This window comes from Medicago sativa, chromosome 5 (assembly GCF_051527215.1).
Source record: "Medicago sativa cultivar Bolivia chromosome 5, Bolivia_mono, whole genome shotgun sequence".
Classification (NCBI taxonomy): Eukaryota; Viridiplantae; Streptophyta; class Magnoliopsida; order Fabales; family Fabaceae; genus Medicago; species Medicago sativa.
In genome coordinates, this window is record NC_140753.1 from 79,569,433 (window position 1) to 79,641,521 (window position 72,089).

The 72,089-nt window shown below is 34.0% G+C and overlaps 1 protein-coding gene, 3 long non-coding RNA genes and 3 pseudogenes across 5 annotated transcripts; 3 read left to right on the forward strand and 4 right to left on the reverse strand.

Annotated features, from left to right (window-relative positions):
• Nucleotides 1-2,384: 2,384 nt before the first annotated feature.
• On the reverse strand, nucleotides 2,385-6,451 carry LOC146925485 (uncharacterized). The gene is made up of 2 exons (XR_015010528.1): nucleotides 6,091-6,451; nucleotides 2,385-5,479 (listed from the first exon to the last, which is right to left on the reverse strand). It is a non-coding gene; the product is annotated as an uncharacterized LOC146925485 (long non-coding RNA).
• A 2,205-nt stretch (nucleotides 6,452-8,656) lies between these two features.
• On the forward strand, nucleotides 8,657-17,050 carry LOC146925486 (uncharacterized). The gene is made up of 5 exons (XR_015010527.1): nucleotides 8,657-8,813; nucleotides 9,375-9,922; nucleotides 10,379-16,419; nucleotides 16,544-16,617; nucleotides 16,754-17,050. It is a non-coding gene; the product is annotated as an uncharacterized LOC146925486 (long non-coding RNA).
• A 3,693-nt stretch (nucleotides 17,051-20,743) lies between these two features.
• LOC146925487 (chaperone protein ClpB1-like) lies at nucleotides 20,744-22,905 on the reverse strand (annotated as a pseudogene). Its single transcript, XR_015010520.1, has 2 exons — nucleotides 22,688-22,905; nucleotides 20,744-22,611 (listed from the first exon to the last, which is right to left on the reverse strand). The product of XR_015010520.1 is annotated as a chaperone protein ClpB1-like (transcript).
• Nucleotides 22,906-25,350: 2,445 nt separating this feature from the next.
• LOC146925488 (uncharacterized) lies at nucleotides 25,351-27,236 on the forward strand. Its single transcript, XR_015011050.1, has 2 exons — nucleotides 25,351-26,203; nucleotides 27,096-27,236. It is a non-coding gene; the product is annotated as an uncharacterized LOC146925488 (long non-coding RNA).
• Nucleotides 27,237-32,428: 5,192 nt separating this feature from the next.
• Nucleotides 32,429-34,476, reverse strand: LOC146925489 (fasciclin-like arabinogalactan protein 2). The gene has a single exon (XM_085710413.1). The coding sequence runs from the start codon at nucleotides 34,082-34,084 to the stop codon at nucleotides 32,822-32,824; it is 1,263 nt and encodes a 420-aa protein (XP_085566539.1). The 5' UTR covers nucleotides 34,085-34,476; the 3' UTR covers nucleotides 32,429-32,821.
• A 6,683-nt stretch (nucleotides 34,477-41,159) lies between these two features.
• LOC146925490 (uncharacterized) lies at nucleotides 41,160-41,797 on the forward strand (annotated as a pseudogene).
• Nucleotides 41,798-63,256: 21,459 nt separating this feature from the next.
• On the reverse strand, nucleotides 63,257-63,337 carry LOC146925491 (small nucleolar RNA Z221/R21b; annotated as a pseudogene).
• Nucleotides 63,338-72,089: the final 8,752 nt, after the last annotated feature.

The window sequence follows — 72,089 nt, forward strand, 5'->3', positions numbered from 1 at the left end:
CCATGAACATTTTTTACTAAGAAAGCACATGATCTTTTTAGTTGATCTTTGGTGTGTGAATCATGATGTCTTTTAAGTACAAATTCACAAAAACCCATTTTCCTCAATTTCTCCCCTAACATAATGCATTTTACTCATTGATTGTGACTGACTTCTAAAAGCACATAAAAATATTTAACTCTCATTCCTTTATTAATATTTTTCTTAGGAATCTCATTCCTTTATGACTGGCTAATGAAACAGTCATTGAGCAATACTCGTGTACAAAAATGAACGTAACATATTTATTAAAAAAAAAATTGAACGTAACAAAAAGACTTTGTCAAAAAATGTTTGTGTTCTCCATTTCTATATCTTCACATTATTTCCGGGTTAGACAAAATCTTTTTCAAAAAAGAATGACAAAAAAACAACTGTAAAAAAAAAATCACGTAATAAGAAAAAACTCAAAAACTGGGTTATGGGAAACAATATGTATCCATTAAAGATCTAATGCCAACTTTTTATGAAAGTGGTGTCCTGCAAACAATCTAACGATCAAGTAACTAAGAACCGTTGGTGAAAAAAAATTTAGGGTTTAAAATGATATAACTGGACTTGAGCCATAATTTAGTTTTTATAGAAGAAAGATTAGAGTTTCTAGGATCCCAAATTCTAATTGTTAGGCGTGTCTCTAGAGGGCGTCCATAATATGGTACTCTCTCTGGTCGTTACTATAAACAAAAAATTAACGTTTTAGATTTATTGAGTAATTCATGCATTTGATCTATATTATAGACCATATATTTAAGTTTTTCAAAGAATTTAAAAATCAATTTTTTTATTATAATAGTGATTTAAGGGAATAGACTCTAAAACACTGACTTTGGAGTGACTAGCTCCATTGTTGTATTGAACTTATCCCACGTTTAAAAATGGGAGAATAGAAATTAGCATGAAATTTCATATTTAAAATAGAATACTAAAATTATGTGAATGGAATGGAATAGACTAGCATCTTTGAAAATTTATGTGAAGAAGTGGACTAAGCCTAACGAACACCTAACAGCTTCCATTTTGGTTTGGGTTTATCTTTCATGGAAAATAAAATCTTACGAATAAATCTAAGCAGAGCCATTAGTTATCCAAGTACTACTTAATCAGTTTAGATCACTCTAATAAAAAAAAAGTGGATATGTCGTCTGATCCAAATAACCAATCCTAAGTTACTCATTTATAAGAAAGTCAAATCTTGTAGGAATATTTTTCAAGTTAGGACCCTAGCTCTATTGAATTCCATCAGCAGTCAAAACATGTGGTTCTAATTAGGGGTGGGAAAAAAACTAAAAAATCAAACAGAACTGCTGAACCGAACTGAACCAAACAAAAAAATTGAACCATTACTAACAATTTTGGAAATGAACTGAAATAGTTCGGTTCGGTTTAAAACAGTTCAGTTCGGAACTGTTCGGTTTGGTTTTAAAAATTTCTAAAATTTGATTTTGTTAGGTCTTTTATATTTTTTTTCCAACGGTACCAATAATAACAATACAGTTCGGTTTGGTTAAGTTCAGTTTTCATCGTTATTTTAAATCTAGCAAACAATTCGGTTGAGTTAAGTTCAGTTTTCATCCCGATCATACAATTTGACGAACAAAATACTTGTTTTGTGCAAAACTTCATTATATTTGGAAGACAATCTCTCATTATTCTTCAAATAAAAATTTAACCACCTACGGGGATTCCAAATTCCACTCTAAAGACCAATCACCATGTGCATGTAAGGGAGAGCTATCAATTAATTTAGCTCTTGCATCATGCCACCAAATATAAACTTGATCAAAAAGACTTTTAAGTTAATCTATCTATTATATATTACAACTAGCTTATTTTGATGTTACCGACTTACCGTAACAGTTTGGGGCAATTTGGATTGTTATGGAATCCGATAACAAACCGAAATGAACCAACACAGTAAAGAGATAATAATCATTAATAAAGATAAACAAGACAAGAATATTTTGTGATAATGATGTTATACTGTTCAAGACTACAATGACTGTACAATGGTAGAATATTCGAGCACAGAAATATAAATAGAACAATTGTTGTTTCTAGTAGAAATTCCAATTTTGTTAAACAAAAGATAAGTTACTGAAATTAGAAAGTAAGGGTAATTCAAACAAGTGGAATGAATGAAAATGCTCTACCTAATGTGTACACTCACATGTGAATGCTGTCACACTCACTGTTACCAATTATAGCATTTAACTTGTCACACTCACTACAAGGGAAGAAAAAAGAAAGAACAAAATGAAGAAATATTGCATAATGATAGCAAACGGTCCAAAAATAAGGAACCAAAAATTGTTGAACCAGAAAGTTGAATCCTATTAAATAAATAAGAGGAATGATATTTTGACATCCAATTTTCAACAACTTTTTAGGGACAACCTTTTTCCTCCATTCTTATTGGACAATAACAATAGAGAGAGAAAAAGGAAGAGAGAGAATAAAGGTATAATGAGAGTATGAAAGAGAGTTGTCACAAAAGTTGTTGAAAATTGGTTGTCAAAATATCATTCTTCAATAAATAATTGCCAATTGTTAGCGTAGGTAAATTTTTACTGGAAACGAAAAAATAGGTTTCAATTTTTTATCTAAATAGTGTAATGGATATTAGAAGTAGCTAGGAACAATCTTGAGGGACCACTACATTCTACATATGAATCAAATATCAACTAATATACAGTTTTTGATTCAAGATAACAAACAAATAAAATACATCATAATAATGCATTTTCAAGTGAAGAAAATTCGTAAGATCATTCCGTCTTGCATTGGTAGCCCTTAATTCATGTAAATCATGGAAGATATCATCATAAAACCTAATGTAATTGAAAAATTAAATGCTGGAAAGTTAAATTGCATGTGTAAAGGGAAGGAACAACATCAGTTTTCCAAGTGAAACTAGAATTCTTCAAGTTAGAAGTCCAAGTGAAACATCATCAAGAGGTATACAAGCATCCTCAAGATCTTGCTATTATTGATGGTGGGACACATTAATATTTGTTAGTATTACTATATATAGGTAACAAACAATTTTCTACTATAAAACAACATTAACAAGAGCTGAGAAATAACAAAAAAACAAAAAAGTGGGATTTCCACCAGACTTTAAGGTTTACCTTATGTTATTCCTACTTATCAAAGAAATGTGGAAGGTCAATATACTGTTTTCATAGTTCCAACAAAAAAAAAAAAAACACCTTTGTCTTTAAAAATCTAGTCAAAGAAAAAGTATGTTAAACTATCCTTATATTTCTCTCTTCTTCAACGCCTTTGTGCAAATGTCTTCTGTGACGTTTGGCCAGATTGAGATTTACATATTATGTGATATGTTTTTTTATCTTTAATTTTCAATTATCTGGTCAAGTTGGTACGTTTACGTCGAGAAAGATTTAGTCACAATACAAATGAGGCACTTGCTGGTGCTAATGAACTAGCAACAACTTAAGGACATGCTCAGCTAACTCCCTTACACCTTGCATCACCTTGCATCCATTCTAATTTCTGACCGCAATGGTATATTGTCCCGGTCAAATTCCAACTCAATCACCTCCACCAGATTATGCAACTAGAAGCACTTCTCTTGTCAATGTCATCCGAAGAGCACAGGCTACACAGAAGTTGCGTGGTGACACACATTTAGCCGGATGATCAATTAGTTTTGGGAATTCTCGATGCCTCTCAAATTGGTGATTTGTTTAAACAAGCTGGTGTGCTTGCTTCATGGGTTGAATCAGAAGCTGACAAGCTTCATTGTAAAGAAAAAGTTGAAAGTGCTTCTTGGTCCTCCAGTTCGACCAAAATCAAGAACAATAAATTTCGTCAATGAAAAGAATAATTTTTTCTTCAGCTTTTTCCACTTCTTTCTAAATTTTCTTCAATCTCTCTTCAAATTCTCCACGCACCAGCAACTAACGCATCCATATCCAAATCAACTACCCTAACATCAGCAAGATTGATAGGAACATCACCTCTAACTATCCTTTGCACCAACCCTTCAACAACAACACTTTTTCCAACACATGGTTCTCCAATAAGAACGTGATTGTTCTTAATCCTTCTTGACAAATCTTCAAGGACCAAGAACAATCTTATTCTTGTAGGAGAACCAGGTGTTAGGAAAAGTGTTGATGTTGAAGGGTTATCTTAAAGGATAGTTAGAGGCAATGTTCCTAGCAATCTTGCTGTTGATTTGGATATGGGTGCAGTAGTTGCCGGTGCTAAGTATGGAGGAGAATATGAAGAGAGATTGAAGGAAATTTTGAAAGAAGTGGAAAAAGCTGAAGGAAAGGTTATTCTTTTCAATGACGAAATTGGAGGATCAATGGATGCTGCTAATCTTTTCAAACCAATGCTTGCTCGTGGACAGCTTAGATGCATTGGTGCAGCAACACTTGAGGAATATAGGAAGTATGTTGAAAAGGATGCATCATTTGAGAGGAGGTTTCAACCGGTTTATGTGTCCGAACCTATTGTTTCTGATACCATAAGTATCCTTCGTGGACTAAAAGAGAGCTGTGAGGGTGATCGTGGTGTTAGAATTCAAAGATTGGGCTATTGTTGTTGCAACTCAGTTGTCTAGTCGGTGCATAACTGGTATCCTCTTTGCTAGGCATGGCAACAAAACTCATACCCGTGGTTACCCACCCCGAACTCATACCCAAACCCGTCCCGAATGCATAAAATTACTTTATGTTGATATGCCATGTTATTTTGTTTGATGATTGTCGTGATATAAAAACTATCATTGATATTGTCCTCATGAGCTTAGCTCATTTGGTAAGGGATAATGCACAATATGTGTAGGGGCCGGGGTTCGAACCTCGGACACCCCACTTATTCATCTTTGATGGTGAATTTATCTAGCCACTAGACTACTTGACCAAAAAAAAAACTATCATTGATATTTAAAGGAGCAACTAAATCAATCAGTCTAACAAATGCTAAAGTGAGCATATTGCTGGATAATGCATTAGAACATTTCTCTAGGGTTGCAAAAAAACTTCTAATTTTTATTTAGAAAAATTATTCAACGCGGGGACGGGGATGGCCGGGGATACCCGAACCCATCGGGGACGGGGTTCAATTTCTCATCCCCGTTGGGTATGGGTAGGGTAACGGGTAAGTATATGAGAATTGGGTATGGGGACAGTGAATGTAATACCCGTCCCCACCCCGCCCCATTGCCATGCCTACTCTTTGCAGCTCACAAATTGACCTTTAAAAGGAAGTCAAGGACCAGAAACTTTACTTAGAGTATCAGGGAAAAAATCAATAAAATAAAAAAAAGGTGAATGAATAGTAAAAAACCTTGGAAATCATCATCAATTGTCCGCACATTTGAGCATTCTGCTTCTTCAATTTTTCCTGTAAAACATGCCCTACTCCATGACTTGCATTGATGATGGAGTTAACTTAAATGATCTTCAACCTGGGAAAGTAAAACTATATAAGAGGGCAAGGCAAAAATATTGGCATATTCCACACATCAACTATTATATCAAATTGCATAATCAGTGGGGAATAATAGACCTACATATCCAACTTTAGTATAAAAGATAGAAATCACAAACAGAAATATGTTCAAATATGTTGTACAAATTAAAAATTATTAAATTGTTTAAAACAGAACAATTTGAAAGTGATTAAAAATCTATAACCGAACTTGTTGCCTTTTTTAATTTAAGTTACTAAAGTTTATAAACTTCTGCAAAAATCTAGATTGTAATTTACTTAAATTTATTTAACCTTTTAGATATAAGCATACATAGAATACAACAACAAAGCATGCATCACACACATAAGCTTACAAGTTTATGATTCTATTTCTACATTATTTATACGCATGCATTTATTTAATTTAAACATAAACAAAACCATACCATGCTATTAACCACTCAACCATAACAAAAACATACACTTGCATAAACCGACTAGCTCAATCTGAACAGAAGCATATACACTCAGAATCATACATCCAGTGTGGTAATTGACAAAATTATCTCAAGATAACAGTAACATATAAATATGAACAACAATTACCTAAACTTATAATTAGGTCACCGAAAAAATCTTTAACAACATCTTTGACAACTCAAATCAAACCTGCTACTAAACCAACAATTAAGATCTGCAAAACGAACAAAAGGTAAACTAGTCTGAGATGTTCTTAAGGATTTAACCAACCCTTCTCTAAGATCGAGGAAATAGAACTGGCAAGGGAAAATATTTCAAGGAAGACGTGGCCTATAAAATAATTGGAAGTGAGGGACATGTCACAGGTTTGTGTTTGTACACAAGTGTTAGCTTTTTTCTGATGAGAAATTTTTTTTTTTGAGGGATTCTGATGAGAAAAATATAGACTTAATCTTTAAAAAAGAAAATATAGACTTGGTCTAAGTAAACAACAACGTGCAGTTAAAGGGTGTGTTTGGTAAAATTAAGCTATAAGCTAGCTGATAGCTGATAAGCTAGCTGATAGCTGAAAAGTTAGCTTTTAGCTGATGACTGATAGCTGATAGCTTATAGCTGAAAAGTTAGCTTATTAAAATTAAAAGTGTTTGGTAAAATTAGTTGTTGAAGTGACTGATAACTATAAAATGACATAAAAGGACATGCTTGTTGAATTTTTTTAATATCATGTATATAATTTTTATTACTTAATGCATTTATTTTTAAATATATTTTAAATTATTTTCATCTCCAAAATTATAAATGTATTTATGAATTGAAGCGTCTTTTTTTTATTTTACAATTTTTATTTTATTTTTATGAATTTAATTTAACTAAACTTGCTTCACAATTTATTTATTGTAAATTTTATATAAAATTATATATTTTATAAATTATTAGCAATTGTACATTTTTTTTAGTAACGAGCAATTGTACATTGACAAACCTATATAATCAGTAATATTTTCTTTCAAAAAAAATAGCAATCTGATAGAAGTCTGGTATGTTACTATGTTATTACAAAGAAATAGGGATAAATCCTAATTACTAAGTATAGAACAGCGCAAAAAGTGAACAAGAAAATTTAAAAAGCCAACATGGTAAATCATGGTTAGTTTAATAAGATCGTGGGTAGTTTTTTTATTATAATAAAATAAAATAAAATTAAGAAAAGGTTAAAATTGGAAGAAAGTATAAAAAGCTATAAGCTATAAGCTAAAAAGCTACTTGGATTAGCTTCTTAAAAAACGCTATAAGCTAGTGAAAAAAGCTTTTTACCAAACACATCTCATTCTATCAAAACAAGCTTATAAGCTAGTCCAACAAGCTATAAGCTAGCTTATTTGTGTTACCAAACAAAGCCAAAGCCTCTTTGAGGTTAGTTATCTTTTGGAGAGAAAAAAGGGCTAGTGATAAGTGACACATAAACCAATCATGACCAAGTAAAACAAGAACACGTGGTCAAAGAGAACACATAAGTAGGAAGTGCAGTTGCACCAGGCAAAATAACCATTTCGGTATCCTACATGTGTTCAAAAGCATAATTATTTATGAGTTTGAATGTGGTGTGGTTGTATATTTGGAAGATGATGGAATTTTTTGGATTTAAATAGCCCCATAAAGGAAAGAGGATAAAGAGGAAAAAGATGATTAATATGAAATTATTTGTTTTTTTTTTTTTTTTGTGCTTTCATGTTATTTAATTTTTTATATCAAAAATTAATTTTTTTGGTAGTGGCCGGGGTTTGAACCCGAACCTTGCATATTTTATGCATTGTCCCAACCAACTGAGCTAATCTCACGAGGACATATAAAAAATTAATTAAAATAATGGCTCAGCTTTCATGTTAGCGTTTTTTGGACAAAAAAATATAAATAGGGAGAACCTTGTGTACTTTCTATACAATAAAGGACCTAAATGGAAAAGAAAAAAAAGATAAAGGATCTAAGTGTTACAAATAAATGAAGATAAAGACCCCTAGAATAATTTCGCCAATATTTTTCTATATAATAAATAATTAATATTATTGTGAAATAATCACGTTAAAAAAATTATTACGAAATAAAATAATAGTTTTGTTTTTTTTACACAAAAATTATATTATTGTTTTTTTTTTAGGGATCATTGTTATCATTAATTACTTGATTTGATGCATGTGTTTGTGGTTTTGTTGCCTGGTCAAAATCTCAGTTAATAATTTTTTTTCTATTTACTTGGAGTTACCAGTCCTAATCACTTGTGTTGCAGTTATGCTTATATCAAAAGTGGCCACGTTTTAATTCAGTGCCTCTGTATATGAGTTTATAAGGAGAAAGACTTGTGTGGACCAGGACCACACAATTGGGTTTGGTCACACACACAAACATATAGTTTTTTCTTTCTTTTTTTACTTTTTCCATTTTCTCTCTCTTCTCTCTTCTCTCTCTTCTCTCCCATTTCTTTGGTTGTGACCAAGAAATTGGGTTTGGTCCTGGTCCACAAAGTATTTTCCGTTTATAAGAGTGGGGCTGTAGTGACAGTATAACTTCAAGAAGTAGTCTACTTTTTCAAAGAAACTATATAATAATATTTTTTTTTTGAAGGAAAAGAAACTATATAATAATGTAATTAAGTTCCCTTCATCATTTTTTTGGAGGAATAGTTCCCTTTATCTTTAAAAAACAAGTTTCCTCTTGAGTATCAATAAATTGTTTGTGAGACCTTGTCATTAACAAGATTTGATTGTTTTATCTGGCGATATTTGTTAATTAACAATAAATTGTTTCTTCATGTGTGATGGTGAAATACCCCAATGCTTTTGTAGTCAAGATTGGTAAGGTTACTTGTTCTCTATTCTATTGTATTTCTTGTTGTTTATTACTTCGATAAAAATTCTATGTTTAATTTTTTCAACAATATTAAGTGTATTTTTCTTTTCAATGTCATGGAATTATCATAGTTTCCTTTGCATCGCACATGTGGAATTGGTCTCATTCGCATAAAAATAGTTGCGACTAATAAATAAGTGAAATATCTTAGTTCATAACGAAGTGGAATTAGATTTCGAATACTATCTTGATGAAATCCTTTACATTACATGGTTTTTCTTTTCTTCACGAGATCTTAGTGGATCTAGGTGGATTTAGCAAATTTATTTTTACCTATCCTGTTTATACGAACGTGATGGTATTTGGAGCTTGTATGTGGTTTATATTTCATGTTTTCGTTTATTTTGACGATGAGGATGAGCTTTACATGTGACTAAGTGTGGAAGGAATAATATATTTTGGTCGATATAAATTGCTAACAGTTTTTGTGCTTTATTATATCTTTACAGTTTACAGTGTGGTAAACATTTTATTGCGTTTGATTTGTCACTATCTGAATTGTGCAGTAATTGCTGTATTTAAGGGATGAAGTCTGACTCCAACTAATTTGTATGAGCATTTGGAGTGTTTGAGGGATGGAGCGATATCAAATAAATTGAAGACAGGGTAATTGTTGATTTGAGATATAGCATACCGCGATTTGGGTCATTTGGTGAGAACGGAACAGGCAAATTTTTGATGATAAGGCGAATGATATCGATGATGTGTTGCAAGAAATTGGCATTACTCGTTCAGTAGAGTGAAGATAAAGTCATGTCTTTTGTACTAGTGGAGTTGGAATCTAAAAGAGTGCCTAATCAGATAGTTACGTTTTCGGTCATTATTTTTCAAGTTTTCTGCTTCCTTTGTTGTACTGGTCCCGCTTTCCCATTTCGCACTTCTTGTCCTTGGTATTGTTTCAATATATTATATTGATTACAAAAAGTGATGAATTCATTTTTGTGGTCATGGAAGAATGGACAATGTTGGAATTTGGAAGCTGAGTTTTTCCTATTCATGATAGGACACGTTTCAACGGTTTACTCTACAAGAGCATGGTGTGATCGACTTTGTTGTAAGTTTTTCCTATTCTTGAATTTTGTGCTAAATTTGTCTAAATATATTTTCTAGTTGTGCATATTTTTTAGGTGTTAAGTTAATGTGTTTTAAGAATTACTTTTTTTTCTTACTAACCGTATAAAACCAAAAAAAAAAAAAAAAAGACATGATTTGAGATAGAGGGAATACCGTACATATTTAACTTACACATGTAATCAAATGGATGTTATTAATATATAGCCAAATTAAGTTGTAGTTTAGTCTGTTAAATACTTACCTTTGTCTTAATGTTTTCCTTAAGCATGTGAGTTGTGATGAATTGTACTTCACTTATTTTTACCAATTTTCAACCGATGACAATAAAGAAAAGAAGTCTTTTGAAAATTTACATAGTTAGTGACTAGAGAGTAGTAAAATTCAATTCAATATTCTTAAGGATTGAGACTAATTTGAATAATATTCATATGAAAAGGGACGAATTTGAAAGTGCTATATGTGTCAATATTGCAAATGAAATCTACACCTCAATGATGCGACATCAAATTGCAACAATATTAACGACAGATAAGTTTTCATGATCTCTTTCTCTTTTGCTAATGAGTGTTATTATTTTGAGATCATTTCATGCCTAATTTATGCTTAATTTATTCGACATTCCTAAGGATTGAGACTAATTTGAAAAATATTCATATGAAAGAGGACGAATTTGAAAATAGTATATGTATCCAACAAAGCAAATGAAATCTTCACATCCATGAGACAGGTTATTTTGGTTTTAGTTAAAGTTGTTACAGTTTTTTAGCGCTTTGTTGTTTTTTAGCGCTTTGTTGTTGTTACTGTGTTATATATTGCTTGTGATTCTCTTGCATTCAGGTATAAATTAACCTCACTTGCAACCGGCTAAAATTACAAACAAAAAAATACACTGAGCTAAGAAGCAGCAAACATAAACAAAACGTATTTGAATGACATTAAATAAAAACTCATTTTTACATTCATACACAAATTTCAGAAGCAGCAAACATAAACAAAACGTATTTGAATGACATTAAATAAAAACTCATTTTTACATTCATACACAAATTTCACACTGCCTACTTAGGACACTAGTATGATCTGATTTATCAAAACTTCTACATCTACACAATAGGATGATCATGGTCATATATCAGAGTTAATACCAAATTCCAGAAGAAAAAAAACACAATCAATATAAGCTTGCATAACCATTGTTAAAGGCTTTGGATTGTTGTTGTCAGCAGGGTGACTAAAGTTGCAAGATGTTGAGAAAAGAATATGAAAAAACATGTCTTCGTGTCATTTTTTATGCATTTACATTTTTTATTTTTATTTTGGTCAAGAACCTAAGGCTTAATTTAGTTCATGAGTCTTTGGTTTTGTAACCAAAAAATAATTTTTAGTTCGTGAAAAAATAAAATCTAATTTTCGTCTACAAATATAATGTATAAATATAAAAATATTCAATAGTTATAAAACTATATAATATGTGATTAATATTTTTTTTAATGGAATATGTGATTAATATTTATTTTAATTTATTTTTTATTTAATAACATACGTTTTTTACAATTTTTTTCTCATATAATATGTCAATACATGCAAATGTTTCTAAGTTTTCTTATAATTTTGGTCTCTCTATTTTTTTCCCATTCAAAAAATTTGTCTACGTTTATAAAAGCATCCAGGTACTATCATCCTTCCACAAGATTTTTATACTTCATGAGTATTGATCTGATATCATTAGAACATATGTGGCCTCATCTAAAATATGTCAAATCCCACCAATTTTTTTATTAAAAAAATCTTATGATCAAAATTGTAATTAATCATATGTGTTATTAATAAAATAAAATGTCTTCTTAAGAAGTGCCATAAGGGGCAACGACATTGTGTGTGTTTGGGAACACGTTTTCAAGGGCCAACCTGAGTTTACTTTTTCAAACCACGTTTCCAGGCATTTCTGTTTGTTTGGGTGAATGAAAAGCACTTCCAAAAAACTCAGTTTTGAGACCAAAACGCCGGTACACTTAAAGCAGGAATTCCTAGCTTCTGCGGTAGAGAAAACGCAGGTACAACCTTTAATTTCTCAAGTAGCAGGTACTTTACCTAATTACTCATAAATTCAAGCCTCCAATTTCTCTTTCTCGCAAGCTTTCTTCCTTTCACATCACTTCAACACCTTGTATTTTACCTTGAAACTCAACCACACAGATCTGAATCTCAACCACACAGATCTGAATTTCCTTCTGCAAGTTGAAGGTCATTGCACAAGGAAGCTTTCAGCTTATTCAATAAGGATGGTAGAAAGAATGGAATGAAATTATTGAGAGATAGAGGAAGAAGAAATTGCAACTGTGTATTGAGAGATGAGGAAGGGTGTAGAAACAGTGAAGAAAGTTGTGGAGAAATGGAAGGGACACGCAGAAACTGAGAAAAAGAAAAGTGTGGTAGTTTTTTCTTTTTTATTGATCATGGTGTTTTTTTTTTGTTGAAAAAAGAAAATCATTTTTTTTGTTTTAAGTTGGAATGGGTTGCAGTTATTTTTGTTATAAATGTGATTTTTTTTTTATCACCACACGCTTTAAGTTGGGATGGGTTGCTGTTATTCTATGTTTAGGGGTGTTTGGTCATTTTACATTCAAAATCAATTCTGATTCAAACTATCCAAACAACATCAACTCATAACAATCACTTTTGAACAAGTGTATCCAAACATAAATCAATTCATCTCATACTCACTTTAATCAAAATCAATTCTCTCAAACTCAATTCTATCAAAATCAATTCTCGCCACCGCCATATCAAACACACACATTGTTTAAGAAATGCATAAAAGGAAATTTTAAAAGACAATACGATCAACATCTACCTCATCGTTTGTTGTGCAAGTCTTTTGATTTGATTAACATGTACTCCCGTAGTCCTTGTTTATAAGCACCATTTGACTAAAAAATTGTCTCTAAATATAAATCTCCTTTCAAATTACTATATATATTTATTTATTTTTTCCCTAAACATACCCTTAATTAATACTACTAACTTGTTTTAAAGTATGAAAAGTCAAATTTAATACACATACAAACAATGGATAATATGGTTATATTAACGCACACAATAGATACAATAATTGCACTAACAAGTTTTCTTAAGAAATGTGAAAAAAAAGCAACAGGGGGCTTATATACAGGGTTGGAAGGAGTATTACTTCTGGAAGGGGAGGGGAGGATGGGTAGCTCAACTGATTTCAACTAAAAGATAAAGAATTGGAGATCTTGGATTCAAACCCAGACAAATGTGTAAAATTAATTTAACAACCAACTACTAACATGTCAAGAAAAGAAAACAAATTTTTTAGTTCGAGTTTCCCTTCAAAATTGATCAAACTAAAACTACACCAAATTCATTCAATCACACCCCCTCCCATGGAAACAACACAAAATTAAACACGAGTAACTATATACACCATAAAAACATTATTACGGTTACACTAAAATCACTTTTCCATTTCATCATCATCTATTTCCTCTATTTACTTTTCTAGACCATCTAAACAACCTCACTTTTTGGTCTGTTTGGTATCGGAATCAAAATACCTGACTTCACTCCATTTTCAACATTAACAATTCATCAATTCTTTTCTACACGGTATTCCAAGTCACTTCCCTTACAAACATTTATATAAACCATTGCATTGTCATCAATTTCTTCCCTTATGAGCATCCTAGACAGCTATGTCACCACCTTCTTTTCTATACACCTTCAAATTGGTTGAGCACCACACATAAGTAGTAAGTATTGTTATCCACTTGCTATATTTTCTAGTGTATTCTGTAACAATAGAAAGCTACTTTTCCCGAAAACTAATTTCACGATATCATCCCGATGGTGTAAGGTAACCATGTGGGACCATGTGGGCACCACCTTGTTTTTCAATAACCCCATGTATTCCTATAAACAAAACAAATCCAACGGTGCACAAATGTCGGGAATCCTTCGGGATGATTTATTTCTCGATAAATAGCACCTCTGATAACAATATGATAGATATAATGTAACACCACCTACCACATCATAACTTTTAGTAAGTAGAAACTCATGTAATGCATGTGTCACTATCAATTCAATTCCTCTATCAACAAGACAAGTAGCTAAATCCTTCATTTTCAACCTCGCAAACTTCCTCAATTTCTCATGAGAAAGAGGATCAAATACAAAAACTTCATCGAGTCTATCCAACAATTTCGGCCTGAAATGCATTCTTACATCTTGCATTACCTGGTCGTAAGCAGCTGGCATGGTACATTTTCTTGAAAGACCACTTATTACATGCTCAGTGGCAGGGTTTTAATGATAATCACAATATTTCAAATATTCACAATTCATCCTTGTCCGTCAGTTAACCTCCCATCATCTAAGACTTGAAGAATGTTGATCGTATTATCTAAGATATGTAGTATATAAATCAAGAACAATTCAAAAACCAACAAATTGATTTCATTCATAAAATATTACCAGAATAAATGAGTAGTTCAACATTCAATAAGTGTAATCTGAACCAAAGAGGATAGAGAAACATATCATGAAACTCTTGTATTCAATGCGAGCTGAAAATTAAATTAAAAACTAAAGATGATAACATTATTGAAGAATGAATAATAGAACAGAATTCTAAAAGAAAATGATATCAAACTATAAAGAAATTGTAATATTACAATAGAAATCTTTGTTCTATCCCCTCCAAGAGTTTGGTCTCTCCCTACCAATCCTTTATCCTAATCTCTTAAAGCCCTTCATTTCCTCTGCCTCTTTATTTATAATACTAACTCCTTATAGCTACAAAATGTGTTATTCTCCAAAGAGTTCTGAAGTAATAAAGATATGATATTGCTTTATATTAATGCGAAGGGTCCTTATGGGTGTGTGTGTTTTTTATGTCGAATGATTACAGTGCAATGGAGGAATGAATGTAGTCGGTTGGAGCATTATGCGTCCTCTTCGACTAATTGTATTGATATATGGGCCTAAAGTCGCTTTAGTAGATCCATATTGGTTCTACGCATGTATTTTTTGTCATTAATCATCTGGTTTTGCAGTGGGATACGTTGGTTTTATAACTAGAATTATTTTTGGAAGTAGGTCAGAGGAAATTCGATTTTATCGACATCTCGTTATAGAGATTATATTGGTAATTCTTGACTTAAACCCCAAGGGTCGCAATTTCAGTGTCGCAAAATGAAAGTTTTCTTGTAGTGAATCATCTGGTTTTGCAGTGGGATACGTTGGTTTTATAACTAGAATTATTTTTGGAAGTAGGTCAGAGGAAATTCGATTTTATCGACATCTCGTTATAGAGATTATATTGGTAATTCTTGACGTAAGAATTACCAATGTAATCCCTATAACCAGATGTCCATGAAATCGAATTTCTTCTGACCTAATTCCAAAAATAACTCCAGTTATAAAACCAACGGATCCCCCAATAGAACCGGGTGGTTGACAAAAGTATATATGCATAGAACCAATATGGATCTGCTAATGCGACTTTTGGCCCATATCTCGATACAATTAGTCCAAGAGGACGCAAAATGCTCCAACCAACTGCATTCATTCCTCCAAGGCCTGTAATCATTTGACATAAAAAACACACACACACACACCCATGTGGACCAATCACATAAATATAAGTCAATATCGATACATGATATCTTGCTTACTTCAGAAACTCTTTGGAGAATAACACAATTGATACATGATCATTCATTTTTTATGCTTGTTAATTCAAAACGTGAATCAATATTGTCTTATTTGGTTTCCAAAGTCAAATTGGTTGTGTTGATTTTCTTGGATATTGAGTGAATTTGTTTTAGGTTATCTTTGTATTAATTCATTGTATTTGAAATTTCGATTTCCAAAGTTAATCTTATTGTTCATTGTAATTAATTGAAAGATATCCATGTGTATTTGATGGTCTTCAACTTGTTTCTGTAAATCAATTGGTTAAAGGAAGGGGGAATTTGTTAACAATATAGATGGAATCATATCCATATTCATTTTCTTTTAACTTAAAAAAGCCCAACACTTTTACACAATCCTGACATATTTTCTTAGGCACTAGGCAAAGTGTTCGGTTGAAAGTAATAGGAATGTGATGACTGATGTGATTCATGTGAATTTTAGATCATTGATAAATCCAAATCTGAAATTTGTCTAACTGTTCTCATTCTCAAATTTGTAGAAATCTAACTTTCAGGTTATCATGCCTCATTCTCGCTCTCGGTACTTTTTCACCACCATTAACTTTCAGGTTCCATTAACTTTCAGGTGACAATTTCATGCATCAGATTGAGAAGGGTTAAAAAAGTTAACCACCGCTGAAGCACCATCCTCTTCGTTTCACTCTCGGTACTTTTTCACCACCATCCTCTTCAGTCTCACACTCGGTTAACTATTTGTTTCACCTCCATCCTCTTCAATCAACTCCCATTTTTGCAGGTTAATTGTTTATTTTTGTTTTTGTTTTTTGAGAATTTAATTTTTTAAAAATTTTGTGCCTTTTTTTGTTGATTTGAGTGATTTTTTTTTTGTTAATTTCTTGATTTGTATTTTGCGTTCTCAGTTTTGTGCAATTGGGTTTCGTTGACGAGTTTTGTAGTCGTTCACACTTCAGCTCTCCTACTTAAATTTCTCAAGGTAAAATTTATTCATTTGAATCTTTGTTATTGATGTAGAAAGAATCAGGAAATTACTTAAAATAAAAAGGGGATTTTTGTTGAATGTTGCTTGGATTGTTTGCTCATAAGGTTTTTGTATTGCTTGAATGATGAAGCTATAACGTTTCTGAACAAGATCGAAACGCAATTATGGTTTGATGAGAACCAAGCTGCTTGAAATTCAGGGCATGCAAGTGTGTCGTCATTGCCTACGTAAATTCTCATTAGCAGATCCACTCTTCAATAATGTTATCATCTTTAGTTTTTGATTTAATTTTCAACCTGCATTAAATACAAGAGTTTCATGATATGTTTCTCTATCCTCTTTGGTTCAGATTACACTTATTGAATGTTGAACTACTCATTTATTCTGGTAATATTTTATGAATGAAATCAATTTGATGGTTTTTTAATTGTTCTTAATTTATATACTGCATATCTTAGATAATATGATCAGACCTTTACAACCATATTGTTGATGTAATACCTACCATACTAAATTTTTCACCAAGACCTTAACTGCAACTCATAACACCAGCAAATACGGCCAATAGGCGGAGCTTCTAAAACAAGATGGACCCTGCTATTGTCAAAAAGGCATAAAGCAGCCACTAATTATTTCCAAAAACCACCCCAAATTTTAAATTTTATTAGTAAATGTGAACTTGCATATGCCTTAATTGGCTTGAAAAAAAAAATATGGTGTAGAAAAATAAAATTTGAAACAAAAAACAGTAAAGAAAAAAGAAGAACAAAATTTGTCAAAACAATTGAAACGTGGAAATAAAATATCTCATTAAATTTTTTAAAAGAAGTGTGTTGTTATTTGACACCAACTTTTGGGAGGAGATTCTCTGGCTTGCTCTCTCATGTTTTCTTAATTGGAGAGATCATGATAAGAGACAGATTGGACCGGCTTGAAAACGGGTAAGAAATTTGACCTTGACCGCGATTTGTCGATAGAATCAAAGTTATCAAACAAATTGTGACCTTAACCACAACCCGTCGGTAGAACCAACATTATAAAAGTTTTTGACCCAAAAACAAAGGAAAAGTTCTCACAAATAGAAAACTCTCAAATTGATTAATTCTTTAAGTTGTGATTTGAGAAATACATGAGTTTCTTATTTATAGCCTAGGCTTGAAATACTATAAATAAATTTCCACTACCATGAATTTACCAAATACATGGATAAATGCATGTTTATTACGTAGAAAATAGACACTAACATGATTAAAATTCTCATGAGCCACTATAATGACTTAGACACTAGGAGAATACAAAAGATCATCTAAAAATCCACCCAAAAATAAAAACAAAAATTACATGTTAAAATGAAGAAAATTAATTAGACTTTTAATGGTTATTTTATTTAGCACTAATCAACCCACTAAAGCTTCTTGTCATATGAATTTGGGCATCAAGTTGGGCTCAAAGCATTTTGATCCAATTGTAAGAAAGTGAGCCAATTGGTGCAGCTTCTGATGCATGTTGAATTTCTTTTCATTGATCTTTATGATTAAGTCTTGTAAAGCTTCATTCATCTTCTTTGTTTTGGACTTATTCATAGGACTTCATATTCCATTCAAAGGATCTCCGAATAGGCTGGTCGCATCTCTATTAGATCTTCATCCTTAAATTCATTTATCCTTTTTTTTTTTGAGAGAATTTATCCTCTTTTATAATTTCAAATTCTCTCATTTCTTTTTTCTCTCTTGTACTAAATCATTGGTTTGGATTGCATATGACTCTCATGTTACATGAGAGAAATTTTGTCCTCGCATTTTGCAACCAAATTATGCTATACATTTTTTGTTCCAAATTAGAACGTTAGTATAATTTAAAGATGCAATTAATTATGTTCAGTAAATAGTTACTAAACATAATAAAATCTCGAATCTCATTAACTATATATCAACTGAACACAATCAATCAAAATTTTGGACCGTCATTGGTTACATTTTTTAAAGATCAAATACAGGCATATACCTATTGATTATCTAAACTATGTTTTTATTTTCATATTATTCGGGTATTCAAATATAAATGATCATCTATTGATCATAATTTGCGCTCAAATATATACTTATATATTATGGTTTATTGTCGAACTTGATGTTAAAATTTTGTTTCAATATTATTTCTTGTTAAAAATTTGCATTTTTATATTTTACAGATCCGAAGCACAAGTTTTACACAGTACTATATGTTTTTACAAGCAGCTGTTAGCATGTTCTAGTCCTTTGCCTGACCAAACTTTATCAATTTTATGGACGAAAAAATAGTAGCAAATAGCGCTCTTAAGAAACTTAGCAATTTAAAGAAGTCTCACATCGTTAATTTTATGGAAAATTATAATATTTATAATAGATTGACAAATTAGAAGAATTGCCGAGCTTGGTAATGCAAGCTTGTGACCTAAATAGGGGGCATTAAGATATTAAGATGTTGGAAGGTCTTTGATCTTTCAAATTTGTGATCTTTGATGTGATTCATTTTTGGCGCTTGGAAGGTCTTTGATGTGATTCATTTTTGGCGCTAAGCTACTAAAGCACACACAATCTCCAACCAACACCTTTTTTATTGATCTTTCTTCTTTGGTTGGAAGGTCTTTGATCTTTCTTTGAATTTGTGATCTTTGATGTGATTCATTTTTGGCGCTAATGTGTGATCTTTGATGTGATTCATTTTTGGCGCTAAGCTACTAAAGCACACACAATCTCCAACCAACACCTTTTTTATTTTTAGATTTTGGTATTTAAAAAAATTATTGTACTGTATTATTTTTTCTCGATCTACTAAGATTGGCGCTAAGCTACTAAAGCACACACAATCTCCAACCAACACCTTTTTTATTTTTAGATTTTGGTATTTAAAAAAATTATTGTACTGTATTATTTTTTCTCGATCTACTAAGAACTTGTTACTACCTGTGGTTGTAGCCGACACTAGGTTAAAGTGTTTCTGTGTTCTTGAGCTTTATTATTCTCCTTGTTTGAATTGATTTTCAGCATCTTAATTAATTCTCATTACTGCAATTGAGTTTCTCAGATTATTATTGGAAATACGTATTAACAAACTGGTATCAGAGCTCCCAAAAGATCATAGGAGTGTTGCAACCTTCCATATTGTTTTGATATGTTCATCTGTTTTTTCATAAAATCTAGTTCTGATTTCCAAAAAATTTCACTGATTCGTATTATTGACCTCTGTATGGTATATTTTTCGTCTTAACTTCTTTACGTTACAATCTGCTATTTGGCTTCTGTTTGCGAGCATAGGTAAGTTGTTCCACATATTAACAATCAAAATTATGCTAGAAAAAAGACCATTTATCCAAAAGAGTAGCCGAAGTTATGTAGCCGTTATGAAATATGACATCAGTTATAGTAGTTAATGCATTTTATGTTATTATAGTCTATCCTAACACTACCCTTTTCTTTTGTCTTTCGCGCAATGTTTTCTTTCGCTCTCGATTATCACTTAACTTTTCTCACAAGCATTTTTGGGACATGCTTCCAAATTTGCAAAATTTGAAAAGAAATGTGGTCGTGAAGAACATTCAACATCTTCACCCAACTTTTGGAGTGAAGATAAATTTGGATGAGTAGTGATCATAGGGACTTTCTTTCTCTCCTGTTTTTATTAGTTTACCTTTTGTTATATCATAATTGAATCTTTTTCTTTTTGAAGGAATCATAATTGAATCATGTTATGATAATGATCATATATTCCCAATTCTTGCTCTTTATCATCACTTCTTTATTTCATTCATTCCAGATTTCTATAAGGGTGGATATTCAGAAAAGTAGAAAATAATAGCTAGTAAGAATATGATTTCCATAATTGAAAAAGTATGAAATCCTTTGATTGTTTCTATGTCTGCACACAAGAAACTAATTTTCTGCTATAGTTAACAAAATTATTATCAACTGGACAAACTCACTACAAGGGCAGCTCACTGCAAATTGCATTCAAACACTTTATTCCTACAAGTGTGCCTCAAAACTGGTGCAAGTTTATCTGGGCTAAGGTAAAGGAAAGTAAAATCGTTAATCGTAACATTAATCGTAGGATTATAGAAAGCTCATAAATGTCAAATATATGCATATAAATTCATATGTATGCATAGCTTAACATTACAACATAGTTGCATAACACTTACATAATTTAAATTTGAAATATTATAATTCAAACGTTAAATCAAACTCATAAGTATCAAACAAAACAACAACTAAAGTTGCCTTATGTAGTTCAACCACCGCGACCATAATCGTTGAATCGTTTAAAGATCTGTTGATTATATAGGATTCCACCAAAATAAGATTAATTGCAGAATCTTTTGTGGAAACACCAGAATATCCTCTTCCATTATTACAGTGATCATATCCTGATCAACCACCTTGTGCAGGGAACCTAGATTGTTCAGCAGAGTTGAAAAGAACTTCGGCATCTACATAAGCAATGCCACTAAGTTGACCTTCTTGTTGTAAAACTAAGGAATAAACCTTGTCAATTGGAGGCAGGTTTATTAAGAAGAAATTGTCATTTAAACCGTTCAAGAAGCTTCCAACACATTCAGAATCCCGTTACAACTCGATGTCTCAAATATCCAGAAGAATATTTCACAGAACACATACAATCTTTAATAGGGCGTAAAGCCTCTAATTCATCCCAAAGGGTTTTCAAATAAGTGAAAATATTAGTTACATATCGTACATCTTGTTTGAAAGAATGCATTTCTTTAAGAAGACCTGCAAACTGAAAATGGTTGCCTTTGGTAAATCGTTCTTTGAGATTATCCCATAGTGTTTTGGCATTGTCGATTTAGTCAACCCTAGAAGCAATTTGAGGTGAAAGACTGCGATTGATCCAAGATACCACCAAGTTGTTACATTGTTCCCAAGAATCGAACTTAACATCATCTTAGTTCCATGGTGGAAGGATTTGATTAACAAAAAGGCATGAATGTGGAAGCATAAAATGATGCGCCTAATGGCTAATACCATATAGAGAAAATTATGAACAAAATGATTTTCGCTCATTGATTGTAAATGATCTATTTACAACAAATTGATGAGGGAAAAATATATCTAGATGTTAACTAACCGTTACAATACTTAAAGAGATTTGGGCCAAATATGAGTATTGTGCAAGGGTTGTTATAAGAAAATAACATGACGATTGATCATTAGGCACCAAGTGGTTGCTCTCATGCACCCACCAAACTACAATTAACTGTTGTTCGGCATTTTTGAGATCGGTTGAGACACTCTTTAAATCGGTTCACCCGATTTAAAAAGTGCATCAAACGGTAGTTAACTAACTTTCAACTTTTCTTGGGTACCTACAGAACAACTGTAAAATAATATAATTGCCTCCATTGACAAACTTCCAATGCCATAAAGTTCAAGCTGCAAGTACATAACTAACATCACATTCGATAAAGATAATTTTATAAATGGTAACCTCATCTCAAATTCTATTTAAGAGAGTGATCACTTGTTTGTATTTATTGTAATTGATACCACCATACATGTGATGTGATACATTCATGATTGATTGTGATAAAAATTAACTTTTTTTAATAGAAAGATATTCATCTTTTTCGTATTAAGAAATATGCAAAATTTAAACTCCGGATCATAGTCAGATATAAATAAACCCAATAGAAAGATACATAGCGTGTTGTTCCATGTATTCCGACATGTCAATTCTCACTAACAGATTTTCATCTTCAAAAAGTTGTTCTGCAAGAGCCATTGCAAGTTTAGTTTTACCAACACCAATTGGACCAAGGAATAGGAAGGAACATGTTGGTTGTTGAGCTCTTCCTAAACCAGCTCTCGATCTCAATAAAACCTCAGCAAGAACATTAATTGCTTGGTATTGTCCTGCAACTCTGTGCAATCTATCACAAAGTCCAATCAACCTTTCTTTCTCATTTGGCTGAGCCAAGTCACGGGAATACCAGTCCACAACTCTGGTATTCCCGTGACTAGGCATAGCCAAAATGAGAAGGAAAAGTTGATTGGACTCTGTGACAGATTGCACACGAGAGTTGTGGGACAGGACCAAGCAGTTAATGTTGTTGTTGAGGCTGTATTGAGATCAAGAGCTGGTTTAGGAAGAGCTCAACATCCAAGAGGTTCCTTCATATTCCCTTTGTCCAACTGGTGTTGGTAAAACTGAACTTGCAAAGGCTCTTGTAGAACAACTTTTTGATGATGAAAATCGGTTAGTAAGAATTAAAATGTCAGAATACATAGAACAATACGATGTATCAACTTTCGTTCACGTTTTATTACTTCTATTAAAAATTAAAATATATTAATTTCACATAATTAAAAATAAAATTAATTTACATGGTCACATGGATTACTTAAAATCCTTTAAATTAAATAAAACTAAAGGTTCTAACCTTTTAATTAAAATATAGGATCTTACAATACTTACCCCTTTAAAATAGTTTCGTCCTCGAAACTAGAAAGACAACAAGATTATGATAGAATTCTCTTGTAAAATAAAATCATGGATAACAACAAAATAATCCCTTTTTAAGAGATGAAGTGAAATAATTCTGACACATAAAAAGAATAAAATACTTATTTACATATTAATATTTTCAGGTCTTACACTCAACCCACCTAAAAGAATTTTTCCCTCGAAACTATACAATAGCGAAAGATTAGTGTAAAGTTTGCAAAAATATCTTCCATTAAATCTTTCAACATTTTTTTTAAAAAAAAAAAACTACAGCAAAATTATTCCTAAAAAATTTCCAAAAGATTTAAAAAATATGTAAAGTGGTCCTTCAGGTTGAGAACAACCAACAAGAAAATTTAAGAAAGGAATAAAACATCCGACGTCGTTTAAGATAACAAGCAGCATTTACAATCATACCAATTTTAAGATTTCCATCTTTTTCCTATAAATCATACTCAAAATGATATCAATTAGAAACATGCATTTACACAAAATCAGAAGAAAACAAATTATTTCACCTAACTGATCCGGATGAAATTCAACTTAATAAAGCAATGATTTGGTAGAAATTATTTTTAACATCATTTACATGAAAAAAAAATTATAATCATCGCAACAGTTTTACAATAAAATACAACAATTTCTTTAATTTTTTTCTGCAGGAAACAGGAACAGCAAAAAATAGTTTATTCCTAATTCAGTTTCTAGTAACGGCAACAAAAGGTAGAGGCAAATTGCAAATTTACAACAACTCTACATAAACAATTTTTTTTTCTTCCAGAAAACAACTACATTAACCCCACTTTTTTTTTTCTTTCAAAGAAGACTACAACTACATTTTCAGCAATATATGGCAACGTCACAATAAAAGGAAACAGATTTACAAAAACAGTTTTTTATTTCTTTAGGTCATGTAATTGTCACTCTCCGATGATCAATCCAACTCTCCGATTACAACCTTACTCTCTCATCGTCACTCTCACTCTCGTCACCTCAAACCACATGAACCCTCACAAATACAATGCAGGAACAAATAACCCATTCATAGTATCATAAGGTTGCATAATAACATCAACGTGGCGATAATATTCAATTAAGTAGCTACATTAATATCATTAACATGGCTCAGGTGACTATATGACATAATATAACATGGTAGATAATGATGGATTCACTTATGCAGCTTATTTATATAAAATTCAAAATATAAATTTTTTGCATAAATTTTACTTCTTAGACAGTGGACATTGAAAAAGATTTCAAACATTTATAAGCCATTTGTTTGTTTAGTTTGTTATGAGATTGTTTTTAATTGATTATATGAAATGTTACTTTCATATTTCTTTTTATGAAGAGGAGTCGTAATTGATTCGTACCCACCCTCATACAATAAGAGGCAAATCAAGAATACTAACATATGATAATAGTTAGTCATTTTACACATTCAGTAAAAAAATATTGAAAGCAAATCTATATATTAAAAGGACTATATATGGTGTGATGAATATACCTTTTAGCTGTGTAAAAAAGGTTCTTGAAAATGTAGTTCAAAGAAAACACTCTTCAAAATCTATTGAAACAAAAAAGAAACACATGTTAATGAAACATGTGTAGATCATGTAGTATATGTAACCATAAATTATGTCAAAGTAATAATTAACATAAACATAAATATCAATTAAATTAAGATGAGATCAAAGAAAAAGATTGCTTAGACTTATCTGTTCTTAAGATTGTTGTAGAATATACCACTGACATAACTCAACATCTCTAATATCAATTCGAAAGAGACCTGCAAAATAATAACCAATTAGACAAAATCTGAGGTATGAATCCTTTCAAAGGTAACATAATAGCTGGAATTTGAACAATCACGGGAGATGTAACCCAGAAACTTGATGTATTTGGAGGAGAGAAATTGTAATCGAAAAATTGCTAGTGAGAGATCAGTATGTATATACGTATATTATGGGCTGAATCAAAATAATTGAAGAATCGTGGCTTTTTTTTATAATTTGGAAGTGATGTTGGTTGTTACATATAACATGCAAACAAGGCATAATAATAGGAGTAAAAGTGAGTACATTGCTATTAGAGAGAGATCTACGCATTTGACCGAGCAAAAGGGAAGCATGTGGCAAATGTTACATGTGTAAACCATTTTTGATAAGCTAGTTCAAAGGAACAAGATGGATGGTGAAAAGAATTGGTCAGTTAAAAAAAAAAAGTGGCCTTTTTTTTTTAGGGAGAAGAGTCATGGGATTGAAAGTGTGTTGCATGCGGAGAATAAAGTATATAGAGTCTTTCCATAAAAATAGCTACACAAAAGATTGGACTGGAAATAAAAGCTTGTTTCATTGTTTGTAACTTGTTGCTTGACAATAATGAGAATGCATGTGTCAAAGGGCAATTCAAACAATGGGATCCGGGTTATTTTTTATTGTTAATACTTCTCAACTTTGACGAGTCTTTATGCTCTTTGGGGGGATGTTTTCAGGTTTAACTTGAAATGTGAAAGTTGAGAAGTATGTCCAGACTACTCGTCAACAACTCAATGTAGAGCTTCTTCGTTATCGAATTATAGTCAAAGCCATAGTTTAAAAGTTGTTTCTATTGTGTCATCTAATTGCTTTTAAGTAATTATTGTGTCATATATTTGTATATCAAACAACTTATCAAAGTTCATATTTAATCAAATTTATCAACATCTCCTTAGATATACATTAGTTAACCAAGTTTTATTTATTTAGCAGGCAGATATACGTTAGTTTAATATACCTTCATTTGATTTAAAATTTTGTGTGTGTGTGTGTGTGTTTTTTTTTTGTGTATTTGTAGCACTTCAATGGTTCTAATTGTTGATGTCATTTGCAAGTGCGGAAAGAACTTATTGACGTAAGATCCAAGCTTCAACATTCGAAGATGAAGTATAATGAAGAGAACATTTTTTGTCACTTTCCACAACATCAAATGAATACCTTCCCAGGCTTGATCCTACTAATATGGGTAGAAGAATATAAGGACAAATAATACACACGGGCACATGCACGCACGTGTGTGCCTTCGGGCACAGACATATGTATGTTTGTGTGTGTAATGCTACAAATTAATATATATGTTGTCCTCAATATTCAAAATTCATGGGCTCCTGGCTATGGAAGTGTTTTAAGAATATTCATATTAACTTAGGCTCCCCACACGACAACAAAAGCTAATGCTTTCATCGAAAAACCTCTGATACATTACTGCATTCATTCCTTTTTTGCAACGTATTTTTTCTCACCGGAAGCAGGTCACTTCAACGATTTTTCTCCCCACCATGGCTCACCGTCTTGCTTTCACCGCTGCATTCAACATATTTTTTCTCACTGCTACATGCAACGTATTTTTTCTCACCGCTACATTCAACAAGCCACCACTGCATTCAACATATTTTTCCTCACCGGAAGCAGATCATTTCAACGATTTTAAGATAAAATACCATCAAAATTGTGCAACCCATGAGGAACATGAATACCGATTATCGGTTTTCAAGTCAAACCTTGAGAAAGCAAAGCTTCACCAGAAGCTTGGTGGTGCAAAACACGGAGTCACAAAATTTTCCGACCACACCTTCTCCGAGTTCGCCGCCGCTCATCGTGGACTCAAGTCAAATGTCATGCCGACTCACGTTGAGACAGCTACAATTCCAACGGACAAACTTCTGGAGGAGCTTCTTCGTTATCGAATTACAGTCAAAGTCATAGTTTAGAAGTTGTTTTTATTATGCCATCTGATTGCTTTTAAGTAATTATTGTGTCATATATTTGTATATCAAATAACTTATCAAAGTTCATATTTAATCAAATTTACTAGACATCTCCTTAGATATACATTAATTAACCAAGTTTTATTTATTTAGCCGGCCAGATATATGTTAGTTTAATATACCTTCATTTATTTAAAATTGTGTTTTTTTTGTGTATTTGTAGTACTTCAATGGTTCTAATTGTTGATGTCATTTGGAGGTGCAAAACTTGTTGACGTAAGATCCAAGCTTCAACATCTGAAGATGAAGTATAGCGAAGAGAACATTTTTTTGTCACTTTCCACAACATCAAATGAATACGAAATAGTTTCTCAAGCTTGATCCTACTACACGTGTAGAAGAATATAAGGTGCACGCACGTGTGCGCCTTCGGGCAAACACATATGTATGTCCGTGTGTGTAATGCTACAAATTCATATATATGTTGTCCTTAATATTCAAAATTCATGGGTTCCTCGCTATAGACCAGAGCACCTTATGTCTCTAAGTACTCAAATTTTGATGTATTTGTTGAGAAGGAGATATATTTAGGTAAAGGTTGTATAAAGGGAATACGTGTGTGTTTTTTTCCATGTGATGTTTGTAGTTTTTTTTTTTAATAAAATTAGATGATTCAAGGGATTAAATATATAGAGTTGCTGCTCTGGTTTTTTAATTTGTTTCACACACATTTTTTGTACTGTTTTTCCAAAACACTTTGTATCCAAAACACATTTTTTGCACATTTTTTTTTGTAGTGCATATCTAGATCACCATGAAACAAACAAGTAGGGTAGTTTTTATTTTGTTAATCACCTTGGCTATTGTTCCATGTAGTTCTGATTTTAGTTACCCTTCGTTTAAGAGGAACACGATTGATGACATCACGCTAGTTGGTGATACATTCATCAACAAAACGGTAGCATGTGTACAACTAACATCTCATGATTCCTCTTTGACTCGCTTTCCGAGTATCAATAGTCTAGGAGTAATGGTTTATCCATCTCCAATTCCCTTTTTTGATGTTTTAAAAAATAGACCGTTTTCTTTTACCACTTCTTTCTCATTTTCTATACTATCAAACTTTAGCCATTCAAGAGATGGTTTTTCATTTTTTATCTCTCCGAATGTACCATCACAAACTCACCCTTCTGCTGCCATATTTGGCCTACCCAAAACATTTTTTGCGGTTGTGTTTGATACACATTTTGCAGATTCCTCCTTAATTTTAATATATCTGAACAATTCACATGCGCTTCCTCTGACATCCATAATTATTGATGAGCAATTTATGGATCTCAAGAGTGGAGCCACATTCTATTCCTGGATAGAATATCATTCCTCGGTTAACCTTTTTTCAGTATACCTAAATAAAACTATATCCAAGCCTTCTACCCCTATTCTTAATGCTACAACTTTTGATCTCTGCACGTTTTATTTAGGTATAAGGGAAGTGACTGTGTTGATGTTTTTGTGAGGATTATGTGGATAAAGTTACTCATGTTTAAGCTAGGAAGCCTAATCATCCATTTATTTAGTATATTTCTTCCAAGCAGTCTCAAATGGAACAACCAGGGGTGTCCTAGCATGCAACAGTCAAGGGTGCAACAATCAAGGGTGCAATTAAATGTGAGACAAGATGTTGGTCTAGGATGCTTTTCAGGCTTGATCCTACAACACACGTGTAAAAGAATATAAGGACAAATAATGCACACATGGGAGCATGCACGCATGCGAGCGCACATGGCCACACACATATGAATGTTTATGTGTGTGTGTAATACTACAATTTAATATATATGTTGTCTTCAATATTCAAAATTAGATGACTAAGGGATTAAATATATAGAGTTACTGCTCCTAGTTTTTAATTTGTTTAGCACACATTTTTTGTATTGTTTTTCCAAAACACTATATGTATCCAAATCAATAAAATTTAAGAATAGTTATTACTTTTTGTCAAATATTTTTTAATGTATCAGGGAAAAATATTTGAATTGTGTGTGTTTTTTATATATTTATCGGTGTCAAATCTTTGTTCAGTAATAGCTAATTTAAGAACTATATTAACTATATCATAACTCACCTCATTGTGTTTCACGTCATTGTTCGTTGTTCATGTTGAGATCCCGTCGAAAATTCGGTTTTCAGACTATTTGATCGGATTGCTCTAAAACTTGCTCAGAAAATCTTTTCAGGACTCTACCCTTCAAAACTACTTATTACGAGATTCCGTCCTTCAAAATCCATAATTTCATCGTTATGGCCCATTTTTCATTTTCTTAAAAATTCGAAATAATTTGCATTACCTTTATTTGATTTTTAGAACTTTATGGTGGTATTTTTAATGATTTTAGTTGACAAATTTTATCACTTTTTTACTTTGTTTTTTAGTTTTTTTTATAAATAAACAAAGTTTAAAATTGCTGAAATGTGAGAGATTCTAATTTGTTGCGTATATATAAGTATATTTTGGATTATAGAATCCAAAAACACCTAAAAAAAATTAGAATCCAAAAATACCTAAAAAAACGTTTGGATTATAAAATCTAAATCAAGTGTATTTTGGTAAAAAAAAAAAAAAAAGACGCCTGAGAAACGCATAAGATGGAAAAAAAATGATAGGTATTATGGATGGAACCAAACCCGACTAGGTGGCCCAAATGTTAAAAATAGGATGCAATTGAAATACAACAATTGGCCAATGGTATTATAGTGATTGAGCATCACGATCCTTCCATATAAATATACAAGTTGGTCAAACCAAATGAGAACAAAATCAGAAAATAAGAGAGGAAAAGTGAGGAAACGTGAGGAGAGAAAAAAGGAAAATAAAAGAATAGTCAAGAAAGAAAGAAGTAGAATCAAGGGAAGCTAGAGGGTTTAGCTGAAGACTCTTCATAAGAGGCATGTTCTCCTTCCCCAAGGGTGGAGGCATGGTCGTTCCGATCAAATCGGAGGTGAGGTGCTAATTATAAAAATGGCCCCCTAGTAAACAAATGCAAAATTAAAAAATAAAATTATCATTTATTTAGATGGTAAATAACATAAAAAATTGGCGTCATTGTAACTTATCAAATATATAAAATTGGGTTTCTAAGTTTCAGATTTATATATTTTTAACATATTTAACCAACATAATTGCTTATTTTGAGATTCAACAATGTCGATCTCGATTTCTAGGTCGGGGTGAGGGTGAGGTCGTCGATCTCTTTTTCTTGGTTGGCGGCAACCCGCGGTTGCTGGTGAGGTTCCCAGATTTCGTTTTCTTGGTTGACGGTGACTGACGGTGACTCGGTGGTGGAAGTGAATGGTGGGGGTGATGAAATAAAAACAGTAGAAAATTCATTCGTTTTGTGGGTGATAGTGTTTTTTTTTTTAAAAAAAAAATGAGCTGGCTTATTATAGTATGTGACAAGTGGGAGTGGTAGAAGAGTGATATGCCCATCTAAAATGGCATGTATCAGGACTATTTGAGATTACTATAGTTTATGGTTGGAGCTTTTTTTGTTACTAATTTGTTTTTTGTCATATTGTACTGTTGCATACTCAAATTTAGATGAAAATAGGTTTTGTAACTTAATTTCATCTAGTGGGAAATTGGCCCCAAGTTTTGGAGCAGTTAAAAACCGGTGCAGCCATGCAATCAGTACGTGTAATCGATGCCGTCCAATTAAGATTAAACAGTTCATATTTGAATCACAAAATTTTATACTAATTGTAAATCAAATAATGTTTTGAGATCGAAACCGTCCGATTTTGAGCGGATAGTTCTAATTAAGGTGTTGACTAGAGTTGACTACATACAATCATGACCGCGTCTACTCGAGTAAATAGTCAAAGACCCCCCCCCCCCCCCCCCCCCCCCGAAATTGCAAGGTTCATCAAATACCCCCCTGTAGTTAACGAAACATCAATTACCCCCCCCCCCCCCCCCCCCCACCCCCCAAAAAAAATTGGTTAACAATGATCAATTTCGTCCAGCCGTCCATTTCTGCAGTTTGAATGGTGACGTGGCCGTTATAGGGGGTAATTGACTATTTTTGTCATAGGGGGGTAATTGACTATTTTTGTTAAAAAAAATTTTTGCTTTCTTCTTCTTCTTCCTTCCACATCTTCATCTTCTTCAACATCACCTTCATCATTATTCATAAAAAAATCCAGATTTTTTTTTAGAAAACAACAAGAAGTAACACCATCACCTAGAAAACAACATTCATATTTCAACTCATAAAAAAAAAGCCTTTGTTGTTGTCTTGGCATGCTAAAATTGAAAAGAAACAAACTAAGATGAGACAATCTAAATCATCCCATTTTCCATGTCATAGCAAAGTTTTTACCAACAGGAATGCTCAACCCTCTCAAAGTTACCATCACAGTCTTACTTTCACCATTTCCTTCACCTTCCCAATGCACATGTTCAGAAGTAGTAACATTCACACTTGACAAGCTAATTAGTGGTTTTCCATCTAACTCAAGTGAAGCCACTGCTCCAACACTTCCATCTAATCCCAACACAGAAATTGAATCAACAATCAAACCTTTGTCTAAAGCATCCTTAGAGATCAATCCACCTTGCTGCATCCTTAGAGATCAAACCACTGCTCCAACCTTTTTTTTATGAGTTGAAATATGAATGTTGTTTTCTAGGTGATGGTGTTACTTCTTGTTGTTTTCTAAAAAAAAATCTGGATTTTTTTATGAATAATGATGAAGGTGATGTTGAAAAAGATGAAGATGTGGAAGGAAGAAGAAGAAGAAAGCAAAAAATTTTTTTAACAAAAATAGTCAATTACCCCCCTATGACAAAAATAGTCAATTACCCTCCTATAACGGCCACGTCACCATTCAAACGGCAAAAATGGACGGCTGGACGAAATTGATCATTGTTAACCAATTTCGGGGGGGGGGGGGGGGGGGGGGGGGGGTAATTGATGTTTCGTTAACTACAGGAGGGTATTTGATGAACCTTGCAATTTCAGGGGGGTCTTTGACTATTTACTCGCATCTACTCCTTTATGTGGGAGTACAACATTTACTTGAAAAATTCAGTAAACTTGACGGGGAAGTCATTACACTGTACGGTATACATTGAACCTCTTTACACAACAATTATTAGAGCTTGTGGCAAATGTTACTCTTCCTTTTTAAATATATGTCGCAATTTTACAATATATATTATTTAAATAACTTACTTGAATCATATTTTTTAACTAATTTATAATTATAAATATCAACATGTAAGATGTTATTCGATTTATTTCAAAATGTACACATTTTTATAATTTTTTTATCATAAATCATTAAAGACACAAATGGTCGAAGTTGTATATTACCATGCGTGAAATTGTTGACTGTGACATATACGTAAAAACAGAAAGAAAGAATGCATGTTACATACAATCAATATATATTACACTCTTTCTGCATTCTGTGAAACCTGTTTGCCTCATACTTTTAATTTATTCATTCATATAAACCATTTTTGAAAAAAGAATTAAAATATATATGCTTGGATTGGATCAAGAAATAAAAATTTGCTTATTATAAACAATTTCCAGCTTCAAAGAAGAAGAAAAAACTATATAAATTACAAGCATACATCTCATCTCAGCTGGCATCCAACACAAACTGGTCCCTACCCATTACCCACAATCTCACACCGACAAAAAAAACCCAATTAAATAAAGCATAAAACAAACAATTATAAATAAATTACAAAACCATAAAAGTGTATTTTTTTTAATTTAAAAAAGAAACAAAAAAATAACAACAGTGCCCCCAACACGTTGGTGTCACTGTCTTATTTCCTTCACAAACAAAATCAAAGAAATGAAGAAAAGAATATCTATCACAATTTGACCATAGCTGTCATGCATGTGTAGAATAGTTTTATCTACACCGACACAATTATAGAATCAAAGCACCAATAAACAAACTGAAAAATACCATAATGAATCTCAACCCTTGATTTAATCCATTAACTCCATTTTCATCATCAGCAGCTTTCTGATCATCAGAATCTGCATCAGCATCTGGTCCATCTGCCGGTGAGTCTGCATCCTCATCCGCCGCCGGCGCCGCCTTCTTCTTCTTGCTCTTACTCTTTGCTGCTTTTGGTGCTGGAGCTGGTGCTAAATCTTTCTCCTCCTTAACTCCCTTAAACAATTCTCTTGGCATCAAAACCTTACTTATCTTATACACTACAAAAGGATCTTGATCTATCAATGTACCAACAATATTTGCAGTATTGACTTTGGTTTCAAGGTTAACATCTTCACCATCATTTTGGACTGTGAAATCATATTTGTTATGGCCTTCTGTTGCTAATGTGTTCATCACACCGTTGTTTGATTTCAACATCTGTAATGATTGGTAAACTGGAACTCCGTGGTATAATAGGAGGGAAACTTTTTGAGAGTCTGTTAGGTTTTTGTACTTTGCAGAGAAACCGCTGACGGCGGTATCTGTTGGACAGAAAACAGTTAAACCGCCGTCAACGGATTCTTTGAAAGTAGGGAGAGCTTTTGAGACACGTAACAAATCTGCGAAAGATTGACAACCTTGTTTTGACATAATTCCGATTAAATCAATGTCACTTGGAGCTGCCGTCGGCGCTTCTGCGTCGGCGGAGCTTAAAGGATTACTGATTTGAAGGACGGAGATGACGTATGGAAGTTCTTCTACTGATTTTACGTAGAAGGAATGCAGACCGTCGTTGTCTTCTGCGCCAAAACCGACTTTGCCACCTTTTAGGTTTGTGATATTTACGTAACCGGCGGTTCCAGCGGCAGATCCGGTGGCTTGGAACATGGAGGAGACGAGTGTAGTGCCGTCGGTGATTTGGTGGAGTTTCTTGGCGCCGAAGTAGTCGACTAAGACATGGAGGGAGAGGACATTTTTGAGGGTGGTGATGGAGAGGTGTTTGTCTAGGAGGGAAGACATGGCGGCATTGTCTATGGCGAGGATGGTTATGGTTTGACGGCGGTTGATTTCGTCGGCAAGGTGGGTGATGGAAAGGTAGTGGTTGAAGGTGGAGAAGCCAGGGTGTTTAGCTAGAATGCGCGTGATGTTGTGGTTGCCGGAGGTGGCGGCAGCGGCGGTGGTGGAATGAACGAGTGATAATATGAGTGTGAGGGAAAATAGAACAAGTGGTGCTAGTTGCTTCTTCATTTTGGAAGATAGTGGAAAGTGAAAGAAGCAACTAACTTAGTAGGGAGGGAAGATGAGAATGGTATCAATGTGTATATGTATATATGACACTATACCTATATGATTATTTTTATTATTATGCTAATCATGTCATGTTAGAGAGATTAATCACTTGCATGTTTGTGTCTATGATAATGATATTAAATTGCTGTATGGTATATAGATTTTGATTTGGTGCACTCATTAAATTGATGGAGTAGAATATTAGTACTCGTTTGATCAAGATTGAATGGTCTGAATTAAAACTCGGTATATTTTGAGTTATACGAATAAATTATTAGATTAAGATCGGACGGCCATTGATGTTTTAGGTTATTGATGAGTGAATGAAACTGAATTTGATAGTATATGGTTTGTGTGCTGACAAATAATGCCAGGTTGGTATTTGGTGGTAGAGGGACCCATAAAGATTGGTTGATTGTAATTATTTGGGCATATTTTAAAGAGCAACAAGATGCAGCTTTCACTCTTTCATTGCAGTGAATGGGTCATATGGGGCATCCACCGACACTCTTTGACCCTACACTGCTCTATAGTGTGTTTTATCTTGGTTTTCGGGTGTCAAACATTGATTACGTTTGAACCTTTTAAACCGGTGATATCTTATTTTTTCTTGGGAAGGGAAAAAGTAAGCAAAACCCTTGAGAATCGAGGTCCGGGAGTTGTTTTCGCTACGGGAAGGTGTTAGGCACCCATAACGACTATAGTATCCTATAGGAACCGTCTTTAATTTCTACGCGCGCGCTTTATTTTTAAATGCTATTTTAAAAGATGATATTAAACCTAAGAGTATTCTAAGTGAAGAATTGGAGGGAGAAGAATGTGTTTGAATTTTTATTTTATTTGAATTGAAGGAATTTTTGTTCCTTGCCTACGTACCCGTTTAAGGGATCAAATCCACCGTAGTTCTCTTCCAAAAATGTTTTTGTTTTTGTTGGTTGATTTTAAGTTTGAAAATTGGAGTTTGAAGAATGAGAGAAAGAGGCCTCAAGGGCATGAGATTATGAAGAGAGTGAGGTGGAATTAGTTGTTTGCAAAACATGGTCTAAGTATTATTAAGATTCATTAAAATTTTGATTAAGAAAAAGAAAAGGAAAATTCAATGGGATTTTGATCCCAAGGTTTATTGTAAAAATGATTTGAGTGAAGTTTGTTCATATTTCTTTGGAAAATGATTTTTCTAAGTATAAAGCCTAAACATTCATCTAAACATACAATCCTAAACATACATCTAAACATGCATATTCTAGCTATATATCTAAAGTGATGTGTGTGCATGTGTCGGTGCTTGTGTCGGTGTACATCATTAGAGTCCATTGTCCTTATTACATCATTGGCCTAGATACATTCTATGGTCTTGCAAGAAATTAAATTTGCATAAAAGTAAAGTACAAGATTTCCTAGGTGTTACATTCTAAGTATTAATATGGGAATTAAAGTGCAAGAAATGAAACTATAATGGAAGAATGAAGTATGCTTGTGGAGATGCATGAAACATGAAACAAAATGGTTAGTGGCACAAGGAATAATAAGGATTGAAATGGATGCAAGTAAAATGGCATAGGAAAGTAATGAAACTTGACAAGAAAGGTAAAAGTCCTAGCACACAAAAATGGTAAAATGTGCCTAAACTTTGTCATAAAATTCCCACAAACATAAGACCTATAATTTTCATGCCATGACAATCTTCAAAGAGTTTTATTTCAGCTATGACATGAAAATTGTAAGACAATATTAAATCAAGAATTATGACACATTTTAAGCATATTTCACATTTTATTTCCACAAACTATTATTTACATGACTTGTAAAACAAGAAATTAACAAATCAAACTCCCAAACAGTAAAGAATAGCACCAAATCAGGGGTATACATATTGTAAATTCTCATATCAAGGGTCAATATACCATAGCAAGATTTTGGGATCAAGAACATGCAAGGATTTCACAAGAAATTAACAAAAAGTAACATAAAATCACAAGAAAACTCCACATACATTTTTTCCAATTTTAACATGTAACAAATTATCTCAAAAATACCACAAAACTATCAAGAAATATGTATGAAAATTTTGGAGTTTTTTAGAGAATTTTTAACCACAAAAAAACATGTAAATTTCACAATTTTTAACAAGAAATGGTAAACTTTTAACAAGAAAATACTACATGTTTTTTTTTACCAAGATTTAACACATAAAAACACCAAAAAAGGTCAAGAAAATAATCAAGAACATATAGAAATTTTTTTTAGGATTTTTGCACAAAGATTTGACATGAGGGAGGCGTAAAGAGCAAGGTTCAGTGGTGCATATAGCAAGAAAATCAAGAAACAACGAAATTCTGCAAAGGACAAAGGTCCAGGCCCATACCCTAGCAGACTTGGATCACAGGGAACGAACACAGCCGTTGGATTGATCCAACTGGGTTAAACCTAGATCCAACGGCTGAGATGAAGAAGAAGTGAACCAGAGATGAACCAAACCGGTCCAGGCCTCTATATAAGCATACAGAAGCCGGTCCAGTTCATTTCTTCCCCTTCTTTCTCTCTCTAATCTAAACCTAGTGAGAGAAGCTCTCACTTCTCTCTTCTTCTCCGTCGTCTTCTCCGACGAACACTACGACGGAGGTACGGTGGCTGCCGGTGGCGCCGCCGTACCTGAACCCTTTTTGAAAACTTTTTATATCGTCGTGTTCGTCTTGGACTCCTCTTCATGGTTTTGACATCTGTTTTTGGAAATGAGTCTTGGATTCAAGCAGATCTAAGCCTGAAGCCTACGTTCCTAGGGTTTCAAAATTTTTCGAAATCTTTGGGAACGAAACCCTAATCTGAACTATTTTCTACTCTAACATTGAATCTGAACTCTGTTTTGAAAATTAAACGGTGAACCTTCGTGATTTTACATTTTAGGGTTCCGTTTCAAACTTTTTCGAATCCTTTCGAAGTTTTCACTTCGATTCACCGTTCGTTTTCAACTTTAAGCCTTCGATGATGATTTTGAACGAAAAACGAGAAGGTTTCGTATGTTTACCTGATTTTGTTTGGAGATTCGATCGAATAGATCCTGTGAAACTTCTGGTAAGTCTTGAACTGAAAATAAATCAGTTATTCTCTTCTCTTTCTGCTTCACTGGTTCAGACCTTGCTTCGATTCTCTCTTCTTCTCACTCTTGATGCTTCGTTTCTGTGATCGTTCAGGTTTGTCACGTAGGTGATGAACTTGAGCTTCGAATTGCAGAAACAAGAGTTCGATGATGAAGATTCTGCAATGAATCTCTGAGAACTGCTTTGAATTCATTGAAATTGATAGAAATTTTGTTACTGGAAAAAGTTAGGGTTTGTGTGTTCTTCTGTGTTCTTGAGTTTTTTGGGATTTTGATTGTAACAGAATAGAGAGAGAAAATGATGATCTGTTTCTGTGATCTTTGATGATGTGTTCAATTCTGAATGGGACTTGTGATGATTGGATCTTTTTATAGCTGACATGTGTATTGCCTTGACCAATGGACTTGTGACACCTGGATTGGACTCTAACTGATTCGGCCTTGGACAATTTCTGAACTTTGGGCCTTTTTTGCAATTTTCGAAAGTTAAAAAACTGACCTGCAATTTTGAAAAAGGACCATTCTGCAAAACTTTGGACAAAAAGGACTTGACGGTAAATTCTTAAAAAATTAATGTACTGAAGAAGAAAAGTGGACCAAAAATGCAATTACTAAAAATTGAAGGGCTAAAAAGAACAATTACCAGAAGGACTAATATGCAAATCTTAGGAATTAGAGGACCAAAGTGCAAAAATGAAAATAAAAATAAAATTGAATTAAAAATTGGTAAAATTGACTAAACGTAAAGTGAAACGATTAAAATTGACAAAACGGACTAAAACGAACCAATGGCCTAAATGAGATACTTTAAAGTAACCTCTCTCTGCCGAAACTTCGTGTGAAATGACCAAAATGCCCCTGGGGCTAAAACGACTGAAAATGACTCAGATGCAATTTAAAAAATGGATTTTTAACAGGGAATTGAAACAAAAGTTTATTCAAACCAACTTGAAAGACTCAGAGGCAATTTTTTAAGACTTGAACAGAGTTTTGACACTTGAAAAGACTAAAATGCCCCTAGGGGCAAAACTGACTCAAACTGACTTCAAATGCAATTTTTAAAATGGAGTTTGACATAGAATTGAAATGAAGACTTATTCAAACTATTTGAAAGGACTCAAACAATTTTTAAAAGACTGAAAGGGATTTTGACATAGGAAATGACTAAAATACCCTTACATGTGAATTTTTCAAATAACATTGAAATAAAATGCAGAGAAAGATGCAATTGATTAGAGATATATCAAATGGCTTGAAAGGCAAGAAAAGAAGAATTGAGTTGGTATTTTTAGGTCCAAAATTAGGGTATAACATAGTGCAGTACCGTTGGTGTTTGAATAGATTAACATGTTTTATTTTATGTATCTTATGGGTGAATTTAATTTAGGAAAATGCTACTTCTCAAGAAAAATAGCTTCAAGAATTTTTCAAGACACAGTTGGCAAATTTTAATTGGATGATTTATTTGTCCACTTCCTATTTTTCAGTCACACCTCCTTGAATTGTGGCAAATAGTGCATTGTGATTGACTATTCTTTATTCTTGAAGAATTCTTGATGTTATTTTTCTAGAGATATAACATTGCTCATTAATTTAATTAATTTAGGAATGAGGACAAATTTAATTAACTGTTTCACGGACAATTATCAAGGTGCCTTTAAAGCATAATAAATGTGAATTTGGTTTTTTTTTTTTTGGGTACAAGGGTTGAAGACAATAGACATGCACGAAGGCTAAAGCAATAGTAGTAACAACCAACAACATACCAAATTCGTAAGTTTTATCGTAGGATGTTTTGCAGTAAAAAATTTGAGGCAGTCACACAGTCAGTTCAATTGGAGTGACGAACTAAACTTTAGTGCAAATTTTGATTTTTCTTTTTAAAAACATACCATGTTTTAAAATATGAAAAATATGATCTTGATGAAAAATTACAACGAGTTGACTATGTAAATGCAACAAATTATAACCGCAATCAATCTCCCTATGATTGTAGAATTTGTATTTGGTACATTTGCTATGTCATACAACTTCTAATATTCATTGTGTGATCTTTGGTTTCTTTAACAAGTATCTTTAGGACACTTGTTAGCAAGACCTTTTATTTTAATATTCCCTCCATTACACCAAGATTTATCTATATGCAAAAACGAGTATAATTGAAACTCTCGACTATTTGTTTTCAGGTGTCTTAAATGTCTCTAAAATCAAATTAGCCATTTCGGCCATGAATCGAAATCTACTTTAGTTATAGATTCAATAAAGAGCAGGGATATATGTCCTAAATGGGAGCATTGTGAATTCATCACAAGAAAGAAAGGAACCTATCGACCACGTTGCTCTATTTACCGCAATACAAGGAAGTGATGCGGAAATCTTAGAATCAAGTAAATAACCTTTCCATGAAAACACGCCGCCTGTGCCAGGAAGCCTTGTGCCAGGAAACAATCACGAGATGACTCTCGCTATCAACAACATTTTCCCTGAATAAAACTTTAATCAGGTTAAACCATAATTAGTTAATCGGTTTGAATTTTTGTATTTATGTTTTTTCTTTTTATTTATTTATACGGTTCAACAATAATTGAACCCGATAAAGCAACTGAACTATGATGTACATGTCTTTTTTTTTTTTTGACAAATATGATGGATTCAATAGCTAACAGCCTAACATGTTTTTAAAAGTACATGTTATTTACCGTGAGGTTTTTCTTATCTAGAATGCATCAAGAGTCACCATCAACCAACGCAATGTCATTGTGGCAGGAAAACACATCCGTAATAGGTGTAATTGTAGTGGGGACGTCCAATGTATTTGGAAGCTTAAAACGAATTTTAAATCGAAGTTTTTTAAGTGTGTCGATGACAATAGATAAAACATTAAAAATTAAGAAATTTTAATACCTTTCTTTGATTGAAAGTAATTCTATTCAAAGCATGTGGTATATTAAATGTACGATATCTCTCTCAATCAAAAGTAATAGGTTTGTCAAGTTATAAGTCTAACTTTTTTTGTTAGACTCAACTCCATTAGTTCAAGAACCAGTTTTTTTGAATAATAAAAATTACTTTAATTACTAATACATGTTAGAAATTTAATATAGACATTATTTATCTATTGTTAGATCTGAAAGTAGCAAAATAATATTGAATTCTGAAACAAATATAAATTACTTTTGTAATATGCAAACTTTGATTTTGCATATTACTTGTCTTAATATATTTTCAACAAAAAAAACAAATTAATATAAATGTGAAGAAAATAAGAGTTTAAAATACACAACCAATTAAACAACAAGCCTTGGAATCTACTTGCAACATACACTACAATTCTCCATTTAAAAACCACAAGAGCTAAGCTAGGAACAAACATGTTTAAATAATAGGACTTTGGAAAAAAATTTAAAGCTAAAAAGATTTGGGGTCTAATACAAGAGCTAACATTTTTGAGGCCTAATGTCTTTATTTTAGTGACAATCCTTTGGATAGCTAGTGAATTATGGTTAAACTTTCAACTATGAAGCAATAACGACCTTCGCGATCAATGTAAAGCAATAAGTTCTACTCTTGGGCCGATTCTCTTTTCGAAAAGGTATAATTTAAGTCAATCAGACATCATATGCCAAATATACACTGTTTTCATTGAGCCCTTCTTGATAGAATATGTGTTACTTAGTCATGTAATTTGTATTATTAAAAGAATATTAATAGGTATTCATATGTATTAATTAGTCATTCATTTTGTATTCATTTTCTATTCATTAGTCATTAAGAGAATGATAGCAAATTGATGTATAAAATGAACTCACATTATCAATGCAAAGCATTCAGCTATTTTCCTATATGGTATCAGCTAGGTTTTAGATCCTCTTCTACTTCTCCTAGCCGCCCACCACCACCTCTTCTTCCCTATACTTCCGCTATCAACCGCCATCCATGGCTACCTCCACAACAGTTGAATCAACCCCTCTCTCAACAATTTCATCTCACGTGACAGGCACATCTGTCTCAACGGCACCATCATAAAAAATTCACTCGGCCTTCACTATCAACAACGTGAAGTCTATCATTCTTGTACCCTTAGACAACGATTCAAGCCTCTACCTTTCATGGTTTGCCCTCTTCATGGTTCAAGCACGTGTTCATAATGTGCTTGATCACATCATCCCCCAACCGATGTGAAGGCTATGCAGATCGCCGCTGATGTCAAAACCAATGATCCTGATCTTTGGAGCAGGCTCGATGCGGTCGTCCTTCAATGGATGTACGCCACTGTATCACAAGACATTCTCAACTCTGTTCTTGTGATCAATGACTTAGCTGAAGAATGTTGGAAACGAATTGCTTCGTTGTTTCACGACAACAAACATTCGAGGGTTGTCCACCTTGAAAATCAATTCACCAACACCAATCTTGAAGACTTCCCATCCACCAAAGCCTATTGCACTCGCCTGAAGCTTTTAGCCGATCAGCTAGCAAATGTTGATTCTCCTGTCACTAACACCCGACTGGTCCTAAAAATGATCTCCGGGCTCTGTTATACCCTAATTTTGAACCTAAAAATACTTGTTTAATTCTTTTTTTTTTGCATTATAAGTCATTTGAATTGTCTCTGATCAATTGCATCTTCTTCTGCATTTTATTTCAATGTTATTTGCAGAATTCACATGCAAGGGTATTTTAGTCATTTCCTATGTCAAATTTCTCTCAGTCTTTCAAAAATGTGTTTAAGTCCTTTCAAATAGTGTGAATAAGCCCTTGTTTCAGTTCTATGTCAAAATCCATTTCAAAAGTTGCATTTGAAGTCATTTTATGCCAGTTTTGCCCCTAGGGGCATTTTAGTCTTTTCAAGTGTCAAGTCACTGTTTAAATTCCAAGAAATTGTCTCTGAGTCTTTTAATTTTGCTTGTATAAGTCTTTGTTTCATCTCTCTGTTAAAAAATCCATTTTAATTTGCATCTGAGTCATTTTTTTTTGGTCGTTTTTAGCCCCAGGGGCATTTTGGTCATTTCACACGAAATTTCGGCAGAGAGAGGTTACTTTAAAGTACCTCATTTAGGCCATTGGTTCATTTTAGTCCGTTTTGTCAATTTTATTGGTTTCACTTTACGTTCTCTCCAATTTACCAATTTTATTCCAATTTTTATTATTTTTTATTTTAGTCCTTAAACTTTTAGAAATTGCACTTTGGTCCTTTTATGCCATCTTATGTCCTTTTTTAGGTTTTACTTTTTAGTCCTTTAGGTCCCTTAAATCCTTTTTTTCGTTTTAAGTCCTTTTTCTCAATTACAGTCCAGTCCTTCAATTTTAGTAAATTGCAAATAGGTCCATAGTCTTTTTTTTTTAAAGTCCAAAACACGTGTCAGCATTTCATTGGGCAGGAGGAACACTTGGCACCTATAAAATGGTGCCAACTCAGGTCAAAGAGTCAGATTCACCCATTCCAAAAAAGACACCTCATCAAAATTCTAACTTTCTCTCTCTCTTCAGAGAAACCTTCGCCACCGTAACCAACATCACAGCCACCGCAAAAACCACCATAACAGAATTCCGGCCACCGTAACAAACACACATTACGCCTATTCTTCACAAATTCGAACAAAAACCACCACAAAATCTATCAGTTCATCATCAAATACAAGAAATCAACACAAAATTCCAAGGATTGAGATCAAAAATTTGCAATTCATCAAGAAACGTTTTCGAATTCAACGAACTCTCAGAGATTACTTGCGTAATCTTCATCATTGAACTCGTTCCCCTGCAATTCAAGCATGAATTCACCATTGGAGTGGTGAATCATACGATCACAGAGGCAAAGGGAAAAGAGAAGAAGAGATAATCGAAGTTTGTTCTGAATCAGCGAAAGAAAAAGTAAGAAGAACTGATTTATTTTCAGTGCCTCCATAGAGTTTATCAGAACGATCAAGAACAAGTGCAGGATCTTTCGTTGTTCGAACCTCCAAACAAATCCAGGTAAACTCGCATAAACCTTCTCGTTTTCATCCATAATCATCATCGAAGGTTATACGAAAAGGATTAAACGGTGAATTGGAGTGAAAGTTCGAAAAGCTCAAAAAATTTTTGAAAAGAAACCCTAATTTCGAAAATAGCGAAAATTCACCGTTTACCTTTTGATTCAGAGCGTAAATTCATCATTAACGTAGAGGATGAATCGAATTAGGGTTTCAATTCCAAAAAACTCCAGATATCCAAAACGTTTCGATTCGGTGAGAGTTTGAATCGCTTCGAACAAATTTTCCACCAAAAACAACAAGTTCAAACTATTTCGAGCAATTTCATGTCAAAAATGTCAAAATCGAAGCAGTTCGAACAGTTTCTTTCAAGAAACTTCAAGATCGAAGTGTTCCGAATACTTTCCTGCAAAAAACTACGAATTCGAAATGGTTTAAACAACATCTTTCAAAAAAATCACAAGTTCGAAACGGTTAGAGCCTCATCCTTCGAAAATCACCAAAGCGAAACGTTCTGTGTCAGATCCATGCTAGTTTGTGGTTTAAATCATGTTTATGAGTCAAGAGTCATGAAGATGAATGAAACGATGAAGAAAGAACGAGAGAGTGTGAGAGAATCTGAAGCAGAGAGAGAGAAAGCTAGGGTTAGAATGATTTTGGACCGGTCTCCATGCTTTTATACTGGAGTGAACCGGATTGGTTCAGTTAGACCGGTCTGGTTCACTCCTAAAACCTGAATCCCCACCGTTAGATCTAGGTTTAGGGTTCCTGGATCAATCCTGCGGTCCACAGGCTGCCTGGTGATCCAGGATCCACTTGTGTGTGGGTTTGGGCCTTAAGCCCGTTTTTCCTGTGTTCTAATGCTTGTTTTTGCTATTTCCATGTTATTGTTTGATAATCACACCCCTGGCATGCTTGAAACATTTTAAGAAGCCTTAGCAAAATTTATAGGATTCTCTTAGTATTTTTGTGATGCTTTTGTGTTGGTTATGCACTGGAGAACTTGATAAAAAATGTTGAGATAGTTTCTTGTTACATTTCTTGAATTTCATGTTAAAATTAGGGTAAAATTGGTTCAATTTTTGTTTCTATTTTTGATGCACATTCGTGATTCATGAGGGGTGCTTTTGTGAAGAATTTACCATAGTTTGAGTATATTTCCTACTGGTCATGTGCATTTGGTTACTCACTTGCTTGCTTTGCAAGTAATGTTGGTGAATAGGTGGTGTAAAATAGGCCTAAAATTCACATTAAAATGTAAGGCTTGCTAATTCTCTTGAATTCTCATTTTTAAACTTGGATTTCACATCTTAAAAATGTGTTAAACCATGGGAGTTATAGGTTTTGTTCAAGCCTTGCATCATTAATAAATCTTTAGGCCTACTTTGCATTATTTTTGCTTGTTTTTATACTTTTGTTATGATAGTTTTGATTGGTTTCATATCTTGTGCTACTAACCTTTTCATTTCATATTTCATATTCACCATAAGCATCATCATCTCATCCCATTTTCATCTCTATTCTTCTTGCAATATGATTTGTACCAAAGTTAGAATGTAAACACTTAGGAAATTTTGTAATATTCTTCTTATGCTTTTAATTTCTTGGCAAAGAGGCCATAGAATGTATCTAGGGTATGATGTAAAGGACAATGGACTCTAGTAATGTACACCGACACAAGCACCGACACATGCACACACATCACTAAGTAGCTAGAATATGCATGTTTAGATGTATGTTTAGGATTGTATGTTTAGATGAATGCCTAGGATTCATACTTAGAAAAAACCAATTTTCCAAACAAATGTGAACAACTTCACTCAAACCTTTTCCAAATAAACCTTGGGATCCAATATCCCATTGTATTTTCTTTTCCATTTTCTTAATCAAATTTCAATGAAAATAATCAAGCTTTGACTTCTTTTGCAATTCACTAATTCAACCTCACTATTTTCCAATCTCATGCCCTTGAGGCCTCTTTCTATTCTTCCAAAATCCATTCTCAAACTTAAAATCAACCAACAAAAACAAAAACATTTTTTGAGAGAGAACTACGGTGGATTTGATCCCTTAATCGGGTACGTAGGCAAGGAACAAAATTCCTTCAATTCAACTAAAATAAAAATCCAAAAACATTCTTCTCCTTCCAATTCTTCATTTAGCAAATTTTAGGTGTAAATAACATTTCAAAATAGCATTTAAAAAATAAAGCGCGCGCGTAGAAATTAAAGACGGTTCCTATAGGTTACTATAGTCGTTATGGGTGCCTAACACCTTCCCGTAGCGAAAACAACTCCCGGACCTCGATTCTCAAGGGTTTTGCTTACTTTTTTCCCTTCCCAAGAAAAAATAAGATATCACCGGTTTAAAAGGTTCAAACGTAATCAATGTTTGACACCCGAAAACCAAGATAAAACAGCTGGCGACTTCACTGGGGAAATTCGAGAGTTACGCCTAGTCTTTATTTCCACGCTTGCGCTCTTTTTACTTGTTTCTTTACTTACTTTCCTATGTGAATAAATGTTTAATTTCTTGCAAACGTGTGGGGTGAGAATATCAAAAGTCCTGCACCCGGGCTGAGTGAACTTAGGATTTAGGGGGGATATAATCGACAATTCATTCCGGGGGTTGCCTCGTGTTTTGGATTATGCGATCAATCCCACATAGCTGAGGCATTTTGGGGGTGATGTTGTCGGCGCGAGTTGTCGCGTTTAGGCACTTTGCTTCTAATTGTTCTATGACGCTATGAACCGTAGATAACCAAACCCATCCATGGCCATCTTCTAGGATGTAGTGCGGAGGCTAAACCGGGTGTCGTCTCGAGTTTTAGTCGTCACGCGATACTACACTCAAGTTAGACCTTCCACGTATAATCATGGAGCGAGGGTTGTCTCGTGACACCATGAGATACGTCGGAGAGGTTGCAACTTGGGAACCTTTTTAGAACCCGGTTACTATTATCCTAAAGCCCTAGTTTCACCGGACACCGTGTCCACCCATGACTCCTCGACTTTGAACTTCAACCCACCATGTTTTCTCCGAACTTGAACATAATCATGCATCCATGCATACATGCATACATGCATAAACTTTTTTCCATGCATTTATCAGAGGACTTAGACAAGTCATCTTTCGAACATCACGGATGTGAACACCAAGTGATACCATCTCAACTAAACTTTTAGTTTTGCTCAAGATTTTCAAATAAAACCGTGTTTCTCCGTGATGTTCACAACCACTTTGACAAAGTCCTCTGACAAAAAAGAGTCTTTTCGCATTTGCATATCATGCATCATATGCATCATTCATCGGTCACAAATGGCTTCTCTCGAGCTCATTGTCTCCTGGTTCCTCTGCCGCAGTCCGAAAAGTGGCTCGTGTTCGCAAAGTTTACCAACCAGATAGAGTACAGCAGACAAGATGGTACAAGAGAAGAAACATGGCAAACCTTGAGGAAGAGAATGCCAGCCCCTCGGGCCAGCCCATTGAAGAGTCTAATCTGGATGAAATTCTGAGGCTTATCAAGAAGAGTGACTACAAGATTGTTGACCAACTGCTGCAAACCCCATCAAAAATATCCATCTTGTCTCTGCTCATGAGCTCGGAAGCTCACAGGAAGGTGTTAATGAAGATACTTGAGCAAGCTTATGTTGATCATGAAGTCTCTGTGGATCAGTTCAATGGAATAGTGGGTAACATCATTGCTTGCAATAACTTGGGGTTTGGTGACGATGAACTCCCCGAAGCAGGGAAACACCACAACTTGGCTCTACACATCTCGGTGCACTGTGGGTCTGATATGATGTCCAACGTTTTGGTGGACACTGGATCATCGTTGAATGTAATGCCTGAGTCCACACTAAGGCAATTAAGTCATCATGGAATTTCCCTGAGGGGTAGCAGCTATCTGGTTAAGGCTTTCGATGGATCCCGCAAAGATGTTCTTGGGGAAGTAGACTTGCCAATTACCATTGGTCCTGAGACATTCCAAATTACTTTCCAAGTCATGGACATCAATGCTTCCTACAGTTGTCTCCTCGGAAGACCGTGGATCCACGACGCTGGAGCAGTCACTTCTACTTTGCATCAGAAGCTCAAGTTCATGAGGAATGGTAAGATTGTCACTGTGCATGGTGAAGAGGCATTTCTGGTTAGCCAAGTATCATCTTTCTCTTGTGTTGAAGCAGGGTCCGCTGAAGGGACGTCGTTTCAAGGATTGACTGTCGAGGGTGCAGAGCCCCGGAGGGCTGGTGCTAGCATGGCTTCACTAAAGGACGCCCAGAAGACTGTTCAAGCAGGGCAAGCTGCTGGCTGGGGCAAAGTGATTCAGATCTTGGAAAACAAGCGTAAAGAAGGCCTTGGATTCTCCCCGACATCTGCTGTTTCAAAGGGAACCTTCTACAGTGCTGGGTTCATCAATGCTATTGCTGAAGACGCTGCTGGAAGTAGTCACGTGCCATCATTTGTTATACCAGGAGGCACTGCGAGAAATTGGGAAGCCATTGATGTTCCTTTACTCATGCATGCTTCCATGTAATGTGTTTTGTTGCTCATGTGTTTCTTGTTTTCAAAATAACAATCCTTTCGCTCTGCCCAAGGCGAAAGTGATATCTTTGTAAGGGCTTGTTTGTTTTGGCATTGCCGTTAATCAATAAAAAGTTGTCGTCTTTTCTCACGACTCTTTGTTTTTTACTTTTTAGTGTCTTTTTCTTGGAAATAATGGTAATACCAGAAAAAACCAAAACATTTGTTGTTTTCTTATTAATTTCAAAAATCTGCATGAAAAACTTTTTCTAAAAATCATCCCAATCATATTATGCAGATTGAACCATAATAAACCCGTTGAACACAGTGACCCTATGGTTCCTCCAAATTTTGAATTCCCTGTATATGAAGCTGAAGATGAGGATGATGATTATGAAGAGATACCGTATGGGATCACTCGACTGCTTGAGCAAGAAAGAAGAACCATTCAGCCTCACCAGGAAGAGATTGAGCTTATCAACCTGGGTACTGAAGAGAACAAGCGAGAGATCAAGATTGGTGCTGCACTTGAGCCAAAGGTGAAAAAGAAGATCATTCAGCTTCTCCATGATTATCCAGATGTCTTTGCATGGTCCTATGAAGATATGCCGGGTCTAGATCCCAAGATTGTGGAACATCGGATACTGACAAGGCCTGAATGTCCTCCTGTCAAGCAGAAGTTGAGAAGGTCTCGTCCAGACATGGCTCTTAAGATCAAGGCTGAAGTACAAAAGCAGATTGATGCGGGTTTCCTCATGACAGCTGAATATCCTGAATGGATTGCCAACATCGTACCAGTACCAAAGAAAGATGGGAAAGTTCGAATGTGCGTGGATTACAGAGATTTGAATAAAGCTAGTCCAAAAGACAACTTCCCATTGCCTCATATTGATGTGCTCGTTGACAGTACCGCTCAATCCAAAGTGTTCTCTTTCATGGATGGTTTCTCCGGTTATAACCAGATACGGATGTCTCCTGAAGATAGAGAAAAGACGTCCTTCATTACTCCGCGGGGAACATTCTGTTATAAAGTGATGCCGTTTGGCTTGATAAATGCTGGTGCTACCTATCAAAGAGGTATGACAACTCTGTTTCATGATATGATTCACAAAGAGATTGAAGTATATGTTGATGATATGATTGTGAAGTCAAGTGATGAAGAGCAGCATGTTGTGTATTTGAGAAAGATGTTTGAAAGGTTGAGAAAGTACAAGCTACGGTTGAATCCTAACAAGTGCACATTTGGTGTAAGATCTGGAAAGTTGCTAGGCTTCATTGTCAGTCAAAGAGGCATTGAAGTTGACCCTGACAAAGTCCGAGCCATCAGAGAGATGCCGGCCCCTCAAACTGAGAAGCAAGTCCGAGGTTTTCTCGGACGTCTGAACTATATTTCAAGATTTATATCTCACATGACTACTACTTGTGGACCAATTTTCAAATTGCTCAGAAAGAATCAGCCTGTTGTATGGAATGATGAATGTCAGGAAGCTTTCGATAGCATTAAAGAATACCTGTTGGAACCACCTATCCTTGTCCCGCCAGTGGAAGGAAGGCCTTTGATCATGTATCTGTCAGTGTTAGATGATTCAGTTGGTTGTGTTCTCGGTCAACAAGATGAGACTGGCAAGAAAGAGCATGCTATCTACTATCTGAGCAAGAAGTTCACCGACTGTGAGACTCGGTATACAATGCTTAAAAAGACTTGTTGTGCTTTAGCCTGGGCTGCCAAACGCCTGCGTCATTATATGGTGAATCATACAACTTGGTTGATATCCCGAATGGATCCAATCAAGTACATCTTTGAAAAGCCTGCTGTTACTGGAAAGATCGCACGTTGGCAAATGTTGTTGTCTGAATATGATATTGTGTACAAAGCTCAGAAAGCAATCAAAGGAAGTGTCCTTGCTGAGCATCTTGCTTGTCAGCCTCTTGATGATTACCAGCCAATTAAGTTCGATTTCCCTGATGAAGAGATTATGTATCTGAAAGCAAAAGATTGTGAAGAGCCACTGATCAATGAAGGGCCAGATCCCAACAGCAAATGGGGATTGGTGTTTGATGGTGCTGTTAATGCTTATGGTAAAGGAATTGGAGCCATCATTGTAACTCCACAGGGGCACCACATTCCTTTCACCGCTCGAATAACTTTTGAGTGCACAAACAACATAGCTGAATATGAAGCATGCATCTTGGGCATTGAAGAAGCCCTTGACCTGAGAATCAAACACCTTGACATCTATGGAGATTCTGCACTTGTTATTAATCAGATAAAGGGTGAATGGGAGACTCATCATGAGAAACTAATCCCATACCGTGACTATGCAAGACGTCTGTTGACATACTTTACCAAAGTTGAGCTACACCATATCCCTCGGGATGAAAATCAGATGGCTGACGCTCTTGCTACTCTGTCCTCCATGTTTCATGTCAATCACTGGAATGATGTGCCTGTAATCAAAGTGCAGCGTCTTGATAGACCCGCTCATGTGTTTACCATTGAAAATATGCCAGATCAAGATGGCAAAGATGTGAATGATAAAAAGCCTTGGTATTACAACATCAAACAATTCTTGCAGAATCGCGAATACCCACCTGGTGCTTCCAACAGGGATAAAAAGACCTTGAGAAGATGGGCTAGCAGATTCCTTCTGGACGGAGAAATCCTATACAAGAGGAACTATGACATGGTCTTGTTGAGATGTGTTGATAAGCAAGAAGCTGAGAAGTTGATGCATGATGTACATGATGGTACCTTTGGGACCCATGCTTCGGGCCACGCTATGTCAAGGAAGCTGTTAAGAGCCGGCTATTACTGGATAACCATGGAGCGTGACTGCCACAAACATGCCAAAAGATGCCACAAATGTCAAATTTATGCTGACAAGATTCACGTGCCTCCACATGCCCTCAATGTTATATCTTCCCCATGGCCTTTCTCTATGTGGGGCATTGACATGATCGGGAGAATTGAACCAAAAGCTTCCAATGGACATCGTTTCATTCTAGTGGCAATTGACTACCTCACCAAGTGGGTTGAAGCTGCTTCCTATGCTAATGTGACCAAGCAAGTGGTTGTCAAGTTCATCAAGAATAACATCATCAGATTCACCCATTCCAAAAAAGACACCTCATCAAAATTCTAACTTTCTCTCTCTCTTCAGAGAAACCTTCGCCACCGTAACCAACATCACAGCCACCGCAAAAACCACCATAACAGAATTCCGGCCACCGTAACAAACACACATTACGCCTATTCTTCACAAATTCGAACAAAAACCACCACAAAATCTATCAGTTCATCATCAAATACAAGAAATCAACACAAAATTCCAAGGATTGAGATCAAAAATTTGCAATTCATCAAGAAACGTTTTCGAATTCAACGAACTCTCAGAGATTACTTGCGTAATCTTCATCATTGAACTCGTTCCCCTGCAATTCAAGCATGAATTCACCATTGGAGTGGTGAATCATACGATCACAGAGGCAAAGGGAAAAGAGAAGAAGAGATAATCGAAGTTTGTTCTGAATCAGCGAAAGAAAAAGTAAGAAGAACTGATTTATTTTCAGTGCCTCCATAGAGTTTATCAGAACGATCAAGAACAAGTGCAGGATCTTTCGTTGTTCGAACCTCCAAACAAATCCAGGTAAACTCGCATAAACCTTCTCGTTTTCATCCATAATCATCATCGAAGGTTATACGAAAAGGATTAAACGGTGAATTGGAGTGAAAGTTCGAAAAGCTCAAAATTTTTTTGAAAAGAAACCCTAATTTCGAAAATAGCGAAAATTCACCGTTTACCTTTTGATTCAGAGCGTAAATTCATCATTAACGTAGAGGATGAATCGAATTAGGGTTTCAATTCCAAAAAACTCCAGATATCCAAAACGTTTCGATTCGGTGAGAGTTTGAATCGCTTCGAACAAATTTTCCACCAAAAACAACAAGTTCAAACTATTTCGAGCAATTTCATGTCAAAAATGTCAAAATCGAAGCAGTTCGAACAGTTTCTTTCAAGAAACTTCAAGATCGAAGTGTTCCGAATACTTTCCTGCAAAAAACTACGAATTCGAAATGGTTTAAACAACATCTTTCAAAAAAATCACAAGTTCGAAACGGTTAGAGCCTCATCCTTCGAAAATCACCAAAGCGAAACGTTCTGTGTCAGATCCATGCTAGTTTGTGGTTTAAATCATGTTTATGAGTCAAGAGTCATGAAGATGAATGAAACGATGAAGAAAGAACGAGAGAGTGTGAGAGAATCTGAAGCAGAGAGAGAGAAAGCTAGGGTTAGAATGATTTTGGACCGGTCTCCATGCTTTTATACTGGAGTGAACCGGATTGGTTCAGTTAGACCGGTCTGGTTCACTCCTAAAACCTGAATCCCCACCGTTAGATCTAGGTTTAGGGTTCCTGGATCAATCCTGCGGTCCACAGGCTGCCTGGTGATCCAGGATCCACTTGTGTGTGGGTTTGGGCCTTAAGCCCGTTTTTCCTGTGTTCTAATGCTTGTTTTTGCTATTTCCATGTTATTGTTTGATAATCACACCCCTGGCATGCTTGAAACATTTTAAGAAGCCTTAGCAAAATTTATAGGATTCTCTTAGTATTTTTGTGATGCTTTTGTGTTGGTTATGCACTGGAGAACTTGATAAAAAATGTTGAGATAGTTTCTTGTTACATTTCTTGAATTTCATGTTAAAATTAGGGTAAAATTGGTTCAATTTTTGTTTCTATTTTTGATGCACATTCGTGATTCATGAGGGGTGCTTTTGTGAAGAATTTACCATAGTTTGAGTATATTTCCTACTGGTCATGTGCATTTGGTTACTCACTTGCTTGCTTTGCAAGTAATGTTGGTGAATAGGTGGTGTAAAATAGGCCTAAAATTCACATTAAAATGTAAGGCTTGCTAATTCTCTTGAATTCTCATTTTTAAACTTGGATTTCACATCTTAAAAATGTGTTAAACCATGGGAGTTATAGGTTTTGTTCAAGCCTTGCATCATTAATAAATCTTTAGGCCTACTTTGCATTATTTTTGCTTGTTTTTATACTTTTGTTATGATAGTTTTGATTGGTTTCATATCTTGTGCTACTAACCTTTTCATTTCATATTTCATATTCACCATAAGCATCATCATCTCATCCCATTTTCATCTCTATTCTTCTTGCAATATGATTTGTACCAAAGTTAGAATGTAAACACTTAGGAAATTTTGTAATATTCTTCTTATGCTTTTAATTTCTTGGCAAAGAGGCCATAGAATGTATCTAGGGTATGATGTAAAGGACAATGGACTCTAGTAATGTACACCGACACAAGCACCGACACATGCACACACATCACTAAGTAGCTAGAATATGCATGTTTAGATGTATGTTTAGGATTGTATGTTTAGATGAATGCCTAGGATTCATACTTAGAAAAAACCAATTTTCCAAACAAATGTGAACAACTTCACTCAAACCTTTTCCAAATAAACCTTGGGATCCAATATCCCATTGTATTTTCTTTTCCATTTTCTTAATCAAATTTCAATGAAAATAATCAAGCTTTGACTTCTTTTGCAATTCACTAATTCAACCTCACTATTTTCCAATCTCATGCCCTTGAGGCCTCTTTCTATTCTTCCAAAATCCATTCTCAAACTTAAAATCAACCAACAAAAACAAAAACATTTTTTGAGAGAGAACTACGGTGGATTTGATCCCTTAATCGGGTACGTAGGCAAGGAACAAAATTCCTTCAATTCAACTAAAATAAAAATCCAAAAACATTCTTCTCCTTCCAATTCTTCATTTAGCAAATTTTAGGTGTAAATAACATTTCAAAATAGCATTTAAAAAATAAAGCGCGCGCGTAGAAATTAAAGACGGTTCCTATAGGTTACTATAGTCGTTATGGGTGCCTAACACCTTCCCGTAGCGAAAACAACTCCCGGACCTCGATTCTCAAGGGTTTTGCTTACTTTTTTCCCTTCCCAAGAAAAAATAAGATATCACCGGTTTAAAAGGTTCAAACGTAATCAATGTTTGACACCCGAAAACCAAGATAAAACAGGCTCACAGACTCGTATGCCAGTTTTGTTACTTATATTCAACAATATGATCCGCTGCCTACTTTCGCAATCGCGAGATCGCGATTGGAACTCGAGGAGTCCACTATGATTCAACGAGTTGCTCGTGAATCCGGCTCATCACCAGGAGCTTTTGTTGCCAAAACACCAACTTCTCCTGATGAAACGGTTACCCAACCCTCCTCCCCAGGTAACCAGAATCAGTATCCTCGATACAACAATAACAACAACCCACGTAACAACCGTGGAAAGAAAAATCAGAAAAACTCTGCTGCCCGGAATTCTGGCAGAGGTGGTCGGAATGGTACTGGTAATTCTGGCGGTGGCAGAGGTCAATTTTTCTCCGGGAATGGTGGTCGTGGTCAAAACCCACCTTGGCAACAATTCAACCCATGGCAACAGTGGACTCCATGGAACATGCCTCCATGCCCTTATCCTTCATATAATTGGGTAAGGCCCAATGTTGCAAACAACACGCAGCAACCATGCCTTCTTGGCTCAAGACCTCAACAAGCTGCCTTCACCGCCGCGGCACCCCCAGTCCAACAGACATAGAATAGGCGATGCACACTCTGAGTATGGTTCAACCCGATCCATCTTGGTACAAGGACACTGGAGCAACATCTCATATGACATCCACCAATGGTAATCTCTCGTCTTATTTTAATTTGAGCAAAAATAATGGTATAATTGTTGGCAATGGTCATTCTATTCCTATTCGTGGCTTTGGTAGTGCTAAATTACGCCTCCCTCATCCACCATTAGTATTAGACCATGTTCTACACACTCCTAAATTAATCAAAAACCTTATTTCTGTTCATAAATTCACTACAGATAACCATGTTTCTGTTGAATTTGACCCGTTTGGTTTTTCTGTGAAGGATTTTTAGACGGGGATGCCTATAATGAGATGTGAGAGTCAAGGCGAGCTATATCCTATCACCACCACCAATAAAGTTGTGTCTCCTGTTTCCTTTGCAGCATTGTCTTCTTCCATTTGGCATGATCGATTAGGTCATCCGAGAAATCAAATACATTCAGTGTGACAATGGTGGAGAATATGTAAATGGTAAATTTCAAAAACTTTGTGAAGCAAAAGGAATTTCTTTTCGCTTATCGTGTCCTCATACGTCGCTACAAAATGGTAAAGTTGAAAGAAAAATCCAATCTATTAATAATATCATTAAAACATTATTAATACATGCTTCACTACCACCGTCTTTTTGGCATCATGCTTTGCAAATGGCCACATACCTTTTAAACATTTTACCAAGTAAAAATCTTCATTACCAATCACCTCTTAAAATCCTATATCAAAAAGACCCAGCTTACTCTCACTTAGGTGTTTTTGGTTGCTTATGTTATCCTTTATTCCCGTCCACTACCATACATAAGCTTCAACCACGTTCAGCGCCATGTGTCTTTTTAGGATATCCATCAAATCACCATGGATACAAATGTTATGATATATCCTCAAATAAAATTATCATTTGTCGTCATGTCTTGTTTAATGAAAATGAATTTCCATTCTCAAAGTTGCATACTCCCTCTTCCACATCTTACAACTTTCTTGACATTGGTCTATCACCATATATGATTAACCATTTGTTAGAAGAGACTGACACACACATACCTACTCCTTCCCCGTCCCAACCTATTCACACAACCACACCTCAACCCCCCACATCAAACACATCAAACAACGAACATTCCCCAATATCTCCTCACATAGTCCAGCCCACCTCTCAAACCAACACACACCATCACCAAACGGACCAAAACACCCCTCAAAATGAACGCCCAGTTCACCTTCCTCCCATTTAACAACCAACATTGAGTTCAGACGACAAACCCGTTATGAGAAGTCAACATGGTATTTTCAAACCAAATCAAAAATATTATGGTCTTCATACTAATGTAACAAAATCACCCCTACCTCGTAACCCAGTGTCTGCACTCAAAGACTCGAATTGGAAAATGGCTATGGTTGACGAATATAATGCTCTTATTAAAAATAAGACGTGGGATTTAGTGCCCCGTCCTCATGATGTCAATGTTATTCGTTCTATGTGGATTTTTAGGCATAAAGAAAAATTTGATGGTTCTTTTGAGCGGCATAAAGCCCGACTTGTAGGTGATGGTGCAGGTCAACATGTTGGTGTAGATTGTGGAGAAACGTTCAGCCCAGTTGTTAAACCGGCAACCATTCGAACGGTTCTTAGTCTTGCTTTATCCAAAGCATGGCCAATCCATCAGCTTGATGTGAAGAATGCATTTTTGCACGGGGAACTCAAAGAAACTGTATACATGCATCAATCATTAGGTTTCAAGGACCCTGAGCATCCTCATCATGTATGTCTTCTGCGAAAATCGTTGTATTAGCTCAAACAAGCCCCTCGAGCATGGTACAAACGATTTGCCAATTATGTTTCTTCTATTGGATTATCTCAAAGTAAGTCTGACAACTCTCTCTTCATCTATCAAAAAGGTATTCATTTGGCCTACCTCCTACTGTATGTAGATGATATCATTCTTACTGCTTCCTCCGATGACCTTCGAAAGTCTATCATATCACTCCTTAGCTCTGAGTTTGCTATGAAAGGTTTGGGATTGTTGAATTATTTTTTGGGTATTGCTGTCACACGTCATCCTGGTGGATTATTTTTGTCTCAAAAAAAGTATGCAGAAGAAATTATTGAACGTGCTGGAATGGCTTCTTGTAAACCATGTCCTACACCGGTTGATACTAAACCAAAGATGAGCGCCAAAAGTAGCACCCCGTTTGAAGACCCTTCTCTATATCGCAGCCTTGCTGGCGCCCTACAGTACCTCACCTTCACAAGGCCTGACATTTCTTATGCAGTGCAACAAATATGTTTATTTATGCACAATCCGATGGATGATCACATGCACGCCCTTTGACGCATCCTGAGATATATTCAAGGCACACGCGAGTATGGGCTGCAACTTTACTCTTCTTCTACATCATCATTGATTGCTTACACAGATGCTGATTGGGGAGGTTGCCCAGATACCAGACGATCCCCCTCTGGTTACTGTGTATTTCTTGGTGACAACTTACTCTCATGGTCTTCCAAACGACAACCTACTTTATCTCGTTCAAGTGCTGAAGCAGAATATCGAGGAGTTGCCAATGTGGTTTATGAATCTTGTTGGTTACGAAACTTGCTTTTGGAATTACATTTCCCCATTCACAAGGCTACTTTAGTTTATTGTGATAATGTTAGTGCCATATATCTATCCGGAAATCCCGTCCAGCACCAGCGCACAAAACATATCGAAATGGACATTCATTTTGTTCGTGAAAAAGTAGCTCGTGGAGACATCCGCGTCCTACATGTTCCATCACGCTATCAAATTGCAGATATCTTCACTAAGGGTCTCCCATTGGTTTTATTTCAAGATTTTAGGGATAGTCTCAGTGTCCAACAACCTCCCGCATCAACTACGAGGGAGTGATATAATATGTGTTACTTAGTCATGTAATTTGTATTATTAAAAGAATATTAATAGGTATTTATTTGTATTAATTAGTCATTCATTTTGTATTCATTTTCTATTCATTAGTCATTAAGAGAATGATAGCAAATTGATGTATATAATGCACTCACATTATCAATGAAAAGCATTCAGCTATTTTCCTATACTTCTTACGCATCACTTCGTCTACAGTACTCGCAGCCAGTCTTCCTGTATCAATGTGTTAAGCATATCCATTTAAAAATATTACTCGGTTCCTATCACTCAGATCAATTACTAGAATATTACTATGAAGTCTTTTATTTTGTTAAATTATTGACTTTAAATACAATACCTTTTTTTAGGGGAACGTTAAAACTATTGTTGGTGGATAAATCATCATCATTATCATTTATATAAAGACCAAGTTAGCTTTTGCCAGTTATGACAATTTTGTCTCAATATTCCAATAATCTAGCTGGAACATTTTTTTCCTTTTGAATACCGGGAATCCAAATAATAGCTCAAAAATATATTCTTATTTATATTCTGAATTGGTTGTTATATATAGTTGTCAATTGTCATCACTTGCCATTCTCATGATCTTCTTCTTCACAACAGTTAAAGGCAAATCCACCAAATTGGGAATAAAAAACATCAAATATAACTGGAGTGGGTCATCCAGTACTTGACTAACTTAATATTCAATTGGAGTAAGTTGGTAAAACAGTGACTTATTAAAAAAGAAAGCTACAAAAGTTACTACAGAGGACACTGATTCGTTTCTTTGTATTTGGTTTAGGGATATTAACCCATGTATGTTAAACTAGCTGTAACAATGTCAGGCAAAAGAGACAAGTTTGGTCAGCATTTAATAAAGTTCGAAGACTAGAACATGTAACAGCTGCTTGCAAAATCATATGGTACTACTGTATAAAACTTGTATGTCAGGTCTAGCTCACCATTTGATGACTTACATTCTGTGAAGCCCGGATACGAGATACGATACGGATACGATACTGCACCGATACGTCGATACGGGAAAATTTCAAAAATCAAGATACGATACGGTTGGGATACGTTAATAAAAAAATTATATAATTAAATTTACAATATAATTATAACCATTTTTTTAAAATGCAAATATATTAACAAACACAAGAAACCAGGCTCGTAGCACATTAACATAAATATAAATAATATTGACGATTAAGAGAGTGGTCATTAGTCAATTACATACGCAATATATACCAAAAAGAGCACCATCAGTGCTATACATCAATGCTACACTATATCCAAAAGGAACATTGTTAGTGATATACTATATTGATCCAAAAAAGAAGCACTATATCCAAAAAAGAACACATCACTACTAAGAGTTAACGCTAACATGTAACTAACTTGTACAATATAATGTTTTTATTCTTATTTTTTTAAAAAAAAAGAAAATAAATCAAAATAATATAAAAAAACACAAGTATCCATGAGTATCAGGACGTATCGGAAAGTATCAGATAATTATTTTTTTAAAAAATAAAATTTAATATTTGGATACTCTCCGGATACGTATCGGGAAGTATCGGGCAGATATCGGTGCAGGATACGCAGGGGATACGATACGTCATCCATTTTGAAGTATCGGGGCTTCACAGCTTACATTAGTATACTTGAACATGCAGTTCTATAAAAGTATACAGTACAAATGCAATTTTTTAACAAGAAATATATTTGGATAAATAATCACTTTGATCCTGATTCTGCACCTCGATGTCACGAAGGTCTCTGACTCAGGATTAAATACAAAGCAATCCTTGCATGTGCAATTCCGTTATCAGTTTAGTCCCTGACGTTAAAAACTTCTGTTAACTGATGGGGTGGCGTGCATGAGGTAGTCTTTATGACCTCTCATGCATGCTACCTCATCATTTAACAGAAGTTATTAACGTCAGGGACTAAACTGATAACAGAACTGCACATTCAGAGACTACTTGTATTCAATTCTAAGTCAGAGACCTTTCTTATAGCAAAGTGTAGGACCATGGACCAAAATAACCATTTACTCTATATTTTGGCACAAAATTTTAACAAAAGATTCGGCAACAATTTTGATGGTTAAAGTAGTCTAAATACGGGTTAACTAAGGCGTTGCAATTCATTAGTTATCTATAAGTAAGCACAATTATAAATGTATATTTGAGCACAAATTATGATTAATAGATCTCATTTATATTTGAAAACCCAAATAATATGAAAATAAGAACATAATTTAGATGGAGGTTGAGTAGCTCAATTGATTTCAATTAAAGGGTAAGGAGTTGGAGATCCATGGTTTAAGTTTCAACAATGAGAAAAACTAACCTAACAATTAACATAATAACCTTTGACATTAAAAAAAAATAGAGAACATAATTTAGATGATCAATAGATAGAAAAACTAACATAAGAATTAACATAATAACATTGGACATTGAAAAGAGAGAGCATAATTTAGATGATCAATAGATATATGCGTGTATTTTATCTTTTAAAAATGTGACTAATGACATTCAAAATTTTGATTGATTGTGTTCAATTGATATATAGTTAATGAGATTTATTTACGATGACAAAAGTTCAGAAAAGGATTCTCTAAAATGGAGATAAATGGATTGAAGGGTGGAGATTTTTCAAGAAAACATGAGAGAGCAAGACTTAGAGAATCTCCTCCCCAAAATTTGGTGTCAAATAACACAACAATTTCTTTGTTATAATAGGCTCCCAACTCCCAACTAACATTATATTTCTTCCATACAATGACTCTATATATATAATAAAAGGTTTGGTTGTGTAAAAAAAATACTAAAATTATTACTTGTATTTAGGACTAGATTTATTTTGGACACGCACTATCCTTTTCCAATACAATAATCAGTGGGGTAGGTAGGACTATATCAGGGCTGATAGTGGTCGTGGTCTCAATTTTTGTTTTTTGTACTAAATAAATTTGTTTAAACAATGAAATTGTACTATTAGTTTTACATTTCAATTCTCCAATACTCCACTCTTTGACATGGCAATAACAATTTCTGGCTCTGCAAATTATATTCAATGGACTAGGCACCACCAATGCTAAATTTCTGGCACCATCAATGATAAATTTCTGGCTCTGCCGAACCAATGATAAATCACTTTCGATCAAAATTACATTATAAAAACTCTATAAATTAATAATGTCATGACCGGAGAAATTTATTAATTTAGAGAGTTATTAATTTATCGATAAATTAATAATTATTAATTTAAAGAGTTTTTAAGTAATTATACTGTGCATACCAAACAAAAAGGCAAATTAGTCTATGCCTCTTAGAATTACGTTGCAGCGAACCTTGAGACTCAACGTAAATTAGTAACTACTGTGTTTATATGCATTGGAAATCAATAATGACTTTTGAAGTACAGTAAATGTAAACAAGAGGAACAAATGTGTTCAATGTATTCTTAATATTTTTTTTTCTTTTCAGTTTCTATGAATTATTAATTTATGATTTTCTTGGGACCGAAAATTATAAAGGATCTCTCGAAAAATTATTATCTTATTATTTTATCGAGTTTTTCAATTTTTTACATTGGCCCAAGTCGGGACCGGACAAATTTATTATTTTAGAGAGTTTATTAATTTACCGAGTATTAAATTAAAGAGTTTCTACTGTAACAGAAATTAATTCTACTGAATTAATTTTATCAAAATAAATTCTCCTACCACACAATCAAACACACACTAAAGATTTTAAAGTTTTAGTGTACAATTTACCAACCGTTGTAATAACAAGGTGATCTACTGAGAAAATTGATCTTCTCCCTTTCAAAATGACTCATTCCCTTAATTCAAACGTAGGTTAACACACGTTCGACATTTTTCAGCATGCGTTAACTCAAGCTGACACTTTTAAAATTGGCTTAATCACTTTTTAAGTCAGCTTAACTGATTTTAAAAGTGTCAACGTGAGTAAACCCACGGTGAAAATTATCGAATGTGAGTTAACTTCCATCGAGATAAGAGAATGGACAATTTTGAGAGGGAGAAAACAAATTTTCATCCACTTATTAGCCAAGCAAGCCCATTTGAATAGAAGATAAACCCAATTACATTAAGGCCCAAATCAACTATGTAAAGATTTCATAAATTAATAAAAAAGTGTAAAAAAAAAACTTTTTTTTTACCACACAAAATATACCGTGTAACAAACATGATACGAGTATTTGTCCAATTTTTTTCCTTTATCTTTAAAAAATAGTGTAACAAACTAGATCAAATATATGTCAATATAAATATAATCATTAAGAAAAAGATAAATTATCAATGATATAATGAGATAAAATATTTTCAAAGGAGCAAAGATAGTAAAATAATGATTGTTATCATATTCTTCCTCTCAAACGTAAGTACTCTTAACATATGTGAGATAAAATATTTATTCTTGGATCATTGGTTATGAAATCAAGTTGCCAAAATAAATTTTTGTTTCACTGTATGATGATTTCAATTTCATATATGGATCCTTTTCCATATATATTTTTTTTCTTCATATATGCTGTTGTTTGACAATTCGACGATGAATAAACAAAATATTTGACTTTCGCCTAAAAAAAGTCTCGCATTCATGCACTGATAAAAAAATTAAAATTTATGCATTCTTTGGTTAAAAAAATATTAAAGGTAAAAAATTTAAAAACTCATAGGATTTAATTCTTTTAACCGAAGAATGCATGAATTTTAATGTTGCTGCGAAACATAGACCCTAAATATGGCAGTGGAATAAGACGTAAGTTATTATGTTGTGGTTTGTTTATGAGATTGTTGGATGTTGGAAATCCTATCACGAAACAACGATGGAGAAAGAATTTTTTTGCCCATAATTAAATTAAAAACAAATGCGAGTTCAGGACTTCCTTTTGTGCTTGGTAGAAAACATATTTTTTGTTAGATTAAGTTTTGCTATTACCATAAATAAGTCACAAGGGCAAACCATTTTTAATGTTGAAATCTATATTCCACAACATGTTTTCAACCATGGTCAATTATATGTAGCTTTATGAAGAGGAGTTTTTAAAATTCAACAAAAGTTTCTCATTAAAGTAAGAAAAATACAAAGAGAAGATGAAGGCTTTACAAAAATACAGTTTTTTTTTTGAAGGAACAAAAATACAGTTTTTAAAAATATTCTATTACGGCAATCATATGATTTTTCCTTCTCATAACAGCTCATTAATGTATTTATGTTATCATTTTACTAATTATTATTATAATAAACACTAAATGATCATTATTTATTTTATTTTGTATACAGACAAAGAAAAATACGTTGAGTTGATAAATAATTTCGTTATATGTTTTGAGTGTCAAAAATATTAAAATTGCTTAGTTAGACAACGTAACTAGGTTCAAACTCCGTCCCCTCTATATGTGTATGAGTTTCGACAAAAGAGTACCAAAATACTACCATTCTTAGAAAATTGCTGTTGACACATATGCAAAGGCTGTAACACACATGTAAATGACTAAAATACCCCCACGGCAGTTAAATGCCGAGGAAAGGACCCGGCTGCAGTTAAATGCCGAGGAAAACCTCGGCAGTTAACTGCCGAAGGAATAAAAAAAGGAAGGAAAAAAACGTGTTCTTCTTCTTCTTCCACTTCAATTGCTTTTTTTGTTTTCTTTCTTTCACAACCACAAACTTCACTTTTCTTCTTCTTCCAAATCAAACACTGTGCTACAGGTAACAGAAGAAGAGCAACAAAATCCACCTCCAAACACAAATTAAAGATTGTAAATTCTATTAGATTCATTGAAACAAATAAATTGGAAAATGAATTGAAGAAAGCTGTTTAGAAAATTGACACAAGTTAATTGCTGATGGGAGAACCATCAAAAAATGAAGGAAATAAAAGTGTGTGGCGTTGATTCAAAAGAACTATGATAATTGAAGGAATAAAAAGCTCGGAAAAATAATGAGTAGGAGAAAGTTATCAGCACAGGAAATCAGAGTGGTGCATAGCCTATGAAATTAATAGCTTTATACTATGTTATAATTGAGAAAGAGTAGTTAAGATTGCCAAAAGGAAAAGTGTAGAGAAGAAACCATGAGATTGGGATATTTGTGAAGAAGACAATGAAGAAAGAAGGGTGTGGCGTTATTATTTTTTCACGTGAAGCCAGAAACAACTCCTCGGTACTTAAGTGCCGAAGGAGATTTTGTTTTGAAAATTGCTTTTCCTCGGTAGTTAACTGCCGAGGTTTTCTTCGGTAGTTAACTGCAGCCGGTTTTATTTTCCTCGGCAGTTAACTACCGAGGGGGTATTTAGGTAAATTACTGATGTGTCACAGCCTTATGCAATGTGTCAACAGCAATTTTCCCATTCTTAATACCAAAAAACATAATATCCCCTCTATCCGATGTGCTACTTGAGTGCTATGTTAGATATTTTCAAATTAAAAAAACAACAATTTTACGATACTGGTCTTATTTTCCTCGAGACAATTTAAAATATTACTATTTTTCACGTGGATTGAGATTAAGTGATTTTAAGATGGAAAAATCAGGATGACTTTAATGTGATTTTGTGTATTTTATAAGAGAGAAAAATAGATATGAATTGACATCAATATTTGAAATTGCTCAAAGCTTTGCTAAGAAATATGTACAATTTTTCTCTTTTTAGGAGTGTGACAAACAGTAACATATTGATATGAAAAAACAACTGTTTTATGTTTTGAATCAACACAAGATAAACGTGATATTTAACATTGGGACCTTTAACGAGGTAATTAATAAGGTGTACGGAATCAGACCAACAAACAAGCTTATCAACTTTTATATCTTTATTCTTCTTAAAAAAAAAAAAAAAAAAAACTTTTATATCTTTAACCAAAATGATACCATGATAGATAGCATATTACTCAGCAAACATAATGCCATTGAAAATCATTATTAATATGAGCTTAATTTCATTGAAAATCGATCTAATAAACACATGGAGTATAATTGAACCTAATTTATACAACATCATTTAGATGAAGTCCACAAATATACGATTTGGACATGATACTTTATAACTCACGTCACAAGATCTTTCAAAAAAAATAAAATAAAAAATCTCACGTCACAAGTTCCTTTGAGCCAACAACAGAATGAGATTTTTGCTTAGGTGAAGAAGAGAACCCATTAGAGAATTCTGTAACAGAATTATATCTTCGATAATCTATTTTGTCAGCATAATCATCAACCCTTGAATTAGAAGATTGTTCTCCATGGTAGCTGTAGGGCCCTTGATCAGTTTCAAGGTATAAATCGTTGTAACGTGGAGCAGCTCCTGATGAAAGACATTCATATTTCCTTCGACTTTTCTTTTTCCTTTTTATTACACTTTAAATCATAGGCAGAAGACCCTCCATAATATGTATATCACAACCTTAATTCCTTCATTAGTGAAGAATAATAAGTTCAAAATGAGAAAGAGAGAGACAAGAGAAGGTTGGTTTTTGGAGGCTTTTGAAAATGGATAATTATAGGCAGTATAAAATATATATGATGACATATTTTGTGTGCCCAGAAGAACAATGTAACACATTAATTTAGTTAATATAAGTTTTGTTGGAACACTAGTTAATTCTAGTGAAGAAAATTGGAAAGAAAAACACTATGAAAAAACTAGTGTGTGGGTGTGACTTAAAAATGTCCCACATTGAAGGGTCACCCCAACTAGTAAGTGTTTATATATGGGAAAAGTGACCTCTAAGGGTGTGCCCTTGGGGTACCCAATTTTGTGAACGGGTGAACGCTTAAAAAAATTGATATATATTTTTTTGTCACTTTAAAATGTTAAATTAATTAATTAATTAATTAATTTTTCATTATACGAAAGCGTTACGCGTAACAAATTGATGTGTTACATTCCGACCCGATCCAAACCCGTATCCAGAAGCTTCCGGATATTTCCAATTAAGAAAACACGTTTGCTTGAGGATTAAGCAAACTTAATCCCCAAGTCACGCGTAAAACGCGTTTGCTTAAGGATTAAGCAAACTTAATCCCCAAGTAACTCTGCCTATAAAAGGAGAGCTCGCCCCACTCATTCTTCACACCGAAAATTCACAGTCGATGCTTCCTGTGTTTTTTCCTCTCTTCTCCCTCCGACTTGTTTTTAACAAGTTTCTTCTGCTTCTACTCCTTTCTGTCCCTTCGGTATTAAGAGTGTTCTTAAGACCATAGTCCCTTGGTCTTAAGTTCATAGTCCCTTCGATAATATATGATTCTTCGGAATATAAAGTACTATTAAGATCATATTAAAGAATGATCTTAACAGTATATATATATTATTTTAAAAGAGAAATGGTGGTATCACCATATTTGAGTGGTCGTAGTGCCATATTCATGTTTTGGAGAAGTTAGAATGGTGATAACACCATATTTGAGTGGTCTCAGCACCATAATAGAATGGTAATAATACCATATTAATTTGAACGGTTTCGAATAGAGCGGTTACGTACCGTATCGAGTGGCTTCGATCAAACGATTGAGCCATATTTTGATGGTGTAATTCTCGAACGATTTTTCTACAGTGCAGTAGTTAATCGAACAGTTGTAGCTGGGCTTGTTTTATCCTGGAGGCGGCGTGGTTGATAGTCTACCTTGCACAATTTTGGGTAGTGCCACGAAACGTCTTAAAGAGAGCGACCTGGTCGTGACTCAACCTAGTAACAACTTCGGTAGATGATAGAATTTTGGAAATTCAAATTTAACAGTTTGGAAATTCTAAAAACAACAATTTTAAGACGTTTCAATCTGCTATGTCTACCGGAGATGTTACTTATTGAGATTAAATTGTCCCTAAATAAATTATGGATAAATCAAGCTATAAGAATTACATATTTCGACTGACAATGAAGTGTTTGTTGTTGTTATAACAACAACACTAAAAAGTTTAAGATTATCATTGATAATCATAAAACAGACAAGTTTGTTACAAAACAAATTATTAGTTACTAAAAATTTATTTGATGAAAACAATAATTTGTTACAAAACAAATTATTAGTTACTAAATTTTTTTGATGAAAACAATAATTTGTTACAAAACAAATTATTTGTTACAGAACCAAACAAGTTTAGTTTGTTACAAAACAAAAAATTGTTTGGAGCAGAAAATAAAATAATGCAAGGCTGTTATTTTGTTATGGTGAATTCTAAAAGTGTTTTGTTTTCTTTTAAACATTGATATCACGTACTGGTTTTCAAATCTTTAACAAGAATTGATAAACATATGCATCGATCGTTTTACATAATCCAAACTTGTAAATATGCAATAAGGAAAATAAATGGAATTGTGAAATTCTATTTATGTTTAAGAAAGAATCTGAATTTCAGATTTCTATTGAATAAGACTGAGTTGACTCAGACTTAAAGAGAGACTTGTGTACCATGCACTCTTGTGGAAAAAGATTGCACTTTGATGGTATGTTAAAAATTAAATTCTCCTTCTATGTTATTAGTTGTGTGATTTTAAATATTTGACATATCAAAATTGATCACGAACAAGTGTTTAATTTTAAACTTGAGTAACTTGGACTTAATTCCAAAGTTATATAATTAAACAATTTTATTTATTGCAGTCAAGATATATGAACCAAAAGTTCATATAAATCAGAATTTAGAGAATTGAATCTCTAAACATAATAAATTATGATATGTGTTAATTTGATGACACATAAATTAGAAATGATAAAATGATATTTTTATCATATTTATTGATGACTGTGAATTTTGGAAAATAAAATTGATGTGCTTGAATGTTCAATTTTTATAACGAAAATTGAAATTTATAGAGTACCCAAGTCTAAGAACAAAAATTCTAATTAAGAAATTTTTGAAGAAAAGACAATCCAACTTGTCTTATTTTTTGAACTTGGGATTGTCTGGACTATATTTAGATCCTGGACCCCAAGAGAGTTGAACTCACTAGTAGAGCCTATGAATATGTATTCATTATGCGATAAATAACGAAACATATAGGTTTTATGACCTAAATGTTAAAGTGATCATAGAATTTAAAAGATGCCGAATTCTATGTAAATATTTACCCCTTTAACTAAAGAATAGTGGGGGCACTAGTGGGGGCTCTAATGGGAGCACGACATTAGTGGGGGCAAAATAAATTTCCCTTTAAAAATTAAGAACTAGTGGGGGCACTATATCTAATCACATTCATGTAATTAGAAATAGTTATGAAAACATCATACAAGATGTTATAGAACCTCAAGGAGGTAAGAAAGCTAAAATTGCTAAAGAGTATGAACTTGGTTTATACATTGGAAGAAGATTCATTAAGCCTTAAAGAAGTTATATCCTCATTGGATGCATAATCATGGCAAAAGCAATAAACGATGAAATGAATTTTCTAGAGTCTAACAAAACATGACACTTGGTTGACTTGTCTCATAGTTGCAAAACCAATCGGTTGTATTTGGATTTTGAAAAAAAAAAAAAAAAAGAACTAAAACCTGATGGTACGGTTGATGAATACAAGGCTTTCCTTGTAGTCAAAGGTTTTAAACAGAGAGAAAAATATAGACTTCTTCGACATTTATTCACCAGTCACGAAAATCATATCCATAAGAGTACTAGTCCCTTTAGCCGCCGTTTATAACTCGATAGTACTCCAAATGGATGTGAAAGTTGCCTTTTTATGGTGAACTAGAAGAACAAGTCTATATGAAACAACCTGAAAAATTTTGCAATTCATGGACAAGAAAACAAGGTCTGTAAGTTAGATAATTATTTGAATGGTCTAAAATAAACTCCTGAGGAATGTCATGAAAAATTTGACATTCTAATGTTATCGAATGAGTATAAAGTGAATGAAAGTGACAAATAATATTTGCACGATCATATGTCTCTATGAAGACGACTTGCTCATATTTGATTTAAAGATTCATGTTATGAATTATGTGAAATCATTGTTTATCAACAACATTGATAAGAAAGACCTAAACAAAAAAAAATTGAAGTAATTCTTGGTTTCAAGATTACTAGATCAGAAAAGATAACTTTTTTGATAAATCTCACAAAGTTGAGAAGATCTTAAAGAAATGTAATTATTTCACCGTAAACTTGCAATCACATATTATGATCCAAGTGTAAGAACACTTGAGATGGAGCTAGAAAAAAGAATATACGAGCATCATTGGCAGCACTTAGCTATGCCACTGAATGTATTAGATCCGACATTGTCGATGTCGTGAAACTCTTGTGCAAGTTTACTAGTAGACGGATGGAAAGCATTGTCATGCTATAGAAAGAGTCATGAGAAGACTATGACTCTAAGATTACTTCACTAGGAGTAACATATTGTACTTAAATGGTACAAGATATAAAATAGAACATCTTTCAGATGAATATTTAGCGACTAGTGTTTGCACATTGAGCATCACTAGAGGAGTTGTTTGTTAAAACAAATGATATTGACTCAGTCCACTATGGAATGAATCTGAGATGAGAACACTAGAGAAAACTAGTGAAGAAGCAAGTTGGCTAAGATCCTTGCTAGCTGAAATCCCTTTATGGGAGAAACCGTTACCGGCTATGTTAATTCATTGCGATAGTACCGCGGCTATTGCAAAGATTAAGAATCGTTATTACAATGGTAAGAGACGACAGATAAGGCGAAAACATAGCACGATTAGAGAGTGTATCTCTAAATGGAGCGGTTAGAGTTGATTTTGTACGTACGAATGAAAACTTAGCTGATCCTTTGACGAAAGGACTTAATAGAGAGAAAGTCCAAGAAACATCCAGTAGGATGGGACTAATGCCTATAGCCCACAAGTGATGGTAACCCGACCTACATGACTGGAGATCCCAAGAAATAGGTTCAATGGGTAAAAACAAGTCATGAAGTGGTAGAACATGCTATGAGAGAAAGAATATAGAAAGCATGATCCTGCAGCGAAAGAAGGATGAGGTAATAGTAACTCTTAATGAGATCTATACTCTATGTTGAGTGGGGTACACAGCTACAGGAGTACCCTTGATAGACTCACCTATACGAATGTGGAACTTAGGCCAGTCCTATGGAATTTCGAGGCAGAATTCCTAGAGCATTCGTTAAAACCGGGATACACGTGCAGGGCCTTAAAACGCACGGGCTTTTAGAATACACCTATGAAAAGGTTTGTGTGTGGATTCTATGTCTGAGATAGAGTTCAATGCTGTAAGCAACTCTTGTTAAATCAGAATACCTTCCACTATGCTAAGGTTCAAGTTGTTGGCGACACCTTTGTATATTAGCAAATCTTATGGAAATGTTTTACGTTATTTCTCGAAACCATTTTGAAGTCAAGTAGGGGATTGTTGGAACACTAGTTAATTCTAGTGAAGAAAATTGGAAAGAAAAACACTATGAAAAAACTAGTGTGTGGGTGTGACTTAAAAATGTCCCACATTGAAGGGTCACCCCAACTAGTAAGTGTTTATATATGGGAAAAGTGACCTCTAAGGGTGTGCCCTTGGGGTACCCAATTTTGTGAACGGGTGAACGCTTGAAAAAATTGATATATATTTTTTTGTCACTTTAAAATGTTAAATTAATTAATTAATTAATTAATTTTTCATTATACGAAAGCGTTACGCGTAACAAATTGATGTGTTACATTCCGACCCGATCCAAACCCGTATCCAGAAGCTTCCGGATATTTCCAATTAAGAAAACACGTTTGCTTGAGGATTAAGCAAACTTAATCCCCAAGTCACGCGTAAAACGCGTTTGCTTAAGGATTAAGCAAACTTAATCCCCAAGTAACTCTGCCTATAAAAGGAGAGCTCGCCCCACTCATTCTTCACACCGAAAATTCACAGTCGATGCTTCCTGTGTTTTTTCCTCTCTTCTCCCTCCGACTTGTTTTTAACAAGTTTCTTCTGCTTCTACTCCTTTCTGTCCCTTCGGTATTAAGAGTGTTCTTAAGACCATAGTCCCTTGGTCTTAAGTTCATAGTCCCTTCGATAATATATGATTCTTCGGAATATAAAGTACTATTAAGATCATATTAAAGAATGATCTTAACAGTATATATATATTATTTTAAAAGAGAAATGGTGGTATCACCATATTTGAGTGGTCGTAGTGCCATATTCATGTTTTGGAGAAGTTAGAATGGTGATAACACCATATTTGAGTGGTCTCAGCACCATAATAGAATGGTAATAATACCATATTAATTTGAACGGTTTCGAATAGAGCGGTTACGTACCGTATCGAGTGGCTTCGATCAAACGATTGAGCCATATTTTGATGGTGTAATTCTCGAACGATTTTTCTACAGTGCAGTAGTTAATCGAACAGTTGTAGCTGGGCTTGTTTTATCCTGGAGGCGGCGTGGTTGATAGTCTACCTTGCACAATTTTGGGTAGTGCCACGAAACGTCTTAAAGAGAGCGACCTGGTCGTGACTCAACCTAGTAACAACTTCGGTAGATGATAGAATTTTGGAAATTCAAATTTAACAGTTTGGAAATCCAAAAATACAACAAGTTTTGACTGAGGTAGTAGCTAGGGCATGGTGCATGCCAACAAAATGAACTATTTGACCTTTTAATTTAGGAAGAAGTTGCAAGTTAGTTATTTTTAGGACTATTTGACTTTTTATTTGGACTATCTGTGATGTCATGTGTGCAGATAAACGGACAGCTATGGTCTTATTTTAGGAAAATGTCTTTTTCTTCCTAACCTTGTTATTCCACAAAAAGTTTCCTTACCATGAAGGTAATGCAAGAACCAATTTGGTTTGTATCAATGTCTCACATTTAATGTTTTGATGATAAAAAAACGAAGGAACGTCATCTAATGTTCCAACGACAACATACATATACAAGAACATCATTCAAAAAAATAAAAAAAAACATATACAAGAACAATTTATCTACTAACTATGTGTTTAAGTATGCAGAATTTTATTTTCAAGTTGAAGGCAAGATTGTTAGGAGATCTAAGAATGACACAATATCCAAATTATTCATAGTTTGAATGAATGATAATTTGATTTTCTTTTACAAATATTATACAATCTCTTACAAATATTAGATTTTTTTTAATAAAACATGAATTAAATATAAATTTTTTTTCTTGTTTTTTTGTGCTTAAAAATTTCTATTTAATTCATGTTTTGATAAAAAAAAAAAACTATTTTTTCTCGGCAGACATTCTTATATTATTCTAAACATTTGTACAAAATCTCATTTAAAATTTTGATTAATATATATGAGTTGACTTGAAAAGCAGAGACCAAACATAGTGATTGAAAACTTTTGAAAGATTAAAAGGCGAAGAAAAATTTCAGAGGAAATGAAATGAAAATTATGAATTTTATTGAGACCCAAGACATATTTAACCCTAAAAATAAATACTTGTTTAACAGTGTAAGAATCGATTAGAACAAGCATATTAAACTTTGGGAATCGACATTTTTTTTATTGAGAGGTTAAGGAATCAACATGTAGATATTATCCTTAAAAAAAAGGTCAAGTAGATATGATGTATCGATTTATACAGGTTACATATCACAAACAATAAACTTAAATCAATATAGAGGATGGAAAAAATAGATTGGGCACTAACCGCCGGACATTGCAATGTCAAATTAAGAGTTCTCACCATAGATGTTGATCTATCTTGTTTTCCAAACCCTTAGTCAATCAGTATAGTATAATTTTTTTGGGTGCAACAATTGTATTATGTCACGTTACTGAGGGCCTCATTTCAAAACAATACGTCGTCTAGG

Coding starts and splice junctions, on each gene's coding strand:
- LOC146925489 (XM_085710413.1), bottom strand. CDS start 34,084: ATGAAGAAGCAACTAGCACCACTTGTTCTATTTTCCCTCACACTCATA.